The sequence below is a fragment of the Zea mays genome, chromosome 2 (genome assembly GCF_902167145.1).
Source record: "Zea mays cultivar B73 chromosome 2, Zm-B73-REFERENCE-NAM-5.0, whole genome shotgun sequence".
Lineage (NCBI taxonomy): Eukaryota > Viridiplantae > Streptophyta > Magnoliopsida > Poales > Poaceae > Zea > Zea mays.
Genome location: NC_050097.1, coordinates 204,943,159 through 204,999,466, shown reverse-complemented (window position 1 = coordinate 204,999,466; position 56,308 = coordinate 204,943,159). Strand labels below are relative to the sequence as shown.

The 56,308-nt window shown below is 53.0% G+C and overlaps 1 protein-coding gene across 1 annotated transcript; it reads right to left on the bottom strand.

The window, feature by feature from the left end:
• Positions 1–21,900: 21,900 nt before the first annotated feature.
• LOC118476259 (uncharacterized) lies at positions 21,901–49,074 on the bottom strand (the record flags this gene model as incomplete). Its single annotated transcript, XM_035965092.1, has 6 exons — positions 48,868–49,074; positions 47,386–47,706; positions 46,902–47,045; positions 46,096–46,224; positions 23,658–24,180; positions 21,901–22,790 (listed from the first exon to the last, which is right to left on the bottom strand). Coding segments are annotated over exons 1-6 (2,214 nt in total), but the record flags the coding sequence as incomplete, so codon positions are not given.
• Positions 49,075–56,308: the final 7,234 nt, after the last annotated feature.

Here is a 56,308-nt window from a genome sequence, read left to right as displayed (position 1 = left end):
GGCGAGGCGAGCACGGCACTGGTGCCGCTAGGGGTGAGCCCTATCCCGGTGTCGGATCCACCGACGTCCATCTCCGACGCGCTCCCGGTGCTAGACTCCGCCGCCGACCGCCTTCGACGCCTAGACCAAATCCTTGGCGCCCGCCTGGAGGCCAAGGGCGACAGGCTCTGCCGGGTGGTGATAGAGTACATCCTGACGTGCTTCTGGAGCCACGACCCGGCCATCTCCTTGGAGCTGGTGATCGCTGGTCCGGTGGCCGACACCGAAGACGCCGCCCGGGAGGGCGTACAAGCTATTGTGGAGGTAGTGGTCGAGCGCTTCCAGCGGGATCCCGCCGATGATGAGTAGCTAGATGTGCAGAGAGAAGGCAAGGGTCCCGCTAGGAATTGGCTTTGTAATATTTTTTTGGTTTTGTAAGATACTTTTGGGAAGTATTTATCTAACAGTGACATAACTTATCTGTATGCTATTTGTCTTTGCTGTGTGCGTCGTTACCAACTCCTCCCTGGTACTTGGCCCCCCTGGGATGTAGGCTCGATGTGTCGAGGCTAGATGCCAGTACTCCTAAGGGAAAATTAGTTGGTGACCTGGCCCCCAGGAGGTAGTCTCGACTGGGACCTGGACCTGCACACAGCCTTGGCTAGGAAGTTTTAGTAGTGCACCCATAGGACCCGCCAGCTGGTATCTTCTATCCTTTGATTAATGCCACAGGACCTGCAGGACTTAGACTGGGAAGCCAATCAGTGTGTCCGGACCCCTGGATCGCAGCTCCAAATACTAGGACACCCATCGCAGAGTGGTGGAGCATGTAGGCTTAGGGTACAGGACCAGGCAAAGCGGCTACACAGCTCCGGGCCACCCTAGGAGACAAGTGTCCATTCTTTAGAACCGGACCCCAGGTTGGCGGACCCACAAGACTGTAGTTCCAAATACTAGGATACCCGTCATAGAGTGGTGGAGCGTGCAGGCTTAGGGTACGGAACCAAGCTAAGCGGCTACACGGCTCCGGACCACCCTAGGAGACAAGTACCCGTTCTCTAGAACTGGCCCCCAGGCTGCCGGACCCCCCTGCCGAGGGGTCCCGAACTGCAAGCCTGACTACTCAATTCGGATGTCATTATACCAGCAAGGGTGGGAACTGTATGGGTGGGTTAGATAAAAAATAGTGCTCGCAAATTGAAGCAGACTAAAACATCACAAAAACAAGTCTGGGGTGAATCTTCTCTTTATAACTTGATATTCACGAGTGTAGGCCAACAAACCGGGTTTATGAGGGCGGACCTCACCGGGTTGACGTACATATATGTGCTACCTAGTTACAAAGGAAGAAAACCGGGTCCCCAGGTTTGTTCTTATGGGTAAAACTTATGGAGATGCTCTATGTTCCAGGGATTGGGAAGAGGCTCTCCTTCAGTTGTAGCGAGGCGGACACACCCGGGTCGGCATATTTCCGTCACCTTGAAGGGTCCTTCCCAGCTAGGGGAGAGTTTGTGGAGCCCTTCTCGGTTCAGTACTCACCTTAGGACTGAAAGGGAAATGTGCCCTTGGGCCATTTCTAAGTATTTTGGTGATTGAGTGCCAACACAAGTGCTTAAGTGAAAATATATGCCAAATGTTGGACAAAGTGCAAATCAAGAGTAAAGGTATGTTTCTAAGACTTAGTACATTGTTTTGAAGACTAATGCTCTGTGTCTAAGTGCTGGAAACAGGAGAAATCGAATTGGAAAAGAGATGGCCTTGTACAACCAAAGTCTGCTCAGTCTAGGTGCACCGGACTGTCCGGTGCGCCAGGCTGGCTCTGGCTAACTTGCTGCTCTCGGGACTTCGACGGCGGTGTATGGCTATAAATCACCGGACTATCCGGTGGTGCACCGGACTGTCCGGTGAGCCGTTCATAGGCGAACTCGTCGCTCTCGGGAGATGATTAACGGCGTACGGCTATAAATCACCGGACTGTCCGGTGGTGCACCGGACTGTCCGGTGATCCAACAGTCAGCCGGGCCAACAGTCGACCGAGGATTCCACGCGTGATGCGTGGCCGAGCCAACGGTCAAAAGGGGGCACCAGACTGTCCGGTGTGCATCAGACAGTGTCCGGTGCGCCAACGGCTCTGAATCTCCAACGGTCGGCTTCGTCAAAGAAGGAAAGAAATCCGCATCGGACAGTGTCCGGTGGTGCACCAGACTGTCCGGTGCGCCAGGCGACTGAAGGCAAGAATTGCCTTCCTGGAATGCTCTCAACGGCTCCTAGCTGCCTTGGGGCTATAAAAGGGACCCCTTGGCGCATGGAGGAGAACACCAAGCATTCTCAAAGCATTCCTAAGCACCAAGACTTCGATTCCGCGCATTTGATTCTTTGTGATAGCATCTAGAGCTCTATTTGAGTTGTGAACTCTTCGGGTTGTGTTGTGAGCTCTTGTTGCGACTTGTGTGCGTGTTGACATTCTGATTTTGTGTCTTGAGTGCGTTGCTCATCCCTCCCTTACTCCGTGCTTCTTTGTGGACATCAAAGTGTAAGGGCGAGAGGCTCCAAGTTGTGGAGATTCCTCGCGATCGGGATATAGCAAACCAAAGCAAAACACCATGGTATTCAAGTGGGTCTTTGGACTGCTTGAGAGGGGTTGATTGCAACCCTCGTCCGTTGGGACGCCACAACGTGGAGTAGGCAAGTTTTGTACTTGGCCGAACCACGGGATAAACCACTGTGTCTATCTGTGTTGATCTTCTTGTGGTTATCGTGTCTTGCTTAGACTCCTCTCTAGCCACTTGGCGATTATTATGCTAACGCTTAATCAAGTTTTTGTGGCTTTAAGATTAAGTTTTACAGGATCACCTATTCAAACCCCCTCTAGGTGCTCTCAAGGACCAGGTCCCCGACCCTGAGCTCCCTACTATGCACGAACCGTTGGTGGTAGTGCCTGAGCGCCTGGTTGTACCGTGCATTTCGGATCGTCGCTTGCCATCTGCACTTGTCGATGAAGTCGACGTCCTCACGTTGTAGCTGTTCCTACATAGAATCATCGAAAGCTTGGACCCGTGGGGAGCCCATAATGATTTTCGGGGGAAGGCAGGCTTTAGCCCCGTAGACCAGGAAGAACGGGGTCTCCCCGGTGGCTCGGCTGGGTGTGGTCTGGTTCCCCCACAGCACGGACGGAAGCTCGCTGACCCAATTTGCACCATGCTTTTTCAAATAGTCGTAGGTGCGTGTCTTGAGTCCCCTGAGGATCTCTACGTTTGCCTTCTCCACTTGGCCGTTGCTCCTGGGATGAGCCACAGACGCAAAGCAGAGCTGGGTGCCGATGCCCTCGCAATACTCCTAGAAAAGCCGATTTGTAAACTAGGTCCCGTTGTTCGTAATGATACGGCTTGGAACCCCAAATCTACAGACAATCGACTTGAGGAAAGCAACAGCAGCACCCTGGGTGATGTTGACCACAGGGGTGGCCTCTGGCCACTTGGTGAACTTGTCGATGGCGACGAAGAGGTACCGGTACCCGCCGACAGCCCTAGGAAATGGTCCCAGGATATCCACCCCTCATACGGCGAATGGCCAGGGGGTGGAATCATCTGCAGAGCCTGAGCTAGTGTGTGTATCTGCTTTGCATGGAATTGACACGCCTTGCAGGACTTTACCATCTCAGCTGCATCGTGGAGGGCGGTTGGCTATTAGAAACCATGCCAGAAGGCCTTACCGACCAGCGTGCGGGATGAGGAATGACTTCCGCACTCACCTCCATGGATCTCCATGAGTAACTCATGGCCCTCCTCCTGGGTAATGCACCGCATGAGAATGCCGTTGGTGCCACGGCAATAGAGATCCCTTTCCACCATCGTGTAGCGTTTAGCCAACCGCACTATGCGCTCTGCGGATACATGATCTTCAGGAAGGATGTTTTCCTTCAGGTAGTCCCGGATCTCGAAGATCCATGCATCAGGACCACTCTGAGATACTGGCTGTGGCGCTAAGGGATAGGTAGGACCCCCTATGGCACACATAGTCTTCGGTTGGTGTTGTAGATGTAACGCCACCGAGACCGCTAGCTTCGAGGTGCTAGTCTCGCCCCCTTCGCCCAGTTCGGCAGGCTGGGCGGTGGGTCTTAGCAGCCATCTTTCGAAGACGCCCTCGTGCACGGGTGCCCAAGTTGATGCCCTCACGGAGAGTTCATCTGCTGCTGAGTTGTTAGCCCGAGGAACATGTTGCAGCTCTAGGGCAGTGAAGTCCTTCTCTAGCTTCCTTACGTGGAGGAGGTAAGCTGCGAGCCTGGGCTCGTTGCAGCTACATTCCCCGCAGACTTGCTTGATGATCAGCTGGGAGTCCCCCTTCATGAGGAGCTAGCGAATCCCCAAGGACAGGGCGGCCGACAAGCCGAAGATCAGTGCTTCGTATTCTGCCATATTGTTGGTGGCCTTGAACTCAAGGTGCACCATGTATTTCACTTGATCTCCGCTTGGGTCGATGAGGACCACTCCGGCCCTGCCAACTTGCTGACGGGCAGATCCGTCGAAGAAGAGCATCCAATGGGGCTCAGTGAAGACTGGACCCCTGGGCTCCACAGGTGTGGGGTCCGAATTGGGATCCGGACCCCAGGAGTGCTCGGTGGAGGTGTCCACTCCACGATGAAGTCAGCCAGGACCTGGCTCTTGAGAGCATGGCGAGGATGGAAGTCCAGCTGGAACTCGACGATCTCCACGGCCCACTTGGCGATGTTGCCTGTGGCGTTAGAGTTGTGGAGGATGGCCCTTAACGGAAAGGAGGTCACCACCACAACCCTGTGTGCCTGGAAATAGTGGCGCAGCTTCCTGGACGCAACAAGTACAGCATAGAGGAGCTTGTGCGTCTCAAGGTACCTGGTCTTCGCCTCATGAAGGACCTCGCTGATGTAGTAGACCGGCCTCTGAACGGTCCAGGCCCCTGTAGTTGGTCTCGAGCCCTCGGGCTCTTGGCCTTCTTGCGCCGCCCTTTCCACAACCAGCACCATGCTCACTACTTCTGCGGCCGCCGCGATGTATAAATACAACGACTCCCCAGGGTCTAGAGCTACTAGTACTGGTAGGGACACCAGGTGCTGCTTCAACTCTTGAAAGGCTTGTTCCGCCTCTTCAGTCCAAGAGAATGGACCGGACTTCCGCAGGAGCTTGAAGAAGGGTAGCGCCCTCTCAGCTAGCCGTGAGATGAAGCGGCTAAGGGCAGCTAATGACCTTGTAAGCCTCTAGACGTCCTTGATACGGGCCGGAGGCCTCATCGCCTCGATTGCCCTAATCTTCTCCGGGTTTGCTTCAATCCCCCGGTGCGAAACCAGGAATCCCAGCAGCTTCCCAGCGGAGACACCAAATACGCACTTGTCCGGGTTCAGCTTTGTGTGCGTCGCCCACAGCTTGTCAAAGACCAGGGTTAAGTCTTCCACTAGGGTCGACCCCCTCCTAGTCTTGACCACAATGTCATCGACATATATCTCAACCTTATCCCTAATCAGGTCCCCGAAGGTCTTACTCATCACCCGTATAAATGTTGGCAAGGCATTCTTCAGACCGTAGGGCATTACAACATAGCAATAGAGCCCATCCACTGTTACAAAAGCAGTATGCTTCCTATCCTCTCTAGCCATTCGGATCTGATGGAAACCTGAGTAGGCATCTAAGAAGGACAAGAGGTCGCACCCGGAGGTAGAATCCATGATTTGATCTATGCGTGGAAGTGGATACGGGTCCTTGGGACATGCCTTATTCAGGCTGGTGTAGTCGATGCACATCCGAAGCTTCCCATTCGCCTTTGGAACAATGACTGGGTTGGCCAACCACATAGGGTGGTGGACCTCTTCGATGAAGCTGGCGTCAAGCAGCTTCCGAACCTCCTCACGGATGAAGTCTTGCCGCTCAACGGACTGTCTCCGAGGCTTCTGGCTCACTGGCTTGGCGTCGGGGTGGATCTTCAGATGTTGCTCAATCACCTCCCTGGGGATCCCAGGCATCTGTGACGGTTCCCAAGCAAAAACGTCGACATTTGCTCGGAGGAAGGCGACAAGCGTGAGTTCCTATTTCTCCCCTAGATTGCCCGTGATGCGGGTGGTCTGGGAGGAGTCTGTGCTGACCTGGATGGTCTTCACGGGTCCGCCGTCTGCTCTAGACAGCTGCACCTTTGGCACCTTGGCAGGCGCCTTGGTACCGGAGGTCGAGGGGTCATTCCCCCCATCGTCCAGGCGAGCAGCTTCCGCCGCCAGGGCGTGTAGCTTCTCAACCATCGTCATCACAACGGCGCGGTCACTCCGCATGGTGAGGACCCCAGCAGGGGACGACATCTTGAGGACCAAATACCCATAATGGGCAATGGCCATGAACCGGTACAGGGCTGGTCTGCCAATGATGGCATTGAATGGCAGGTTAACCTCCGCGACGTCGAACTGAACGTTCTCCGTGCGGAAGTTCTCCTCGGTCCCGAATGTAACCGGGAGTGTGATGCTCCCAAGGGGATACACCGGTTGAGCGCCCACTCTGCAGAATGGACGAAAGGGTCCCAGACGGGACCCGGGATCCGCAGCTTCTTGAACGCAGCATGGCTGATGACGTTGAGGCCTGCCCCGCTGTCGATCAGCACATGGTGCAGCCGCATGTTGGCAATGACAGGGGCGGTGATGAGCGGTAGTATACCGGCCCCTGCCATGTTGTCAGGGCAGTCGGATGCCCCAACAGAGATGGTGGTGCTTCTCCACCGTTGGTGTGGAGTAGCCTTCGGGACCCCTGGGGTCGCCGATAGGACCTCGCGGCGTAGGGATTTGACGTTCCTGCAGGAGGTGAGCTCCCAGCTTCCGACGTACATGACGTACAACTTCTTGCGGTGGTCGCTCTCGCCACCGGAGTCAAAGTCCCCGATGAAGACATCCTTCAGGACCCCCTTGGGTGACTGATACCTGAGGTGCCGCTCTCCGGTGGCCACGTCACCGTCGTCGGCCCTCTCCTTGCTAGGCCCGCGACGAGGTGGGAGCCATCCATGGAGGTCTGCTCGCGCCGCTCGCTGACGCGCTTCATGAGCTTGATAATCTCCTGGCACTCCATGACACTGTGGCGGCTGTTGGGGTGCATAGGGCATGAGCCACTATTGCCCCCCTGTGGCCGTGGGTGCTTGTTGCGCTCGCTCCGGCCCCCAGCTGCAGTCGCGACGATTGGAGCAGCAGTCTGCGGCCTCTCGTGGCCGAAGTTCTTCTTCTTCTTCTTTTTGCTGTCCTGGGCGACGGCACCCAGGCCACCCGTCTGGGCAACCCCGGTCTGCGGTGCCGAGTGCCATGCACGGCCCTCGGCAGCTCTGGCACACTTGTCGGCCAGAGCGAAGAGTGTGGTGATAGTTTCCACGTCGTGCGTGGCCAACTTCTCCAACATCTTCTCATCATGTACCTCCTGGCGGAAAGCAGTGATGATGGAAGCATCGGAGATACGAGGTATATTGCCCCATACCTTGGTGAAGCGGGAGATGAAGGCCTGGAGAGTTTCCTCGGGTTCCTGCTTCACTGCATGGAGGTGAGCCTCCACGCCATGCTGTTGATAAGCGCTGGCGAAGTTCGCTGTGAACCGCGTGCAGAGCTCTTCCCAGGAGTAGATCGATCCTAGGGCGAGGTTCATGAGCCAGGTCCGGGTCGGCCCAGACAAGGCTACATGGAAGTATGTCGCCATTACAGCAGTGTCTCCACCTGCTGCCGTAATGGCGGTGACGTATACCTCCAGGAACTCCGACAGGTTTAACGTACCGTCGTACTTTTTCGGCAGGTGTGGCTGGAACTTGGATGGCCAGGTCGCCGCGCGGAGATGATCCGCTAGAGCGGCGCAGCCTACAACGGCCAATGAGACACCCGCCTGGATTCGGGCGCCCTTTGGAGTCTGTGGTGCGACCGCATCAAAATCTTGGTCGAGGTTGCGACCCTCGATGTTCTGTCGGCGCTGACGCGCCCTCTCCAAGGAGACACGGGCATCCTCGCTCGCACGTCTACGGTTGAGTTCTGGCCGTAGGTCATCTGGCTTCTCCAGAGAGGCTGGAGCGTCCTCTCCCGCACGCCTGCGGTTGAGTTCCGCCCGCAGGTCCTCGGTCGGCGCAGCCTTCACTGAAGGCGGGCGCACCGACACCGACGCCTCATGTTGAAGCCGAAACGACCGAGGCCTAGGCCTGGCCGAGCTAGATTGCACTGTTGGGGCGAAGGCAAAGACGCTACCCTCCGCTCCAGCCTTCGTCTATCTCGCTGCACCGACAGGAAGCAGAAAGACCGGCGGGGTCCCCACCTTTGTCTATCTCGCTGCGCCAACAGGAAGCGGAAAGACCGACGAGGTCCACCCTTCGTCTATCTCGCTGCGCCGACAGGAAGCAGAACGACCGGCGAGGTCCACCCTTCGTCTTCTACGCTACAGGACGAAGGCCTACGGCGATGTCGCCCCGTCCCACGTCCTCACTCCACCTGGAGGCCCACGTGGGATTCGGCCCACTGTAATGGGCCCCGCTCGAATAAGTGTGTTACGGGCCCGATTTGCAACAACTTTTTTGTAATGACAGTCTGTAACCCTCCTTTACAGGAATATTCTGGGGATAGACCGGGTGACTAAGGGCACATGCGTCCTTACATTGAGGCGTTGGGCACTCAGGCACCTATAAATACCCCCGTACAATGCCCTTGAGAGACTGGATTAATAGAGCAATTGTCGCCTCAAGTTAAACCGTGTACACATCTCTCTCACTCCCCTGTTGGAATCAACCTGCCCGGGAATGCAAGTTCCAACATTGGCACCCATCGTTCGTGCTACGAGCAAACCACCCGCGATGGCACCCAAAAGAGCTAACTCGAAGGCAGCCCCATCCGTCGACGAAGCAGCGAAGGCAGCGCTGCTAGCTGAGAAAAAGGGCAAGGCCCTCGCACCAAGGAGCTGGCAAAGACGAAGCACATAGTAAGAGACAGCGCAACGATCAACACACTCCAGAAGGCACCCTTCGCACCTGCAGCTCCGAAGGGCAGCCACAAGTGCCACCTCCAGGCTTTGCACCACCAGAGGGCGAGGACGCAGCAGAGGACGGCGAGGTCCTTGGCGTCTCCGCAGAAGAACAGCTATAGCTACGGGCTCTGCGCCTCAAAAACCGCAACCTCCAGAAGCAGAAGGAAATCCTCGAGGCCAAGCGCCAACGTGTCTCTATGCAGGCCAAGGTGCGCCAAATGATACGAGATGAGGAGCAGAGGGCTCAGGAGCTTGAGCAGGAGATTGCGCTCTTACAGCGTGAAGGCCAACATGATCTAAAGCACGACCCGCCCCTCCATCAGCACGCGCCAGTCGGAGACCTATTCGTTCCTTACCGCGGACCCTTCATCCCGCATGCTGCAGCTCTCCAAGGCATCAATTACCTTGACGAGCGGAGCCCCCTGGCGCCGCAACTGCAAGTGTCACCATGGCCCACCAACTTCAGGGCAGGGACCTACCCCAAGTACAACGGCAGCACTGACCCAGCATAGTATATCATGAGCTATCAAGTCGCCGTTGCATCATCCGGAGGGGACGACGCCACGATGGCCAAGTCATTCATCATCGCCCTCGAAGGCCCCGCTCTCACCTGGTACACCAGATTGCCCCCGTTGTCCATTGACTCCTGGAGAAGTCTCCGGGATAAATTTCTACTCAACTTCCAAGGGTACTGCCCAGACACCGATGCCTTGGCCGAATTGTCACTCTGCAAGTAGCTAGAGAGAGACTCTGTGGGAGTACTACCGCAAGTTTCTGACCCTCAAGTCACAACTGCCTTCGGTTGATGACCAAATCGCCATTCACTACGCCATCAGTGGCCTTCGGGCTGGCGTCCTTTACAGCCACTGCATCAGGGATCCACCCAAGAACCTCCAGAAGCTGTATCAGCTGTTCGAAAAATATGCCAGATCCGAAGAGCTCCACCAACGCAAGGTCGAGTCCCAGAGGAAACCCAAGGACCCTCCGCAGTCCAGCCAAACGTGGACAAGACCTTCGCAGTCAGACTCCGGTCGGGACGGCCGCAGTCAGCAGCAGGTACATAACATCGCCAACCAGCACCCCGCTGGTGAGGTCCCTCGCCGCCAAGATTATCCCCCCCAGGGCCGTGGCAATGGAACTCATGGTCGGGGCCGAGGACAAGCGCAACAGCCGCGCCGATTTTACTGCTTGTTTCACGGCGAAGATTATGCACACCCAACAAGGGACTGCCCAGAAACGAAGGCCACCAGGGACAGGATGTCTCGGGCGCAACCAGCCTACAACCCAAGAGTTGTCGAGCACACATATCAACAACTCCCACAACCATACAACCACGGCCCCGCACAACATCCACCTAACCACGCATACCAACACCACCAGGAGGTACAAATCGTACCTCCCCCACTCCCACCTCCACCCCCGCAGCAGCCAAACATCCACCACCCAAACCACCCTCAAGCACCAAAACAAGAAGACTTCGCTGATCAGCCGTATCGCGGAGTCATTCACATGATCACTGGGGGGTCCAGCGTCGACTTTGACACGAAGCGACAGAAGAGGGACCATTACCGCAGCGTCAACCACGTCGTCGTCACAGGTCCAGTCGTGCAGACAAAGTGGTCCCATGTGCCGTTGACTTTCGACGCCAGAGATGTCGACCTGCGCTGCGCACCCCACATCGACGCCATGGTCATCAACTACAGCGTGGCAGGCTGGGACCTACACAAAGTCTTAGTTGACAACAGCAGCCAGGCGGACATCATTTTCCTCCACGCCTTCGACCGCATGGGCATCAGCCACAACCTACTGAAACCTTCGGACAACCCCTTATATGGCTTTGGCGGCAAGGGCACCTTCCCTGTGGGCAAAATAGAGCTACCCCTGTCCTTCGGTGTAGCACCCAATGCACGAAGTGAGCAGGTCACTTTCGACATCGTCGACATGGTGTACCCGTACAACGCCATAATAGGTCGGGGCTCCATCAACAAGTTTGAGGCAGCCATTCATGGACTTTACCTGTGCATGAAAATCCCGGGCCCGCAAGGCGTGATCATAGTCCATGGCAACCAGCAGGCCGCGCACAACATAGAAAGAGACTTCGTTCCAGGGCAAAGGAACGTGCATTGCCTCACGGCGCAGCGCGAGGTCCCCGAGGATACCCGCCCAACCGCCAATGGGCATGAAAAGGCACAGCTGCAAAGCAACGATGGGACAAAGACAGTTCCCCTTGACCAGGCAACACCCAAGCAAACAGTCATCATAAGCGAGAACCTTACTTCGCATGACGAGGAGAGACTCATCTCCTGTCTTTCCAAAAATAAGGACATCTTCGCCTGGTCCGCCCTCGACCTAGTCGGAGTCAGTCGCACCATTATCGAGCACAACTTGGGCATCGACCCTTCGGTGAGGCCGAAGAAGCAGAGGCTACGCAAAATGTTAGATGAGAAGACAGAAGCCGCCAAGGCCGAGGTACACCGCCTGCTTGAGGCCAATTTCATCGAACCAGTCGCCTACCCTACGTGGCTCGCCAACGTAGTCATGGTGCAAAAGAAGAGCGGCAAGTGGCAGATGTGCATTGATTTCACCAGCCTCAACAAGGCCTGCCCCAAGGATAATTTCCCCCTGCCTCGAATCGACAAGATCATCGATAGCACGGCCGGGTGCGAAGTCATGTCACTCCTTGACTGCTTCTCCGGCTATCACCAGATATATATGAAGGAGGAAGACAAGGCCAGCACCAGTTTCATAACACCCTTCGGCACGTACTGCTTCATCAGAATGCCAGAGGGACTAAAGAACGCTGGGTCCATGTTCTCTCACCTCACCAAGACAGTGCTCGAGAGCCAAGTTGGTAGAAACATATTTACGTATGTAGACGACATCATCGTCGCCAGCAAAAGCAAAGAGGACCACCTGGCTGACCTCGTGGAAACATTCGCGAACATGCGGGATGCACGACTTCGCCTAAACCCCAAAAAGTGTGTCTTCGGCGTTCGCCAGGGGAAAATACTGGGCTTCCTGGTGTCGCACCGCGGGATCGAAGCCAACCCGAGCAAGATCCAGGCTATCATCAACATGACGCCCCCGCAGTCAGCTAGAGACGTCCAACGACTGACAGGCAGATTGGCCGCCCTCAACAGATTCATTTCCAAGTCCGCCGAGCGAAGCCTACCTTTCCTCAAAACGCTACGCGGCGCAAAAACTTTGCATGGGGACCAGAGCAAGCGGCGGCCTTCGCATCACTAAAGCAGCACCTGTCAGAGCTGGCAATTCTTACAAGCCCCAACCCCTCGCTACCCCTGTTGCTCTACGTCGTAGCTTTGCCGCACGCGGTCAGTGCAGCGCTGGTTCAAGAGCAGGACAGAGAGGGCACGACCAGGCAGTGTCCAGTTTATTACGTCTTCGAAGTACTCATGACATCCAAATGCAACATGACGGAACTGGAAAAAATTGCCTACGCAGTCGTTATGGCTTCGCGCAAGTTGCGCCACTATTTTGAAGTGTTCAAGGTGCGGGTCACCTCGGACAGGGGACTCAGCAAATTATTTAGAAATCTAGAGGCGTCTATCCGGATCGCCAAGTGAGTGGCCAAGCTTTCTGGCTACCATATCACCTTCGAGCCCAGGACAACCATCAAGTCACAAGTCCTGGCAGACTTCATCATCGACTGGACCGGACCAATAACGCAGCCGGACATGTCTGCAGAGAAGGTGTGGACCATCCACTGCGATGGCGCATGGTGCCATGCGGGGGCAGGCGCAGCGGCAGTCATTACTTCACCCACAGGGGTCAAGCACAGATATGCCGCACGTCTCAGCTTTGCTTTGGAGTCCGACAGATGCACCAACAACGTAGCAGAGTATGAAGCTGTCATCCTCGGCCTTCGCAAGCTACGGGCACTTGGTGTCACCATCTGCATAATCAGAACAGACTCCAAAGTAGTTGCCGGCCAAGTCGAGAAAGATTACGCAGCAAAGGACCTCGCACTTGCGCAGTACCTCGCGGCTGTCCGCAGTCTCGAGAGACAGTTCAAAGGTTTCACCTTGCAGCACGTGGACCGAGCCAAGAACGAGGAGGCCGACGCATTGGCCAAGCCAGCCGCTAGAGGCGAGGCCCTACCCTCCGACGTATTCTACCATGTCATCGGCACGCCAGCCGTTCGCAGCCCAGAGGGCCTCCAAATAACCAACGACACCGAGGGCCACCGCATAGTCAACCTCATCATGACCGAAGACTGGCGGGCACCAATAACCATGTTCCTACAGGGATATTACCACCCAAGCGATATCAACGAGGCCAAGCACCTCAAACACTGAAGCCGGGACTTCGCTCTCATTGAGGGACAGCTTTACAAGAAGGGGGTCAGTCAACCCATGCTTAAATGCGTCACCAAGACCAAAGGCGTCCAGATCCTGTGCGAAGTCCACAACGGAACTTGCGGCTCTCACGCGGGGCCTAGGGCCCTAGCTACCAAGGTGATCCGTCAAGGCTTCTACTGGCCTGCTATGATCTGCGCCGTGAATCGGGTCACAAGGTCATGCGAAGCCTACCAAAAGTTTTCTCCACGCTCGGGAAGCCCTTCGCAGTTCACAAAGCTAATCGCCCACACGTGGCCCCTTCAGCGCTGGGGCCTGGACATTGTCGGGCCATTACCCACGGCCCAAGGGAACCTAAAGTTCACCTTCGTCGCCGTCGAGTATTTCACCAAGTGGATCGAGGCAAGAGCAGTATCAACGATCACATTGAAGACTGCCCAGAAATTCTTCTGGCAAAACATTGTTTGCCGATTCGGAGTCCCGTCCGAGCTCACAGTTGACAATTGTCGGCGTTTCGGACCCGGGGGTCCCTGGACCGACGAGTGAAAACGCTGCGTGCCCCTGCCTAGATGGGTTGGCGCGGGATGGAACACAAGAGGTGGGACAAGCCTTGTATTATCCTGCACCAGGGGTGCCGCTCGTAGTAGGGGTTACAAGCGCGTTGCGTGAGGGGGAGAGAGAGAGACAGAGAGCGGGAGCCCGTTCGTCCGCCCCTTCCCCCGTGCGAACCCCCCTCAGGATGGCCCTGGACCTCCCTTTTATAGACGCAAGGAGAGGGTCCAGACGTACAACGGGGGGCGTAGCTATGCGCTAACGTGTCCGGCAGAGGAGTGCCTAAGCCCTATGTACATGCCAACGTGGCTGTCGGGGGAGAACTTGGGCCCTGTACGCGTGATGGCATGGCCGTTGGAGGAGCGCCTAAGTCCTGTAGGAGCACAGCTGGCAGTGCGGCAAGGATCCTGCTGAAGTCTCCTTGCTGCCGTAAGGGGCTAAGAGCCACCGGCGTCATGGTGCACGCGGGGCACCATCATTACCCGTCGCAGGGGTAAGCCAGATGGGACGCCGGTCTTGTTCCTTGTAGCCTGAGCAGGCTAGGAATAGGGTAATGATGTATCTCCTGTTGGCACGGTCGGTCCAAGCCCAAGGTCGGGCGAGGCGGAGACTTCTCTTGAGGCCAAGGCCGAGGTCGGGCGAGGACGCGATTCCTCCCGAGACCATGGTCGAGGCCGAGTCCAGGGGTCGGGCGAGGCGGAGACCTCCTTCCGAGGCTAGAGCTTGAGGTCGAGGCCAAGTCCGGGGGTCAGGCGAGGCGGAGACCTCCTCTCGAGGCTGGAGCCTGAGGTCGGGCGAGGCGGAGCTTCCTGTTGCGCCTGGGGCCGAACTCGGTGGTTGATCGTGACTTGTTGTCAGTCTTCGCCTGGGTGGTTGACACGGCAGTCGGAGCAGGGCGAGCGACATTGTTTTCCTGTCACATCAGATAGTAAAGAAGAGGGGCGAAGTGACTGCGGTCACTTCGGCCTGGCCGACTGAGGCGCGTGTGTCAGAATACGGCGTCAGGTGTCCCCTGCATTGAATGCGCCTGCGAAGTGGTCGGTTGGTGAGGCGGTCTGGCCAAGGTTGCTTCACAACAAAGCCTGCCCGAGCCGGGCTTTGGGAGAGCCGAGGGGGCGCCCGCTGCCTGAGGAGGCCCTCGGGCGAGGCGTGAACTCGTCTGGGACTACTGCTCTAGCCCGAGGCTGGGCTCGGGTGAGATCGCGTCCCTTGGGTAGACGAAGCCTTGACTTGAATCGCACCCGTCAGTTGGTCTGAGGGTGTTTACCAGCCATGATTAGGAGCGTTGGGGGTACCCCTAATTATGGTACCCGACAGTAGCCCCCGAGCCTCGAAGGGAGTGTTGGTACTCTCTTGGAGGCTTTTGCCGCATTTTCGGTGAGGGGACCGGCCTTTCTCGGTTTTTGCTTTGTTCTGGTGGGTGTGCGCGAGCGCACCCGCCGGGTGTAGCCCCTGAGGCCTCGGAGGAGTGGTTTGACTCCTCTGAGGTCTGAATGCTTTTCGTGGTGCTTCGGCCGGTCTGATCGTTCCCTCATGCGGCCTGGCCGTAGCACGGGTGCGTGGTCAGGTTCCAAGTTATCAAGCTGGTTTGTTGACGCTGTCAACAGTTTTGGCCGTAGCCGAGTGCGAGAGTAGCCCCCGAGCCTCTGCATAGAGCGAGAGGACGATCAAGGACTTTCCCGACTTTTTATCATATGCCCCTGCGTCACCTTTCTGCAAGGAGGAGGGGGGAAAGCGCCATGTTGCCCTCGGAGGGCGCCGAACATGGTGTTTCCAGTGAGCTGCTAACGGGTGATCCGAGTGGACGCCCATGCCCCATTCGTCAGGGGTCGGCTGGTGGCCTAGAGGCGCGCTCCAAAAGTACCTGCGGGTGATTCGCTGGACCCAGACCCCTTCGACAGGGTCCGAGGGCTCGATGCCTCCCTCCGGTGGGATTGCGTTACAAATCGTTCCTGCCGGTCTCGGAAATGTCCTAGGGTACCTCGGGAGCGTAGCCCGAGCCTCGGCCATGTATCGGACATACCCAGAGTCATCCCTCACTCTGTGTGCTCTGGGGCGACTGTCGAACCCTTCCGAGGGGCCAGCCTACGAACCCCTGATCAGTAATGGGCACGGAGCCCGAGCGCTCTGGGGCGGCTGTCGAACCCTTCCGAGGGGCCAGCCTTCAAACCCCTGATCAGTAATGGGCTTGAAATTTGAGTGCTCTGGGGCAGCTGTCGAAACCCTTCCGAGGGGCCAGCCTTCGAACCCCTGATCAGTAGGAGGGCTCGGGGCCCGCTTCCTTCGCCGAGAAGGATCCTTTCCACAACATCCCCTTTCCCGGTCCCTGTACCAAGAGAGAGAGAGAGGAGGAGGGGAAGGATATGAATTTAAATAAGGTGTCACACCTTTTTTTTGACGCGGTCATTATGGCGAAGGCGAAGCGACGCCCGCCTCGCCTGCCAGAGGTGTCGCCTGCTCCGCCGGGGAGTTAATGCGATGGGACGGGCGATTCGCGTGGCACCTGTTACGCGTGCGAGCCGTTCGAGGAACGGGGCATGGGCGCGTCGTCTTCACGCCGTGGGAGAGGTCTCTCCCGTCGCTTCAGGAGGGGACGCGAGCCTGCAGGCTACTTGACCGCTACTTCCGCTCGTCTACCGCTGCAGTTAATGTCGGCCCACTTTTGGCCATGCCCACCATCGTGCCCACCCCACGGCTGACTGACCCATGGCCGTCGCCTTTAGTTGGCACTGTTGGGTCATGCGCAGGGCTACCTTGAGTCGCGGTACTGGTTCCACAGTCGAGGAGGCACAGCATTGGCGCGAGTGGCGGTGTAGCTTCTTGCACGTCGTAAACGGTGCACCGGTTAGATGACATGCAGGCCCGCTTCCTTTGCGCTGGTCCACCGGATGTGGTCGAAGCCGAAAGGGCGCACAGTTGCGGTGCAGTTGGATGCCTGTCGCGTGGCGGTCCACCCTTTCGACCACCGGTTTCTGCGAAGATGGGAGAGCGCTTGTAACCGCGGGACGGTTACATGCCTCGCGTGCGGCGGTTCGCCTTCTTCGCGCTTCGGATCAGCTCGTATGACGTGTGGGTCCCAGCCCCTGTGTCGTAGGGGGAGAACCCTGGAGTATGTCAGTGGAGACTTCGCCCGTGACGCTAAGGGGTGCAAGTGAGGAGGTCTACCTATAAAAGGGGGATCGATCCCCCGGGTAGTGGCCATGCCTTCGTTCTCCCCTCATGCATTGCGCCCTTTCTCCTTTCGAGCCCCCGGATGGGGTGCACCAGCGTTGCCTTGCTCTTGCTGTCGTTGGAGGAGCGCGACCTCGTGGAGATCGGCACCTTTCGACCATCGCTCGGCTTCAAGGATTTTCGTCGAGCAGCCCGGCTGCATTCCCTCACCAATGGGCAGTTTGGTGGGGAAAAGCAAGCCGGGCTGCGGCCTCCGCCTCGCCCTCAGCTTCAAGGATCTTCGTCATTCGGGCTGGGGCGGAGGAGCGCACCGAGTGGGGGGTTGCCTCCGCATGGGCCGGTGACCCTTTTCTTCCCCCAGCGTTTGGGGGAGAAAGGCATCCTCCAGCCATGCGGAGGCGTCCTCCAGCCATGCGGGGGAAGGTGAACTGCTGCTTCCTGGATAGGGTGTAGCTTTCTGTCCTTCGTCCTGGTGGTGGTCATGCCGCGCGCGGGCCGGCCACGTCCAGGTCCTCCTCACACCGTCAGCCGCGCCGGGGGGTCGCCCAGCATGTCGTACGCCGCGAGGGTGGTGCTCGTGTTCTGGGGTGACCTCGGCGAGGACGGGAGTGAGGACCTGCCGGTGCGCTTTGGGGCGGCCGCTGTTCACCGGCGCGGCGTCGGTGGGTTCGATCCCACAGTCGGCGCCCTCCGACTCTTTGGCCTTAACGGCTTGTCCTCGCCCCTCGTGTGGGGACGTGGGCGAGGGCCTCTTCACAGCAGTGTTTGTCCTGATGTCATCGTTGCTGCTGTTTAGGCGCTCAAGGTGGAGGTCGTTGTCTCTGCTGCTGCAGAGATCGCCGGCAAGCCGCTTGGAGTTCGTCATCCCGTGGACCTCCTGGTGTGGAGGTTGTTCATACCCGCGGGGGTGGAACCGGAGTCCCGTTTGTAAGGAGATATACAGGGTTTTTTCCGGAGCAAAATGTAACCGCTTCAAGCACTTAGATATTTGTCGTAGGTCGGGAGAACCGCCGAGGGCTCTGCCGACGTCTAAGTCTGTGTAGCATAGTTATCCTGAGTATATGTGCTGTTCTTTGTGGCTGTCGGGGCCTGAACATTTGGGTATTTCGAGTATAAAGCTGTGTTTCTTCCTCATTCCGAGCACTGGGACTTGCCTGTTGGCTAGCCGAACCACTTAACCGAGCGTGAGTTGCCTTTCGCAGAAGGTGATGAGTGAGGTATCCGTATCTTGGAGGCGTAGGAGTCCCTCGGCTCGGTCGGCCTTGCCGCTCTAGGCCTATCTTGCTCAGTTTTTAGAACCCTCGGCTGCTCTGTGATGAGCCGGAGCCGGAGGCAGCGGTGTTAGCGCGGACAGAGGCGGAGTCGGCTCGGAAAGAGGCTTCATCGGCCCAGGAGCTGGCGGCTTCCCAGGCCGAGGAAGATGTGGCAGCAGCCGCTGGAGCTTGGGCAAGACATCCGCTGGCGCGGTGCTGGCATCCTCCCTTAGGTGGAGGACCTTTCGCCCGGGTTGCCATCTGAGGCCAGGCCAGGTCCCACCGAGGGTGGAAACAACACCGAGGGTGCTGCTGCTCCCCCTACCGATGCCCGAACCTGCAGGAACAGTTTGTCTGTAGCATGCACATGTTTTTTCGCGGCCGCCGAGGCCTAAACACTTTATCGTCGTGTTGCAAACCTACATCTTCTTTCCTCTTGTTTCGAGTATCACGACTTGTCTGTCAGTAGCAGAATCGTTTATCCAAGCGAGAGTTACTTCTCGCGGAAGGTGATGAGTGAGGTATCCGTATCCTAGAGGCGTAGGAGTTCCTCGGCTCGGTCGGCCTTGCCGCTTACGTGCACTCTCACTTGGTCGTCGGATCCCGTTATTGATACAGTCGAGAAGGCACGAAAGTCGTTTTCTACCCGAGTGTTTGGACTTGTCCGGTAGCAGGATCGCTTATCCGAGCGTGAGTTACTTCTCGCGGAAGGTGATGAGTGAGGTATCCGTATCCCAGAGGCGTAGGAGTCCCTCGGCTCGGTCGGCCTTGCCGCTTACGTGTACTCTCATCGTTCTCAGAATCCCGCTATCGATACAGAAGTCGAAAGCACAAAGGTCATTTTGGTAGAAAATTTTTTCGAGGAAAATTTTGACGCAGAGGGGGTTCCCCCCTTCTAGCCCCCGAGGGAGGGTCGGGCTTTGCTGAGGCAAGGCTGACCCTTCCTTGACGGTTAGACTTTGTGTATGTGAAGAAAACGATGTAGGATTACGGGGAGGCTACACTAGCGCAAAACAAAATTTTCAACCCCATAATACCAAGAACTACTGCGGTTATAGGTCATGGAATTACCACTAGACGCGCAGAGCAGCGGAAGATGTCTCGATGTAGACGAACGCGTCGAGCAGTGCCATGCAGTCGCCGGCGTCCTTCACGTCCTCGCACGGTTCGTCCAAGTGCTCCAGATGCAGCACCTCCGAGGTATCCACACGTACAGGGAGGAAGCGCCGCGTACCGAACTGCTAGGTTCGCGACGGCGGCTTGGCGAGGGCGAGAGGTGGGCGGCGGCTGTTAGTTCGCAGGTGGCGAATTAGGTTATCCTTAACCGCGCCCCCGCCCCTCATTATATAGGCGTTATGGTGGGCTTCTGACGCCGAGGCCCATCATTAACCCTAAAGCCCAGTCTAATTTCGGATCTAATCCGAATTAGGCTTCCTTCCCCTTAAGTGTGTGACCCTATAGGTTCACGTACAAATAGACATAGCCGGAGTACTCTTACTTGGCCCAATAATTGACAGCGGCCTCTAGCAAGACATGTCAACTCCTATGTGTACGTAAAGATCATATCAGACGAACCATTGCGACATTACGTACATGCTGTTCCCTTTGTCTCACGATATTTGGTCTGGCTCTAAGCTGACCTCTCTTTCTCGATACTGTGAATTGGAATCCTTTCAATGGTTAACTCTTAACCCTAGCACGGCCATGCATTTCTTGATCCAATCACTCGAGGGGCCCAGAGATATCTCTCTCACAAAGAGAGGGACAAATTCCATCTTGACTGACCATGCCTCATAGCATGCTTCCTGACAAACCCAAAACTACCTTTATAACTACCCAGTTACGGGATAGCGTTTGATAGTCCCTAAGTAAGTCAATTCACATCTTGAGAACATGCGACAATCTCAGGTCTAAGGATACAATATTCATGTTGCAAGAAGAGAACTATATTACAATATCTCACGTTGGGTCGGTCCAGCCTCATGTCATACATGCGCCCACATTATTAGTTTAACATCTCCATGTTCATGACTTGTGAAATGTAGTCATCAACTAATACATGTGCTAGTCATCGACTCTGACTAGGGACATCATTTAGAATAACCATATGAGTAAAGAATCTCACAAACAATTCACATAATTGCTAATCAATACAAGGTGCCTTCCATGGATATTCAATTAAGCAATATATATATCATGGATACAAAGAAATATACTCATCTCTATGATTATCTCTAGGGCATATTTCTAACAGTCTCCCACTTGCACTAGAGTTAATCTAGAAGATATCTAATACCCATAGATCTCACGTGTGCCTCATGCTTAGGTTGTGGAAGAGGTTTTGTCAAAGGATCAGCAACATTCAAATCCGTATGTATTTTGCATATCTTTATCTCACCCCGCCTAATGAATTCCCGTATGAGGTGAAACTTCCGCAGTACATGTTTGTTTTTCTGGTGGTTCCTTGGCTCCTTAGCTTGCGCAACAGCCCCATTGTTGTCACAGTAGAGGTTCAATGGGCTAGATGCATTAGGAAACACACCAAGCTCGATGAGGAACTTTCTTATCCAAACACCTTCCTTCGCAGATTCAGAAGCTGCAATGTACTCGGCTTCTGTTGTAGAATCAGTCACAGTCTCCTGTTTGGAACTCTTCCAACTAACAGCACCACCATTTATTGTGAACACAAAACCTGATTGCGATTTTAACTCGTCTGGGTCAGTTTGGAAGCTAGCATCGGTGTAACCAGTTACAACGAGCTCCTCCTTACCCCATATACCAGGAACATATCTTTAGTCCTTCTTAAGTACTTAAGAATGCCTTTTACCGCTGTCCAGTGATCCTCACCTGGATCAGCCTGGTACCTACTCGTAGCACTTATAGCGTATGAAACATCTGGCGTGTACTTATCATGGCATACATGATTGATCCAATCGCTGAGGCGTATGGTACCTTACTCATGCGCTCCCGCTCATTAGCCGTCGCAGGACATTGCATCTGGCTAAGGTGTTTACCATGTGACATAGGTATGAAACCTTTCTTGGACTGTTCCATGTTGAACCGTTTCAAAACCTTGTCAATGTACGTATCTTGACTTAATCCTATAAGCCTCTTTGACCTATCTCTATAGATCCTTATGCCCAAAATATATGCTGCTTCCCCTAAGTCCTTCATAGAAAAACTCTTTTTCAGTGAAGCCTTGACGGACTCCAGCATAGGAATGTCATTCCCAATCAATAATATGTCATCCACATACAAGATCAGAAATACAACAGCGCTCCCACTTTCCTTCTTGTAAACACAAGCTTCTTCTTCATTCTGATGAAAACCAAGCCCTTTGATCACTTCATCAAAACGAATGTTCCAACTCCGAGATGCTTGCTTCAACCCATAAATGGATTTCTGAAGTTTGCATATCTTTCCAGCATTGATCGGATCGACAAAACCCTCGGGCTGTATCATATACACGTCCTCATCTAGGTTTCCATTAAGGAAAGCTGTTTTGACATCCATCTACCAAATCTCATAATCGAAATATGCGGCAATAGCTAGAATGATCCGAATAGATTTAAGCATCGCTACTGGCGAGAATGTCTCATCATAGTCAACTCCTTGAACTTGTCGAAAACCCTTTGCAACAAGTCGAGCCTTATAGATGTGAACATTTCCATCCATGTCTTTCTTCTTCTTATAGATCCATTTGCATTCTATAGGTCTAACACCATCAGGCGGGTCAACCAAGTTCCAAACTTGATTTTCTCCCATGGAATCTATCTCGGATCTCATGGCGACATGCCATTTCTCGGAATCTGGGTCCATCATCGCTTCTGAATATGTTGCAGGTTCGTCGTTGTCTAACAACAACACTTCCCCATTGCCCAACAATAGCACTTCTCCTCGTGCCTCGCGAAGCCTTGCTGACCTTCGTGGTTGTGGTGGTGATTCTCTTGCCATAGACGTCTCAACTTGTTCTGCTACATTAGCATCACTTGTTGAATCTTGTCCCACTGACTCATCCTGAACTTCTTCAAGATACACCTTTTGTTTACTTTTCTCTCTTTTGAGAAACTCTTTCTCTAAGAACACACCGTTCCGGGCGACAAACACTTTTCCCTCTGACCGGTGGTAAAAGTAATATCCTAAAGTTTCCTTTGGATATCCCACGAACATGCACTTGTCCGATTTTGGAGTGAGTTTATCCGACTGTAGTCGCTTGACGTAAACCTCACAACCCCAAATCTTCAGAAAAGACAAACTGGGAGTCTTCCCAGTCCACATCTCATATGGTGTCTTAACTACGGACTTAGATGGTACCCTATTTAGTGTGAAAGCTGCTGTTTCTAGAGCGTATCCCCAAAACGACAAAGGTAGGTCCGACTGGCTCATCATTGATCGAACCATATCCAATAAAGTCCGATTACGTCGCTCAGACACGCCATTCCTCTGAGGCGTTCCAGGCGGCGTAAGCTGTGGAACAATTCCACAACTCTTTAGATGATTGCTAAACTCATGACTCAAATATTCACCACCACGATCTGATCGCAGTGCTTTAATTTTCTTGCCACGCTGATTTTCTACTTCATTCTGAAACTCTTTGAACTTTTCTAAGGATTCAGACTTGTGTTTCATTAAGTAGACATACCCATATCTACTAAAATCATCAGTGAAGGTTATGAAGTATTGGAATCCTCCCCTAGCTGTCGTACTCATTGGTCCGCACACATCAGTATGTATGAGTTCCAATAAATCTAATGTCCTCTCCGGTAAACCCGTGAAAGGCGCCTTGGTCATCTTACCAAGTAAGCAAGCTTCACATGTCTCGTATGATTCAAAATCAAACGAAGTTAAAAGCCCATCAGAATGAAGCTTCTTCATGCGATTCTCACTTATATGACCCAAACGACAGTGCCACATGTAGGTAGGACTTAAATCATTAGGCCGAGGCCTTTTAGCACTAATATTACAGATAGGTGTATCATCAAGATTTAAAATGAATAACCCATTCATAATGGATGCAAAAGCCACAAACATGCCATTCTTAGAGATCACACAACCATTGTTTTCACTCGCAAATGAATAACCATCCTTCATCAAACATGAAGGAGACATAATGTTTCGACTCATACTAGGAACTAGATAACAATTATTTAACTCCAAAATAAATCCTGATGGGAGGTGGAGTTGCATCGTCCCGACGGTCAACGCAGCAACTCTTGCATTATTGCCTACCCAGAAATCAACTTCTCCTCTTTTCACGCTTCTACTTCTTATCATTCCCTGCATCGAATTGCAAATATGGGCAACCGATCTGGTATCAAATACCCAAGAATTAATATAAGAATCAGCAAGAAAAATTTCTGTAATGTGAATAGCAAGTGTACCTGCTGCGGCTGTACCCTTACCGCCGTGATCCTTAATAGAGGCCAAGTACTGCTTGCAATTCCTTTTCCAGTGACCAAGTTCTTTGCAATAAAAGCACTCTGCATCTGCAGCTGGTCCAGCCTTAGGCTTTTGATTTGGCTTGGATACTGTATCCTTTGCCTTGCCCTTCTTCTTTTGAGTTTTACCCTTCTTCTTAAAGTTGGGTTTGTTTTGGACCGCCATCACATGGCCGCTGCTGCCAGCGCTTTTCTTTATGTCCCCCTCTGCAGTTTTCAGCATGCCACATAGTTCATTGAGGCCCCTCTCCGCCCCATGCATATGGTAGTTCGTGATGAAGTTTCCATAGCTGGGCGGAAGAGATGCCAAAATGAAGTCAGTGGCCAACTCTTGGCTTATTGGGAAGCCTAGCTTCTCCAACCTCTGACTGTAACCAACCATTTTGATTACGTGTGGCCCAACTGTTGCGCCTTCTGCTAGCTTGCATTCCAGAAAGGCTTTGGACACATTGAACCTTTCAGTCCTAGCCTGAGTCTGGAACATATCCTTGAGCGCCACGATCATATCGTGTACCTCATGGTTTGTCTCAAACTGCATCTGCAGCTCAGGCCCCATGCAAGCAAGCATTAGGCAACTCACTTCAAGATTAGTATCCATTGCTTTCTTGTAAGCGGTTTTAGCTGCAGCAGTTGCATTTTCACCAGGATCCTCTGGTAGTGGGGTGTCTAGAACGTCTTCCTTTTTTTCAGCCCTGAGAACAATTCTCAGGTTATGGATCCAATCCGTATAGTTTGTTCCATTTAACTTATCCTTTTCAAGAATTGATCGCAAAGTAAATGTTGGTGTGCTAGGTGCCATTTATCTTCAACAAAATAATGCAAAATACTAAGACAAAAATATCCATGACAGAGTAAATCATATTAAACATTTAATAGTCTACTCCCACTAAAATCAATATCCCTCGATTGATACTTAGTGATTCAGAACCCACAACTAACAAGTCTACTAGTGAGCTTTAGCATCACCGCTAGAAGACAAGGTAGATCGGTAAGCAACTCCTTGCTAATCATATCATATATATGACTCCTGTTGTTGGGTGACATCTCTATGTCTCGGCTCCCAACCTTATGCCTCAAAGTCCTTAACCATTAAGCTGACTTTGTTTAAGTTAACCAACCCTTTCTGCAGTTCGTATCCGATACAAACCTATCTAGTCAAGGAAAACTGGTGGCACCCTAATTTCATAGACCCACCACCAATTGTACAAGACTTATGATAGTGCAAGGTTTGGAGAGGCATTAAAGCTTAAACATTTATGAGGGATCGTCCTACTTATAACATCGCACGCAAGGACATATATGCAATATAAACAAGTAGAACAATAAGAATGGCATTCACACAACAGTTGTGATTCGGTATGGCTTGCTGTCACATGGTGATCCCCATCTCCAAAAATCTGTCCATCACGATGATCTCCATCTCCATGATATAGGTATGCCATCCTCCAGGTGATGAGTCCTTCAAGACCTATCTAACGTATGCTGGTAAACAAATTACATATACGCTTTGGATCATCACATGTTGACACGCAGGTCATTACATTAAATTTGGACAATACATGTGGCTCCAGCCGTATTGCCCTGGTCACGACACGCAGGTCATGAATAATTTATTAACATGCATCATATACACAATAGCCATACCGATCACAAGATGTCCTGCAAAAACAGGTTAGACAAACACGTTTCTATACGTTCGCCACTTCAGCAGATAGCCACGGCGGTCCCCGCGGGCGGGGGGTCGAGGGGGGAGCCGCCCCCCGCGGGTCTCAGGGCAGCGCCCTGAAAACCTCACAGGATTCCATGCATCGTATGTATGGAAATTCCACTGGAAATCTCATGCGGTTGATCAAATCAACCCAAATCCGAGACTTTCGACCCGAAGAAGATTACACTCATGACGTTGATCTGTTACGTCAATCTGCTGGTTGTGTACGCAGTTAGCCCTGATGGTGATGCCAGCCGGTAGGGGCAAGTCGTGCATACAACAGAGAAGGACGAACTGATCTCTCCAGTCATATCCGATGTAATCTACTTCAACCCTTTATTACCAGTTGATCTAATCAAACCGTGCATCAAGTAGATCCATCTCATGAACCTAGATCCAGACCTAAAACTACGCAGAACCTGGTTCTGATACCACTGTAGGATTACGGGGAGGCTACACTAGCGCAAAACAAAATTTTCAACCCCATAATACCAAGAACTACTGCGGTTATAGGTCATGGAATTACCACTAGACGCGCAGAGCAGCGGAAGACGTCTCGATGTAGACGAACGCGTCGAGCAGTGCCGTGCAGTCACCGGCGTCCTTCACGTCCTCGCACGGTTCGTCCAAGTGCTCCAGATGCAACACCTCCGAGGTATCCACACGTACAGGGAGGAAGCGCCGCGTACCGAACTGCTAGGTTCGCGACGGCGGCTTGGCGAGGGCGAGAGGTGGGCGGCGGCTGTTAGTTCGCAGGTGGCGAATTAGGTTATCCTTAACCGTGCCCCCGTCCCTCATTATATAGGCGTTATGGTGGGCTTCTGACGCCGAGGCCCATCATTAACCCTAAAGCCCAGTCTAATTTCGGATCTAATCCGAATTAGGCTTCCTTCCCGTTAAGTGTGTGACCCTATAGGTTCACGTACAAATAGACATAGCCCGAGTACTCTTACTTGGCCCAATAATTGACAGCGGCCTCTAGCAAGACATGTCAACTCCTATGTGTACGTAAAGATCATATCAGACGAACCATTGCGACATTACATACATGCTGTTCCCTTTGTCTCACGATATTTGGTCTGGCTCTAAGCTGACCTCTCTTTCTCGATACTGTGAATTGGAATCCTTTCAATGGTTAACTCTTAACCCTAGCACGGCCATGCATTTCTTGATCCAATCACTCGAGGGGCCCAGAGATATCTCTCTCACAAAGAGAGGGACAAATTCCATCTTGACTGACCATGCCTCATAGCATGCTTCCTGACAAACCCAAAACTACCTTTATAACTACCCAGTTACGGGATATCGTTTGATAGTCCCTAAGTAAGTCAATTCACATCTTGAGAACATGCGACAATCTCAGGTCTAAGGATACAATATTCATGTTGCAAGAAGAGAACTATATTACAATATCTCACGTTGGGTCGGTCCAGCCTCATGTCATACATGCACCCACATTATTAGTTTAACATCTCCATGTTCATGACTTGTGAAATGTAGTCATCAACTAATACATGTGCTAGTCATCGACTCTGACTAGGGACATCATTTAGAATAACCATATAAGTAAAGAATCTCACAAACAATTCACATAATTGCTAATCAATACAAGGTGCCTTCCATGGATATTCAATTAAGTAATATATATATCATGGATACAAAGAAATATGCTCATCTCTATGATTATCTCTAGGGCATATTTCTAACAAACGAGGTATATGAACGACTTGAAACATCTTAAGGGTAGAAGCGACGTAGCTGTTGGATGTTCCAAGCGTTGTCGTAGACCTCGCCTTGGTCGTTGGCTAGCTTGTATGTTCTGGGCTTCAAGATCTTGGCGATGATGAAGGGCCCTTCCTAGGGAGGAGTGAGCTTGTGGCGCCCTCGGGCGTCCTGTCGCAGACGAAGCACCAAGTCTCCCACTTGGAAGCCTCGGGGCCAAACGCTTCGGGCGTGGTAGCGCCGCAGCGACTGCTGGTACCGTGCCGAATGTAGTAAGGCGACGTCTCGTGCCTCCTCGAGCTGGTCCAGCGAGTCCTTGCAGCTGGTCTGGTTGCTTCGGTCGTCGTACGCCATGGTCCTCGGGGAGCCGTATTCTAAGTCCGTGGGGAGGACGGCCTCGGCCCCATAGACTAGAAAAAACGGCGAGAAACCCGTGGCTCAGCTCGGCGTCGTCCTCAGACTCCAGACTACCGAGGGTAGCTCTTTCATCCATCGCTTGCCGAACTTGTTGAGGTCGTTGTAGATCCTCGGTTTGAGTCCCAGCAAAATCATATCATTGGCACGCTCCACCTGCCCATTCGTCATGGGGTGAGCTATGGCGGCCCAGTTCACACGGATGTGGTGGTCGTCGCCGAAGTCCAGGAACTTTTTTCCAGTGAACTACGTGCCATTGTCGGTGATGATGGAGTTTGGGACCCCGAATCGATGGATGATGTTGGTGAAGAACACCACCGCCTGCTCGGACCTGATGCTAGTCAAGGGTCGGACCTCGATCCGCTTGGAGAATTTGTCGATGGCGACCAACAGTTGCGAGCAACCCCCGGGTGCCTTCTTCAAGGGACCGATGAGGTCTAGACCCCACACAACAAACGACCAGGTGATGGGTATCGTCTGTAGGGCCTGAGCGGGCAGGCGTGTTTGCTTTGCGTAGAATTGACACCCCCGGCAGGAGCGTACAATCCTAATGGCGCCGGCCACCGCGGTTGGCCAGTAGAAACCTTGTCGGAAGGCATTCCCCACGAGGGCTCGAGGCGCTGCGTGGTGGCCGCAAGCCCCCGAGTGTATTTCTTGCAACAGCTCTCGTCCTTGAGTGGTGGATATGCATCGTTGGAGGATGCCTGAGGGGCCGCGGTGATATAGTTCCTTTTCATCACCCAGTAAGACGAATGACTTGGCGCGCCGAGCCAGCCGCCGAGCTTTGGTCTTGTCGAGGGGAAGCTCTCCTCGGAGGAGATATTCCAGGTACAGGGTCTGCCAGTTCGGATCTGGCGTGACCCCATTCTGTTCCTCCTCGATGGGCAAGGCCTCTTCCTTGATGGCCGAGGGTACCTCGAGCTCGGCCGAGGGTACCTCGGGCTGGGCCGAGGCTTCCTCGGGCTCAGGCGCGTCGTTGGTCTTGATGGATGGTTGATGTAGGTCTCTGGAGAAGTCGTCCGGGGGAACCGTCGTCCGCCCTGAGGCTATCTTCGCCAGCTCGTCCGCAGTCTCATTGTACCGTCGGGCGATGTGGTTGAGCTCCAGCCCGTAGAACTTGTCTTCCAGGTGCCGGACTTCGTCGCATGCTTCCATCCTCTGGTCACGACAGTGGGAGTTCTTCATGACTTGGTCGATGACAAGCTGCGAGTCGCCACGAGCGTCGAGGCGCCGGACCCCAAGCTCGATGGTGATGCGCAGCCCGTTGACCAGAGCCTCGAAAGCGGTCACGTTGTTTGATGCCGGAAAATGGAGACGAATGACGTAGCGGAGATGCTTTCCGAGGGGTGAAACGAAGAGCAAGCCAGCGCTTGCCCCTGTTTTCATGAGTGACCCATCGAAGTACATGGTCCAGAGCTCGGGTTGGATTGGAGTTGTCGGTAACTGGGTGTCAGTCCACTCAGCCAGGAAGTCTGCTAAGACCTGGGATTTTATGGCCTTTTGAGGAGCGAATGATAGCGTTTCGCCCATGAGCTCCTCTGCCCACTTTGCTATCCTACCCGAGGCCTCACGGCACTGGATGATCTCCCCCAGGGGGGAGGATGACACCACAGTCACCGGATGAGACTCGAAGTAGTGTCACAACTTTCGCCGTGTCAGAATCACTACGTAGAGCAGCTTCTGGATCTGTGGTTAGCGGACTTTGGTCTCGGAAAGCACTTTGCTGATGAAGTAGACTGGCCTCTAGACGGGCAGTGCATGCCCTTCTTCTCGTCTCTCGACTATGATCGCGGCACTGACCACCTGAGTGGTCGCGGCTACGTAGATCAAGAGGGCTTCTCCTGCAGCGGGGGGCACCAGGATGGGTGTATTTGTAATGAGCGCCTTAAGGTTTCCGAGGACTTCCTCGGCCTCGGGGGTCCAAGTGAAACACTCGGCCTTCCTTAAGAGGCGGTACAGAGGCAAGCCTTCCTCACCAAGGCGTGAGATGAAGTGGCTCAGAGCCGCAAGGCATCCCATGACCCTCTGTACTCCTTTCAAATCTTTGATCGGTCCCATGTTGGTGATGGCCGCGATTTTCTCCGGATTGGCCTCGATGCCCCGCTCGGAGACGATGAATCCTAAGAGCATGCCTCGGGGGACTCTGAAGACACACTTCTCGGGATTGAGTTTCACGCCTTTCACTCTCAGACACTTGAATGTCGTTTCAAGGTCGGAGAGGAGGTAGGAGGCTTTCTTCGTCTTGACAACGATGTCATCGACGTAAGCCTCGACCGTTCTGCCGATGTGCTCTCCGAACACGTGGTTCATGCACCTCTGGTAGGTGGCATCTGCATTCCTCAGACCAAATGGCATTGTAGTGTAACAGTACATGCCAAAAGGTGTGATAAAAGAAGTCACGAGCTGGTCGGACTCTTTCATCTTGATTTGGTGATAGCCTAAGTAGGCATCGAGGAATGACAGGGTTTCGCACCCAGCAGTGGAGTCTACGATTTGATTGATGCGAGGTAGAGGGTAGGGATATTTCGGACATGCTTTGTTTAGACCAGTGTAGTCTACACACATCCTCCATTTCCCACCCTTCTTCCTTACAAGAACAGGGTTAGCTAACCATTCGGGATGGAATACCTCTTTGATGAACCCTGCCGCGAGTAGCTTGTGGATCTCCTCGCCTATGGCCCTGCGCTTTTCTTCGTCAAAACGGCGCAAGGTTTGCTTCACGGGTCGGGCTCCAACTCTGATGTCCAGTGAGTGCTTGGCGACATCCCTCGGTATGCCGGGCATGTTCGAGGGACTCCACGCAAAGACTTCAGCGTTCACGTGGAGAAAGTCGACAAGCACTGCTTCCTATTTGGGGCCGAGCTCGGTGTCGATCCAGACTTTCTTGTTGGTGTCGTTGCTGGGGTCGAGAGAGACGAACTTGACCGCCTCAACTGGTTCGAAGTTGCCGGCGTGCCGCTTCGCGTCGGGTGCCTCCTTGGAGAGGCGTTCCAGGTCGGCGATGAGGGCCTTGGACTCGGCGAGGGCCTCAGCGTACTCCACACACTCCATGTCGCATTCGTACGTGTGGAGGTACGTGGATCTGATGGTGATGATCTCGTTCGGGCCCGACATCTTGAGCGTGAGGTAGGTGTAGTTGGGGACGGCCATGAACTTGGCGTAGCATGGTCTTCCCAACACCTCATGGTAGGTTCCTCAGAACCCAACGACCTCGAAGGTGAGAGTTTCCTTTCGGAAGTTAGAGGGAGTCCCGAAGCAGACGGGTAAGTCGATCCGTCCGAGGGGCAGGATTCGCTTCCCAAGCGCGATCCTGTGGAAGGGTGTCGCACCAGCCCGGACCTCGGACCTGTCGACCCCCAAGAGTTCCAGGGTCTCGGCGTAGATGATGTTAAGGCTGCTGCCTCCGTCCATGAGGACTTTGGAGAGCCTAACATTGCCGATGATCGGATCGACGACGAGCGGGTACCTTTCTGGGCTTGGCACGAAGTCGGGGTGGTCGCCTCGGTCGAAGGTGATAGGCTTGTCGGACCAGTCTAGGTAGACTAGCACTGCCACCTTCGCCAAGCAGACCTCCCGGCGCTCCTGCTTGCGGTGCCGAGCCGAGGCATTCGCCGCCTGCCCACCATAAATCATGAAGCAGTTGTGGACCTTCGGGAACTCCTCTTCCTTGTCGCGCTCCTTCTTGTCGTTGTCATGGCCCTTGCCATCTTCCGCCGGGGGCCCGGTCTTATGGAAGTAGCGCCGGAGCATGACACATTCTTCGAGGGTGTGCTTGACGGGACCCTAGTGATTGGGCACGGCTCCTTGAGCATCTTGTCGAACGCGTCGGCCCCTCCAGGAGGTTTTCGAGGGTTTTTGTGCTCGGCCGCAGCGACGAGATTCACGTCAGTGGCGTCGCGCTTCGCTTGCGACTTGTTCTTGGCCTTCTTCTTCGTGCCCCGCTGGGCGGACGCCTCGGGAGCCTCTGTCTTCGACTCTCCCTGAGGCTGCTTGTCCTTTCGGAAGATGGCTTCGACCGCCTTCTGACCCGAGGCGAACTTGGTGGCGACGTCCATCAGTTCGCTCGCACGGGTGAGAGTCTTGCACTCCAGTTTGCTCACCAGGTCTCGGCATGTGGTGCCGGCAAGTAAAGCCCCGATGACATCCGAGTCGGTAACGTTGGGCAGCTCGGTGCGCTGCTTCGAAAACCGCCGAATGTACTCTCGGAGGGACTCCCCTGGCTGCTGGCGGCAGCTTCAGAGATCCCACGAGTTCCCAGGGCGCACGTACGTGCCTTGGAAGTTTCCCACGAAAGCCTTGACCAGATTGCCCCAGTCGGAGATCTACGCAGGAGGCAGATGCTCCAGCCAGGCTCGGGCGGCGTCGGAGAGGAAAAGGGGTAGATTACGGATGATGAGGTTGTCATCATCTGCCCCTCCCAACTGGCATGCCAGTCGGTAGTCCGCGAGCCACAGCTCCGACCTCGTCTCCCCCGAGTACTTGGTGATGGTAGTCGGGGCTCGGAAATAGGCAGGGAACGATGCTCGTTGTATGGCCCGGCTGAAGACCCGCGGACCGGGTGGTTCGGGCGAAGGACTGCGATCCTCCTCGCTGTTGCAGCGTCCCCCACGCCTGGGATGGTAGCCTTGGCGCACCTTCTCGTCAAGGCGGGCTCGATGGTCAAGATGGCGTTGCTCGTTGCCGAGGTGATCCCGGGCGGCAGGCGCCTCGTCCCGCGTGTGCTCGGGATGGATCGAGGCTTCCAGAATGCGTCGGGAGGACACCGTGTGATGCTCCAAGGGGTCAGCTCGCCTCCAGGAGGCGGAGCTCTCGGCTCGTCGAACTGCGATGCCTTCCAGGAGATCCTTGAGTTCGCCCTAGATGCGCCGTCCCTCGGTGGTGGATGGTTCTGGCATGGCTCGAAGTAGCATCGCCGCTGCAGCTAGGTCCTGGCCGGACCCACTGACGGCCGGGGGCAGCGCTGCCCTGGCATTGTCGACGATGCGGCGCTGGATGTCTTGGGCCCGATGACAGGCTTCTCCGGCGAGTGTTCGGCCTGCCCACTCCTGTTCGATGTTCTGTCGGAGCTGCACAAGTCGGCCTGCTTTCCCATCGATCCAGGCCTGCATCTCACGGATTTGCTTGAGCTGTATGTCCTAAACCCCCGCAGGGACTGGGACCACAGCTAGCTCCCGCAGGATGTCAACGCGAGATGCGGGCCCAGGGGGATCGTCAACCTCTGGCATACCGAGGTGGTTGCCTTCGTTGTGATCTCCCTGATCGACGTGGAAACATTCGTGACTTGGGCCGTAACCTTCGTCGTCAAGGTCATGGCCATCGTCAGAACAACTGGAGAGGCAATGGTCACATGCGATCATGAAGTCCCGCATGGCACCGGGGTCATTGAGGCTAGAGAAATCCCAACCGGAGTTGGGGTCGTCCTCTTCCTCGGAACCCGCCGATCCGAAGATTGAGATGGCTGTCAGTCGGTCCCAGGTCGACCACATGTGGTACCCCGGAAGGTTTGGATACGCCTTTACGAAGGCGCTCACTGTAGCGGGGTCGCTAGGTGGATCGAAGCTGAATCGAAAAGGTACGGGATGGAAAACGGACGGTACCTCTTGGTCGATGGACGGTGGTGAAGTCACGTCGGGGGCAGAGCACACCGTCATCTTAGGTACGAGGGTAACGCCCAGCAGATCCTTTGCGAGGGTGTTGGCGTCGTCAGTCTGCTTGGGGCTGACACGTCGCGGGGAAGTGACACCCGCCGTCGTCTCAGGTGTGAGGGAAATGCCCGACATGTCCCCTGGGGGAGTGCCGGCGTCGTCGACTCGCTCTGGTGCAACAGCCGTCAAGGTGCCGCCTCCTGCGTGGCCATGGTTGCCTCGTCTCCGCCTCCTCCGGCGAGGAGGGTGGCGAGGACGACCGGATCGCTCCTCTTCCGTCGCAGGGAGATGCTGTCACCGAGCTCGCCGCCGCCGGGCGAGTCGGAGACCGTCATTATCGTCGCACCGCGGGGGGAGAAGTACCATGTTGTAGCTGCCATCGAGGGACATGAACTCGAGACTCCCAAAGCGGAGCACCGTCCCAGGCTGAAGAGATTGCTGAAGACTCCCCATCTGGAACTCAACGGGAAGGTGTTCGTTAACACGCAGCAGGCCCCTACCTGGCGCGCCAACTGTCGACGTTTCGGACCCGGGGGGTCCCTGGATCAATGAGTGAAAACGCTGCGTGCCCCTGCCCAGATGGGTCGGCGCGGGATGGAACACAAGAGGTGGGACAAGCCTTGTATTATCCTGCACCAGGGGTGCCGCTCGTAGTAGGGGTTACAAGCGCGTCGCGTGAGGGAGAGAGAGAGAGACAGAGAGCGGGAGCTCGTTCGTCCGCCCCTTCCCCCGCGCGAACCCCCCTCAGGATGGCCCTGGACCTCCCTTTTATAGACGCAAGGAGAGGGTCCAGACGTACAACAGGGGGCGTAGCTATGCGCTAACGTGTCCAGCAGAGGAGTGCCTAAGCCCTATGTACATGCCAACGTGGCTGTCGGGGGAAAGCTTGGGCCCTGTACGCGTGATGGCGTGGCCGTCGGAGGAGCGCCTGAGTCCTGTAGGAGCACAGCTGGCAGTGCGGCAAGGATCCTGCTGACGTCTCCTTGCTGCCGTAAGGGGTTGAGAGCCACCGGCGTTATGGTGGATGCGGGGCACCATCATTACCCGTCGCCGGGGTAAGCCAGATGGGATGCTGGTCTTGTTCCTTGTAGCCTGAGCAGGCTAGGAATAGGGTAATGATGTATCCCCTGTTGGCGCGGTCGGTCCGAGCCCAAGGTCGGGCGAGGCGGAGACTTCTCTTGAGGCCAAGGCCGGGGTCGGGCGAGGACGCGATTCCTCCCAAGACCGAGGTCGAGGCCGAGTCCAGGGGTCGGGCGAGGCGGAGACCTCCTCCCGAGGCTGGAGCCTGAGGTCGAGGCCGAGTCCGGGGGTCGGGCGAGGCGGAGACCACCTCCCGAGGCCGGAGCCTGAGGTCGGCCGAGGCGGAGCTTCCTGTTGCGCCCAGGGCCGAACTCGGTGGTTGATCGTGACTTATTGTCAGTCTTCGCCTGGGTGGTTGACACGGTAGTCGGAGCAGGGCGAGCGGCGTTGTTTTCCTGTCACATCAGACAGTAAAGAAGAGGGGCGAAGTGACTGCGGTCACTTCGGCCTGGCCGACTGTGGTGCGTGTGTCAGAATACGGCGTCAGGCGTCCCCTACATTGAATGCGCCTGCGAAGTGGTCGGTTGGTGAGGCGGTCTGGCCAAGGTTGCTTCACAACGAAGCCTGCCCGAGCCGGGCTTCGGGAGAGCCAAGGGGGCGCCCTGAGAACACCTAGAGGGGGGGGGTGAATAGGTGATCCTGTAACACTTAAAACTTAGGCCACAAAAACTTGGTTAAGTGTTAGCACAATAACCGCCAAGTGGCTAGAGAGGAATCTTCAACAAAACACAATAACCAACAAGATCAATCACAGAGATGGCACGGTGGTTATCCCGTGGTTCGGCCAAGACCAACGCTTGCCTACTCCACGTTGTGGCGTCCCAACGGACGAGGGTTGCAATCAACCCCTCTCAAGCGGTCCAAAGACCCACTTGAATACCACGGTGTTTTGCTTGCTTTTTCTCAATCCCGTTTGCGAGGAATCTCCACAACTTGGAGCCTCTCGCCCTTACACTTGAAATTCACAAAGAACACGGAGCAAGGGAGGGATTAGCAACGCACTCAAGACAAGAAATCACAGCAACACCACGCAAACAAGTCGCAACGAGAGCTCACAACACAACTCAATGAGTTCACCACTCAACTAGAGCTCTAATTGCTATCGCAAAGAATCAAAGGCGTGGAATCGATGTCTTGGTGCTTAGGAATGCTTAGAAGATACTTGGTGTTCTCCTCCATGCGCCTAGGGGTCCCTTTTATAGCCCCAAGGTAGCTAGGAGCCGTTGAGAGCAATCTAGGAAGGCTGATCTTGCCTTCTGTCGACTGGCGCACCGGACAGTCCGGTGCACACCGGACACTGTCCGGTGCCCGATTTCCTTCCAAAAAATGGCGCAGTCGACCGTTGGCAGCCTGAGAGCCGTTGGCACACCGGACATGTCCGGTGCCCCCTTCTAGCCGTTGGCTCGGCCACGTGTCCCGCGCAGATTGCGCGGCCGACCGTTGGCCCGGCCGACCGTTGGCTCACCGGACAGTCCGGTGCACACCGGACAGTCCGGTGAATTATAGCCGTACGTCGTCGGTGAATTCCCGAGAGCGGCCACTTCGCTCGAGCCAGCCTGGCGCACCGGACAGTGTCCGGTGCACCACCGGACAGTCCGGTGCTCCCAGACTCAGCAAAGTCTTGGCTGCTCGAGCCAAGGCATTTTCAATTGGATTTTTCCTGTTTCCAGCACTTAGACACAATACATTAGTCCATAAAACAATGTACTAAGTCTGAGAAACATACCTTTATCCTTGATTTGTACTTTGTCCACCTTTTTACACTTAGACACTTGTGTTGGACACTAAATCACCAAAATACTTAGAAATGGCCCAAGGGCACATTTCCCTTTCAATCTCCCCCTTTTTGGTGATTTATGCCAACACAACATAAAGCAAGTAGAACAAGTACGAAATCAATTCCAATAAGAACTCAAAATTGTTTTGATTCAATTTTGACATATATGGATCATTCTTTGCCACCACTTGGTTTGTTTTTGCAAATCAAACTCAAATTCCTATCTCTAAGTCAAATCCACTTGTAGAGACAAAAAGAGAGGTATTCCAACGAAATTTGATCAAGGTTTTCAAAAACTCCCCCTTTTTTCCATAATCAACACTTCTCCCCACAAGAGGCCAACTTTGGACATAAGAGACAAATAAAATAGTTTTGACAAACCAAAAGCTCTAATCTACTAATTTTCAAAAATTCTCAAGTGGTAGCTGATCCATCTATTGCTTTGGCCTTTATTTTCTCCCCCTTTGGCATCAAGCACCAAAACGGGATCAATCTTGGCCCTTAAACCCCATTGCCTCACCAAAATCTTCAAATAAGAACGCAAAGGCAATAAGAGTACATGAGATGAACTTGGAATAAGTTACCCTCTCATCGGAGTGCAGTGGAAGTCTTTCATGGTCCAAGTCCACCTTTTCCCTTTCAAACCTCCTTTGAGACTAAAACAAACAAACTCAAGCATATGGTTAGTCTCAAAGGATCAAGTTGTAACACAACTCCCCCTAAATATGTGCATCACTTGCACATGGACTTGTGAGGTCCGGGAAGTGTTTGTACAACTTGAGCACCATAGTAAACAACAAAATGCATAAGGAACATGATCAAAGGCATAAACACATGTATGCTATAAATCAATCTAAGTTCCGCGAATCTAGGACATTTAGCTCACTACGCAGCCTGCAAAAGGTCTTTTCATCTAACGGCTTAGTGAAGATATCGGCTAGCTGGTTCTCGGTGCTAACATGAAATACTTCGATATCTCCCTTTTGCTGGTGGTCTCTCAAAAAGTGATGCCGGATGTCAATGTGCTTTGTGCGGCTGTGCTCAACAGGATTTTCCGCTATTCGGATAGCACTCTCATTGTCACATAGGAGTGGGACTTTGCTCAGATTGTAGCCAAAGTCCCGGAGGGTTTGCCTCATCCAAAGTAGTTGCGCGCAGCACTGTCCTGCGGCAACGTACTCGGTCTCAGCTGTGGATAGGGCAACAGAGGTTTGTTTCTTCGAATTCCATGACACCAGGGACCTTCCTAAGAATTGGCACGTCCCCGATGTACTCTTCCTATCGACCTTACATCCAGCATAGTCGGAATCCAAATACCCAATCAAGTCAAAGTTAGACCCCTTTGGATACCAGATCCCGAAGCAAGGCGTAGCGACTAAATATCTAAGAATTCGCGTCACGGCCACTAAGTGACACTCCTTAGGATCGGATTGAAATCTAGCACACATGCATATGCTAAGCATAATATCCGGTCTACTAGCACATAAATAAAGCAAAGAACCTATCATGGACCGGTATGCTTTTTGATCAACGGACTTACCACCTTTGTTGAGGTCGGTGTGTCCGTCGGTTCCCATCGGCGTCTTGGCGGGCTTGGCGTCCTTCATCCCAAACCGCTTTAGCAAATCTTGCGTGTACTTCGTTTGGGAGATGAAGGTGCCGTCCTTGAGTTGCTTCACTTGGAACCCAAGGAAGTAGTTCAACTCGCCCATCATCGACATCTCGAATTTCTGTGTCATAACCCTGCTAAACTCTTCACAAGACTTTTGATTAGTAGAACCAAATATTATGTCATCGACATAAATTTGGCACACAAAAAGATCACCATCGCACGTCTTAGTAAAAAGAGTTGGATCGGCTTTCCCGACCTTGAAAGCATTAGCAATTAAAAAGTCTCTAAGGCATTCATACCATACTCTTGGGGCTTGCTTAAGTCCATAGAGCACCTTAGAGAGCTTACACATGTGGTCGGGGTACCGTTCATCCTCGAAGCCAGGGGGTTGCTCCACGTACACCTCCTCTTTGATCGGCCCGTTGAGGAAAGCGCTCTTCACATCCATTTGGTACAACCTGAAAGAATGGTGAGCGGCATATGCTAGCAAGATACGAATTGATTCTAGCCTAGCCATAGGAGCGAATGTCTCCTCAAAGTCCAAACCTGCGACTTGGGCATAACCTTTTGCCACAAGCCAAGCCTTGTTCCTTGTCACCACCCCGTGCTCGTCCCGTTTGTTGCGGAACACCCACTTGGTTCCCACAACATTTTGCTTGGGGCGAGGCACCAGTGTCCAAACTTCATTGCGCTTGAAATTGTTGAGTTCCTCCTGCATGGCCAACACCCAGTCCGGATCTAGCAAGGCCTCTTCTACCCTGAAAGGCTCAATAGAAGAGACAAAAGAGTAATGCTCACAAAAATTAACTAATCTTGAACGAGTAGTTACTCCCTTGCTAATATCACCCAATATCTGGTCGACGGGATGATCCCTTTGAATCGTCGCTCGAACTTGGGTTGGAGGTGCCTGAGGTGCTTCTTCCTCTTCAACTTGAACATCCTGTGCTCCCCCTTGATCATGCGCCTCCTGTTGATGAACCTGTTCATCGTCTTGAGTTGGGGGATGCACCATAGTTGAGGAATAAGGTTGATCTCGCTCAGTTTGTTCCTGTGGTCTCACCTCTCCAATCGCCATGGTGCGTATCGCGGCCGTTGGAACGTCTTCTTCATCTACATCATCAAGATCAACAACTTGCTCTCTTGGAGAGCCATTAGTCTCATCAAATACAACGTCGCTAGAGACTTCAACCAAACCCGATGATTTGTTGAAGACCCTATACGCCTTTGTATTTGAATCATAACCTAATAAAAACCCTTCTACGGCTTTGGGAGCAAATTTGGAATTCCTACCCTTCTTCACTAGAATGTAGCATTTACTCCCAAATACACGAAAGTACGATACATTGGGTTTGTTACCAGTTAGCAGCTCATATGAAGTCTTCTTGAGGAGGCGGTGAAGGTAGACCCGGTTGATGGCGTAGCAAGCCGTGTTCACGGCTTCCGACCAAAAGCACTCGGGGGTCTTGAACTCTCCAAGCATAGTCCTTGCCATATCTATGAGCGTCCTGTTCTTTCTCTCTACCACACCATTTTGCTGAGGTGTGTAGGGAGCGGAGAACTCGTGCTTGATCCCCTCCTCCTCAAGGAACTCCTCCACTTGAAGATTCTTGAATTCGGACCCGTTGTCGCTCCTTATCTTCTTCACTTTGAGCTCAAACTCATTTTGAGCTCTCCTTAGGAAGCGCTTGAGGGTCACTTGGGTTTCAGACTTATCCTGCAAAAAGAACACCCAAGTGAAGCGGGAAAAGTCATCAACAATAACTAGACCATACTTACTTCCTCCTATGCTCAGATAGGCGACAGGTCCGAAGAGGTCCATATGTAGCAGCTCCAGAGGTCTTGACGTGGTCATCACATTCTTGCTGTGATGTGCTCCTCCCACTTGTTTACCTGCTTGACAAGCTGCACAAGGTCTATCTTTTTCGAAATGAACATTGGTTAGACCTATCACATGTTCTCCCTTTAGAAGCTTGTGGAGGTTCTTCATCCCCACATGTGCTAAGCGGCGATGCCACAACCAGCCCATGCAAGTCTTAGCCATTAAGCATGCATCTAGACCGGCCTCTTCTTTTGCAAAATCAGCTAAGTAAAGTTTGCCGTCTAGTACACCCTTAAAAGCTAGTGAACCATCACATCTTCTAAAGACAGACACATCTACATTTGTAAATAGACAATTATATCCCATATTACATAATTGACTGACAGATAGTAAATTATATCCAAGAGACTCAACTAAAAACACATTAGAGATAGAGTGCTCATTGGATATTGCAATCTTGCCTAAACCTTTCACCTTGCCTTGGTTCCCATCACCGAATATGATTGAATCTTGGGAATCCTTATTCTTGATGTAGGAGGTGAACATCTTCTTCTCCCCCGTCATATGGTTTGTGCATCCGCTGTCGATAATCCAGCTTGAGCCCCCGGATGCATAAACCTGCAAGGCAAATTTAGGCTTGGGACTTAGGTACCCAACTCTTGTTGGGTCCTACAAGGTTAGTCAAAATTGTCTTAGGAACCCAAATGCAAGTTTTATCACCCTTGCATTTTGCCCCTAACTTCTTAGCAACTATCTTCCTATCCTTTCTACAAATAGCAATGGAAACATTTAAAGCATGATAAATTGTAGAGGGTCCATTCATAACTTTCCTAGGAGCATGAACAAAATTCTTTCTAGGCACATGATGAATATTTTTCTTAGGCATATCTCTACAATGCATATAGGAAGAACTGGAAGCATACATAGCATAAGAATCATAGGCATGTGAGTCAAAAGTATTACAACTCCTATGAGACTGTCTTCTATCATTGTACATAAAAGCATGGTTCTTTTTAGTACTACTTGCCATAGGGGCCTTCCCTTTCTCCTTGGTGGAGATGGGAGCCTTATGGCTTGTTAAGTCCTTGGCTTCCCTCTTGAAGCCAAGTCCATCCTTAATTGAGGGGTGTCTACCAATCGTGTAGGCATCCCTTGCAAATTTTAGCTTATCAAAATCACTTTTGCTAGTCTTAAGTTGGACATTAAGACTAGCTACTTCATCATTCAATCTCGAAATTGAAACTAGGTGTCCACTACAGGCATCAATATCAAAATCCTTACACCTAGTGCAAATCATAACGTGTTCTACACAAGAATTAGATTTATTTGCTACTTCTAATTTAGCATTTAAATCATTGTTAACACCTTGTAAAGTAGAAATGGTTTCATGACAAGTAGATAGTTCATAAGAAAGCATTTCATTTCTTTTAACTTCTAAAGCATAGGATTTTTGTGCCTCTACAAATTTATCATGTTCATCATACAACAAATCCTCTTGCTTTTCTAAAAGCCTATCCTTTTCATTCAAGGCATCAATCAATTCATTGATTTTATCAATTTTATTTCTATCCAATCCCTTGAACAAGCTAGAGTAATCTATTTCCTCATCGCTAGAATCATCATCACTTGAAGAAGAGTAAGTGGTATCTCGAGTACATACCTTCTTCTCCTTCGCCATGAGGCATGTGTGATGCTCGTTGGGAAAGAGAAATGACTTGTTGAAGGCAGTGGCGGCGAGTCCTTCATTGTCGGAGTCGGAGGAGGAGCAATCCGAATCCCACTCCTTTCCTAGATGTGCCTCGCCCTTTGCCTTCTTATAGTTCTTCTTTTTCTCCCTCTTGTTCCCTTGATCCTGATCACTATCATTGTCGGGACAGTTAGCAATAAAATGACCAAGCTTACCGCATTTGAAGCATGAGCGCTTCCCCTTGGCTTTGGTCTTGCTTGGCTGTCCCTTGCGACCCTTTAGCGCCGTCTTGAATCTCTTGATGATGAGGGCCATCTCTTCATCGTTAAGTCCGGCCGCCTCAATTTGTGCCACCTTGCTAGGTAGCGCCTCCTTGCTTCTTGTTGCCTTGAGAGCAAGGGGTTGCGGCTCGTTGATCGGACCATTCAAAGCATCGTCCACGTACCTCGCCTCCTTGATCATCATTCGCACGCTTACGAATTTTCCAAGGACTTCTTCGGGCGACATTTTGGTGTACCTGGGATTCTCACGAATATTATTCACCAAATGAGGATCAAGAACGGTAAAGGACCTTAGCATCAGTCGGACGACGTCGTGGTCCGTCCATCGTGTGCTTCCGTAGCTCCTTATTTTGTTGATAAGGGTCTTGAGCCGGTTGTATGTTTGTGTTGGCTCCTCACCCCTTATCATCACGAACCGTCCAAGCTCGCCCTCCACCAACTCCATTTTGGTGAGCAAGGTGACGTCGTTCCCCTCGTGAGAAATCTTGAGGGTGTCCCATATTTGCTTGGCGTTATCCAAGCCGCTCACTTTGTGGTATTCATCCCTGCACAAAGAAGCTAGAAGAACAGTAGTAGCTTGTGCATTCTTATGTATTTGCTCATTAATGAACACAGGACTATCCGTACTATCAAAGTGCATTCCACTCTCTACAATCTCCCATATACTAGGATGGAGAGAGAATAGGTGACTACGCATTTTGTGGCTCCAAAATCCGTAGTCCTCTCCATCAAAGTGTGGAGGCTTGCCGAGTGGAATGGAGAGTAAATGTGAATTTGAACTTTGCGGAATACGAGAGTAGTCAAAAGAAAAGTTTGAATTAACCGGTTTCCTTCTCTCGTTGTCGTTGTGGTCGTCGTCCTTTGGCTCGTTGACGAAGGATTCCTTCTCTTTGTCGTTGATCACGATACCCTTCCCCTTAGGATCCATCTCTTTGGGCGGTTAGTCCCTTTGTGAAGAGAATGGCTCTGATACCAATTGAGAACACCTAGAGGGGGGGTGAATAGGTGATCCTGTAACACTTAAAACTTAGGCCACAAAAACTTGGTTAAGTGTTAGCACAATAACCGCCAAGTGGCTAGAGAGGAATCTTCAACAAAACACAATAACCAACAAGATCAATCACAGAGATGGCACAGTGGTTATCCCGTGGTTCGGCCAAGACCAACGCTTGCCTACTCCACGTTGTGGCGTCCCAACGGACGAGGGTTGCAATCAACCCCTCTCAAGCGGTCCAAAGACCCACTTGAATACCATGGTGTTTTGCTTGCTTTTTCTCAATCCCGTTTGCGAGGAATCTCCACAACTTGGAGCCTCTCGCCCTTACACTTGAAATTCACAAAGAACACGGAGCAAGGGAGGGATTAGCAACGCACTCAAGACAAGAAATCACAGCAACACCACGCAAACAAGTCGCAACGAGAGCTCACAACACAACTCAATGAGTTCACCACTCAACTAGAGCTCTAATTGCTATCGCAAAGAATCAAAGGCGCGGAATCGATGTCTTGGTGCTTAGGAATGCTTAGGAGATACTTGGTGTTCTCCTCCATGCGCCTAGGGGTCCCTTTTATAGCCCCAAGGCAGCTAGGAGCCGTTGAGAGCAATCTAGGAAGGCTGATCTTGCCTTCTGTCGACTGGCGCACCGGATAGTCCGGTGCACACCGGACACTGTCCGGTGCCCGATTTCCTTCCAAAAATGGCGCAGTCGACCGTTGGCAGCCTGAGAGCCGTTGGCGCACCGGACAGTCCGGTGCCCCCTTCTAGCCGTTGGCTCGGCCACGTGTCCCGCGCAGATTGCGCGGCCGACCGTTGGCCCGGCCGACCGTTGGCTCACCGGATAGTCCGGTGCACACCGGACAGTCCGGTGAATTATAGCCGTACGTCGTCGGTGAATTCCCGAGAGCGGCCACTTCGCTCGAGCCAGCCTGGCGCACCGGACAGTGTCTGGTGCACCACCGGACAGTCCGGTGCTCCCAGACTCAGCAAAGTCTTGGCTGCTCGAGCCAAGGCATTTTCAATTGGATTTTTCCTGTTTCCAGCACTTAGACACAATACATTAGTCCATAAAACAATGTACTAAGTCTGAGAAACATACCTTTATCCTTGATTTGTACTTTGTCCACCTTTTTACACTTAGGCACTTGTGTTGGACACTAAATCACCAAAATACTTAGAAATGGCCCAAGGGCACATTTCCCTTTCACGCCCGCTGCCTGAGGAGGCCCTCGGGCGAGGCGTGAACTCGTCTGGGACTACTGCTCCAGCCCGAGGCTGGGCTCGGGTGAGATCGCGTCCCTTGGGTAGACGAAGCCTTGACTTGAACCGCACCCGTCAGTTGGTCTGAGGGTGTTTACCAGCCATGATTAGGAGCGTTGGGGGTACCCCTAATTATGGTACCCGACAACAATGTCAAACAATTTGATAGCCAAGACTTCAGGGACTTCTGCTTCTCCATTGGCACCAAGCTTACCTTCGCCTCAGTATATCACCCACAATCCAACGACGTCGTGGAGCGTGCCAACGGCAAGATTTTCACCGCGATCAAGAAAATGCTTCTCGACGACAAGAAGGGTAAATGGGCCAACCTGCTATCTGAAGCAGTCTGGGCGCTGAACACAACCGAGTGTCGGGCGACCAGATTCACTCCCTTTCGCCTGCTATACGGCTCGGAGGCCATGACAACGCAGGAACTCAAGCATGGGTCCCCAAGGACAAGCGCTTCAGCCTCACCCGACGTAGATGAGCTAACCTCCAAAGATCTCATCGATGGAGACCGCGTCTTCGCCCTGCAGGCTCTCAATAAATATCAAGCCCAAATAAAGACCTGGCGCGACCACGCAGTCGTCCCGAGAGAATTCAACGAAGGGGACCTCGTACTCGTCCGAACAACCCAGAAAGAGTCACGAGGTAAGCTGGAGCCGAAGTGGGAAGGACCATTCATCGTCAAGACGAAGTCGTCTCCCAGCGCGTACAGGCTAACAACACAATCTGGCGAAGACCTGGAGCATTCCTGGAACATAGATAATCTCCGCAAATTTTTTGTTTGACTCCTCAGGGCCATCACGCCCTTGTAATTAACCAAACATTATCAGTCGGGCCCATACTCTTTTCCTCCCAGGGGGTGAGGTTTTTAATGAGGCGGAGCCATGCAATATACCCACAAAAATCCCCCGCAAAAATTAAGACACGTCGAAAAAGACCGCATCGACGGTCTTCGGCATTCGACCACACCAAAGTCACCGCGAGGGGCAGCGCTTACTACCCTGGCATGCGACAATCCGCGCAAAAGTCGCCTTCGGGTGCAGCCGGAATAGCACAATAAGTGCGAAAAATCGAAGTCTTGTCCAAAAGACTATCCGTGCAAAAGTTGCCTACGGGTGCAGCCAGAATAGCACAATAAGTGCGAAAAATCGAAGTCTTTTCCAAAAGACTATCCATGCAAAAGTCGCCTACGGGTGCAGCCAGAATAGCACAATAAGTGCGAAAAATCGAAGTCTTTCCCAAAAGACTCCGCGCAAAAGTCGTATACGGGTGCAGCCGGAATAGCACAATAAGTGCGAAAAATCGAAGTCTTTTCCAAAAGACTATCCGTGCAAAAGTCGCCTACGGGTGCAGCCGGAATAGCACTAAGTGCGAAAAATCAAAAGACTACCCGCGCAAAAGTCGCCTATGGGTGCAGCCAGAACAGCACAATAAGTGCGCGAAATCGAAGTCTTCTACAAAAGATTATCCGTGCAAACGTCGCCTACGGGTGCAGCCGAAATAGCACAAGTGCGCAGAATCGAGGTCTTCTCCAAAAGACTCCGTGCAAAATACGCCTATGGGTCCAGCCGGACTAACTTAACAAATGCGCAAAGTCGAAGACTCCCCCAAAAGCACCCGAACACAAGCCGCCTATGGGCGCGGCCAGATCAACGAAGGCACATAGCCTCATCATACAAATCATAGTTACACACACAGCGAGGGCATCACACATTACAATGGCTCAACCTTCGGGATGATACCCATCTCCCTGTAGTTGAACAACATTATCCTCAATTCCTCACCCTCAAAGAGATTTCGCAGCTCACCCTCACCTACACTCACCCCAGCCGGCGAAGACAACAATTCCCGTTTGGCAGTCCCGTCCACACGAAGACGACCACCCTCCACCTCACCATGATGACGCCTATCACTTCACGACAACTCACTCACTCTCCGCTTCGCCACCGCCCTTCACCGCCTACACCTAGCACTCGCACCCGGAATGTCCTCACCCGTCACACGCAGAGAAGTCTCCACTGCAGCCACATCCAATGTTGCAAAATAGTCTAAGTCCTCATCCGAAGACCCCTCTGTCCACACAATCGAACTCCCCGAATCATCAGACTCAAAACACTTAGACACAGAATCGTCAGAATCGTCTTCAGCAACCAAGGTCGAAGCCACCAAATTAGCATTGTCAGTAGCGGTTGCGTGCGCAGGCCCAAAACCCTGAACCTACGCAGCAACCGAAGTTCAGTAACACTCAGACAAGATTTACAAACTCCCCACCACCTATTTAGCCACCTGCGAAGGCACGGCCGCGGCCGTGGGGTCTTCGACTACCGTCTCAGCCACCACCTTCAAGGCATCTTAGACCGTCAGCGTAGGGGCCGACACAGGGTCCTCGCCAACCACAGTAGGCATGGGCACAGCCGAGAGGCCTTCACCAACACCCGAGGGCAGCACCAGATTGACGTCCGTAGCCTCGGGCGGCGCGCCGTCCAGAGCTCCAAAGTCCTCGACGTCCTCAGCACGCTCCATCTGCAGCAACATCACAGTCACTCAGCAAAAACCACGCATACCCACACACACAACCACACAAAAATGACCTTCACCTGCTCTCTCGCCCGGTCGGATCGCTCCCTGACCGCCTCCCGACCATGCGGACCCCACATCCTACCGAAAAGTGCCCCCGCTGACTGCTTCACCACAGGGTCATCGGCCTTGAAGATCTCGCGTTCAAAGTTCTCGTCTGATTGGTCGAAGACCTCGTAGTGCCTGCAGCCCTCACGGGATAACGCATTCACGACCCCCTCGCAGGTGACGAGGGAGGCGAAGGACATGAAACCCTCTACAATGGTCGGGAGCACCACCAGCTCCTCCTGCAACCATTCGAGGAAGCGAAGGCCTGCTTCCCGGTCGGGTACTTCGAAGTCAGCAGTCCGCGCATCCAGCTCGCGGTACGAGCCCACGAACTGTGCGTGCGTCCGCTCAACTTCCGAGCGCGTAGAGGCCTCGGCCTTGTCCATGCGGTCGCGCAAGGCGTTGAACCTCGCCTCCAGCTCTTCGGCGCGTTGACTGGTGAGACTGCCCTCCGCCCGCGCCACTTTGGCCTCCGCTTGCGCAGCCTGCGCCTCAGCGATGGCCTGGTTCGCCTCCCTCCTCTCCTCCACCAGCTGGCGCCGGAGGTCCGTCTTCTCGGCCTCCAAGGCGGCCACTTTCTCCGCCAGCCTGCGGTTCTTGCTTTCCGTCGTCGACCTCTCCCGAACGGCATCCGCGTGCTGCGCCCGAAGTCTCTCGACTTCGACAGCCACATCTGCAGTCAGGACACCCGACGCCACGCGGTCGGCAAAGTCGGCTGCCTAACAAAAGCACATGAGACCCAAAACCTCATGCAAACAATAAACGTCGAAGTCCAGCACAACTTACCTGCTTCAACTGCTGCGACAGCTGCTGCGACGCCTCCCTCAGCCGCTGGGACATGGAGCCCGCCACGTCCTTGGCGGCAGCGGCTGACGGAATCTCGCCGCTCACGCAAAAAGCGGCCCACAGGTCTCGCGCGGCACCCTTCGCCGCAGCCACCGCCGTTGGCAACGCGGTTGCCACCGAAGGCGGGACAACAACCAGTTGCCCTTCACCCGACTCTGCGACATATCACCGGTCAAACAACTTGCTCAAAAAAAACTTACAAACAAAATAGACCTCGACACTGATGTCCGTGCTGAAGTCGCCAACACGTCTCCCCGGCGAAGGCAGCTCCCGTCCTTTCGCGGATCCACCCGGGGGAGGCTTGGTTCCGCCAGAGGCGACAGTCTTCGCGCTCGCCGACGCCTTGCTGGATCCAGGCGCTACCGGTTTCGCAGCCGGCATCGGCTGGCTACTGCCGGAGGCGGCAACCTTCGCGCTCCCCCACGCCCTCTTCGCCTCACGCCTAGGATCTGCGATCCTGACGACCGCTCGGCGCTTCTGCGCATCGTCTTGACGGTCCTTGTTCATCACTGCCGACACAACAACAGCAATATTCTGTCCGTAAGGAAACACCTTCAAGTCACGGGCCATGCGAGACGTAAAGAAGTCTTCGCCAGCCGCGCGGGGGATCAGAACATTCTTGGGCCATCAACCCCCGGTAACCTCCAGCATTCGTGCCGAAGACTTGCGGAGTTCGGGCGAAGACATCCTTCCCCCGGGGGCTGCACACGTCCCCATTAACTCCATAGCAAAACTATCGGAAACCCCCAGTTCCCCCACTACAGTACCTAATTTCCTCTTCTTAGCGGCTGGGGCGGCCTCCTGCGAGGGGTCTTCTTCAGTCACGACCACTGGCCTTTTCCCGCGGCGGTCGACGGCGTCTTCCCCAGGATAACCACCGTATGGCAAGCCGTTCAATTCGAAGACCTGATTCAATCTATCGTTGGCCCCACGAATATCCTAGCTCCGCACACCCTCTGTCCTCGGCACATAGCGCCCCACGATCCTCGCCGCACCGTATTCCGCTTCGCGTACGAATGCGGTGGGATCCCGACCATGCAAATCCAACGCGAAGGCTGGACTTCGCACCCGCTGCCCGCCCCGGGAAGGCATCTTGCGAAGGCATACTTCGCCCAGCGCCCAGCCATGCACCAAGGGCCATACCCCATACCCAATAAATTCCTCCACTAAATCACGCCCGCTACTCGTGCGGGCAGCGCACTGAAAGGCCCCCTCGTCTTCATCATCCTCCGCCACCTCAAACTGCGGGTACGCCACATAATAATGGGAACACATGACGGCCACGGGCAGTCCTGGGTGCTCTTCAACTGCGCCTTCGGAAACGTAAAACCAGAAATCCCACCAGTTGCCCCACTTATTGCGGGCGCAGGGAACCAACTCCATGACTTCCATCGAAGTCTTGCCGGTCCTAGGCGTAAACGTGCACGATCCAAACTATGCAATCTCATGTCCAATTTTCCTCTTTTGCCAATGCAGACAGTAATGCTTCACGAAGACCTCCGTAGAGGGCTGACCACCATATGAAGTCACCGCCCAAACATACTTCGCCAAGGCCACCACAGCATTAGGCGTCAACTGGTGGACCTAGACCTCGAATCTCCGCAGCACCTCCGCCACGAATCGATGTGCAGGCAGACGAAGGCCAGCGGTGAAAAACGCTTCAAACACGACCAACTCGCCTTCCGGCTCGAGGACCTCCTCCGCCCCCAGAACATGCCCCACTCCACCACCAAAATATCCAAGTTGCTGCATATCCTCGACGCGGACCGAGGAAATCCGCGACACGCCAAACTCAACTGTATCACCAGGACGGAGCTCCTCCGCCGCCATGTCGCTCAGAGTGTCCTCAGACAATGTGCCGGCCGGCGGTGTATTTGCAGCAGATGAGGAAGAGGACGGCATGGCTACGTACCATCGGCGGCGGTGGGCGGTCTGCTTGACGCGGGCCAGATCTCCGACGAGCAAGAGCAAGGAGGGCAGTCTAGCGAACGAGCGGTTTCAAAAGGAGGCTAGGGTTTTGCGGCGCGCAGAAAGAGAGCCTGACCCGCGCCGCCCCGCCCCCCCTTTTTATACACAGGACGCGGCGCTTCGGGAAACCCACAGTCCAACAGTGCCGCGTCCATCAACGGTCACATCAAAAACCCTCGAGGAACCATTTCGAGCGAGGGCAGCGTCTCCACCATCTAGCGACGTCTTCGGCACCAGATGACTTAGTCGAACTGGTCCCTCGGAGGGCAAATGTTGGGGCGAAGGCGAAGACGCTACCCTCCGCTCCAGCCTTCGTCTATCTCGCTGCGCGACAGGAAGCAGAAAGACCGGCGAGGTCCCCCCTTCGTCTATCTCGCTGCGCCGACAGGAAGCGGAAAGACCGGCGAGGTCTACCCTTCGTCTATCTCACTGCGCCGACAGGAAGCAGAACGACCGGTGAGGTCCACCCTTCGTCTTCTACGCTACAGGACGAAGGCCTACGGCGATGTCGCCCTGTCCCACGTCCTCACTCCACCTGGAGGCCGACGTGGGATTCGGCCCACTGTAACGGGCCCCGCTCGGATAAGTGTGTTACGGGCCCGATTTGCAACAGCTTTTCTGTAATGACAGTTTGTAACCCTCTTTTACAGGAATATTCCGGGGATAGACCGGGTGCCTAAGGGCACATGCGTCCTTACATTGAGGCGTTGGGCACTCAGGCACCTATAAATACCCCCGTACAGTGCCCTTGAGAGGCTGGATTAACAGAGCAATTACCGCCTCAAGTTAAACCGTGTACACATCTCTCTCACTCCCCTGTTGAATCAACCTGCCTAGGAACACAAGTTCCAACATGCACCATGCCTAGGAGACGATCAATGTCGTCGCGCCACTGCCTCATGGCCCCCGGTGAGGTCGTGGAGCTTGGAGGGTGGCGCAACAACTCCCTGGCTACAGACAGTGCACCGGGTGCAGCCCTTGACAGCGCCCGGGATGACTGAGCGGGAGTGTGCTGCTGCGCAGCGTGCACAGCAGCAGCACCAGGCACAGGGCGGCTGGAGGCCCGTGGCATGGACGACGCAGCCTCCTCCTCCATCAGGAAGTCCTCGGAGGCCCCGCCGTGGTGCTCGACGATATAGACCATGGTATTCGAGCAGGAAAACAAGCAAAAACCTAAAGCCAAATCCCCTACCTGGCGCGCCAAATGTCGGAGAGGAAATCTCCAACCGAGTTGCGGAACGCACCCGCCCTAAATCCTAAGATGAGGAGGGGGCCTAATCGTTTTGCCCGTCTGCTAGATGGTTGATGAAAGCACGAGAGCACACAAGAGTTTTAGAGTGGTTCAGGCCACCAGAGCGTGAAACCCTACTCCACTGTGTGTAGTATTGAGTATCAGAGTCTAAGTTGGTCTGCCTTGTAACGTTGTGTGCCTTCCCTTTTATAGCCCAAGGGAGACACATACAAGGTTGCTGAGCCCCGACATGTGGGCCTAGGGACATAATGGAAGAAATACATGGAGCAACTAATGCAGATGACACCTGAGAGATCTTCTGGCGCCCAGATGTCCGCAGCCCGCGCAGTGTTGATACACAACGGTAGCTTCCTTGGTATGTACGAGTGATGATGAGTATAGTGCATGTGGCAGCATGGGCGTGCCGCCTGCCAATGGAATGGACAGACATGCCGCCTGCCAGCGGAATGGACAGGTCTCATTAAATGCTGAGGCGGCACACTACTTGCTAGTGGAATGGACAGGTCGCCGCCTGACAGCAGAACGAACAGGCCTCATTAAATGCCGAGGGGGCACATCGCCTGTCAGCGCAATGGTCAGGCGGCACGCCTTATCCGCAATAAATGCAGGGGCCACATAACCCGGAGGCCTTACGTCACGAGCAGTAGGCCACGTGGCAACATCGGGTCTCCGCCTGGGCGGGGAGCAGAAGCGTGTGCGGAGAGGTCCGCACCAGACTAGGTCTGGACACGTGTCTGTACCAGACCCCTGCCTGGGTCCTGTTCAAGGTCCGGGTATGCTCTGTCCTGGGATCTTGGGACCCCTTTGTGGGCGGCCCGGACCCCATACGGGGGGGGGGGGGGGGGGTCCGGCTTGCACACGCGGAGGTCCGAAACCAACCTTGGGGGCCCAGACTGTATATTCGGGGGTCTGGGACCAACCTTGGGGGTCTAGACTGTATATCTGGGGGGTCCGGCGCTCTCCCGTGGGGGTCCGGACCACTGTTGACGCCTTGGAGTATACCACCTTCTCTAGACACATGGCGGCTTCGGACCCGCCCACGTGGTGGAGTCGGGCGCTGCTGTGGACCCAGAATAGCCGCCTGTGATTGGGGCGAGCCGTGTCTTGGTCCCACACACAGTTCTTCTACCACGTGACTAAGGGATAGCCGCGTGGGTTCTTCGTCTTTGTACAGTAGCAGGGGGTACCCTAGTTTTAGGGTACTGATAGTATGCAAAACGATTATATGAGACTAGTACATGCATTTGATAAATCTAGTATTGCAAATTTTCCTTCGCACGAGGTTGAATCAGGGGGTAACACGTGTAATACATCGGCTGTAGGTTGTCACGACCAGTCACAACCCCTTTATGGGATGCCGATGGACACATACCCTAGCAACCGCAAATCGGCAGTAAATCACCCGATCTGCACATGCCCAGACCGTCCGCACGTGAGCGCGGACCGTCCAGGCCAGCAACGATCGTGTCCATTTTTAATGAATTACCAACACATGTGCCCGAGCCACATCGTATTGCGCAAAATTTAAACTACCCAGTCGGACCGTCCGCATACAGCGATGGACGGTCTGCATATAATCACGGACGGTCCGGGTACATATCCGGACAGTCCACGCATGAGCTTTTTGAGGAGGATTGTTACCTGAACCCTCACCCGTCCTAGCAACATTTCCCATCGCACTATGCGATGCATCAGCCCATTAATACAAAATCCTGAGCCCATGAAAGCTTTTTGGCCCCGCCTAGAAGGTCGGAAAGGAACGATCAATCCTATGAGCCATATAGGGCAAATGGCAATGCACCACATAGCTCAAACCAATGGGGCGGGAAGACAATATGCTAATATCCAGCCAACCCTACAAATATTTGACCAGAGGGCCGGTGGTCTTGCACCGGCTGTCATTGATATAGTAAGGGAAGAAATAGCTGGGGCGTTCCGAGATAAGCTTGGAGTAAACATGGTTCCTGGGGGGCAATCATATTGGAAACCTTATGACAGCCGATTTGATCACCACCCATACCCACAGAGAACCAGGATACCCGAATTCTCAAAATTTTCAGGTGACCAAGGAAAAAACACGTGCGAACACATAGGCCAGTTCCTAGCACAATTAGGAGAATTGGCCGACTCAGAAGCATTCCGCGTGCGTTTATTTTCATTATCTTTAACAGGAACCGCGTTCACATGGTACGCCACTTTACCTCCTAATTCTATTTTGTCATGGGGGGATTTAGAACAAAAATTCCATGACCATTTTTTCTCTGGTGACTATGAGTTAGATTTGGTAGACCTAGTGGCCCTGCGACAGGGGAAGGACGAATCGATTAATGAATACATCCGGAGGTTCCGGGATACAAGAAACCGATGCTTCCAAATACACTTAGCAGAAAAACAGCTAGCCGGATTAGCATTTAATGGACTGCGATATTATTTAAAAGAAAGGTTAGAAGGCATCCTATTTTTCACACTAGCGCAATTACACCAGAGAGCTTTGGCCAGTGAAAGCCGAAGCAAAGAAACTGCCAAAACCATTCGTCACAATGTCCATATAGTAGAATGCGACCAAAGTAGCTCGGACGACGAATCAACAGAAGTATACGCTGCTGAAATGGTTTGGCCAAAGCAGGCCAAATCTTCAACTTGTTCCTCCTTGCAGTCGGTTCAAAAGAAACAGCAAGAGGAGGTTAAATTTACATTTAATGTTGGTAAATGTGATAAAATATTTGATAAATTACTCAAAAATGGCAACATTAAAGTAAATCACACTGTTCCATCCACCAACGAGCTGAAACGTCGTGCATACTGCAAGTGGCATAACTCATTTTCTCATGCCACTAATGATTGTAATGTATTCCATCGACAGATTCAATTGGCCATTAACGAAGGACGATTGAAATTTCAGGAAATGCAGGTGGACACGGAGCCCTTTCTGATGAACATGATCGATTTTGAGGGCAAGAGGATCCTGGTTCGGCCAAACACAGCCGATAAGGGCAAAGACAAAGAGATAATCATCGACAACACAAGAGAGGCCGATGGCAATCATAAAATTTCTTGCAGGAAAGTGGTGGCCGAGAAGACTCCCGATGGAGGGGAGACTCTTAAGGTGACCATCATGACCTCCAGCGCTGGGGGGCAAGCGTAGACCAAGGAGCAGGAGCTCATGCTGCACATCTCGGATGGTCCGACGCATAGGCACAGACGGTCTGGGACCACACCGGACGGTCCGGAGAATTCCAGCAGACGGTCCGATCATACTCAAGACCCGCAACGACTGAGTACATTCAAACCACGACGACCAGAGATAGGTACGTGGAAAACAAATACATTTAAAGCAGCTGGTCGGCTGGTCAAATCCGGCCCGACTTTCGATCAATTATTGTCCAAATATGTGAAAAAGAAGGTTGGCCCCAATGTCCGGCCAGCAAAGCGACCCCGTTCGCCCATTCGTGAGCAATATCAGGTAAGACCGATTAGACCACCTCACCAATCGGAAAAAATGGAAGGTCATACTGTCCAATTAAGACATAACATACCTACATGGACACCTCCACCCCCATATCCACCTATGCCATATCCATACGCATACATACCTCCACCATATGTCCCAAATCAAATGTGGGGCATGCCCCCATACCCGTTTGGGATGCCACAGTACCCCGCTTGGGGGGCACCCCAAACATCTGTATTCGATAGGATGGCACCACCAGTACAAGACCGATTGAGCACCGCTCATTCCGGTCACCAGACGTAGGCCCAACAAGATTGCCAGACTATTCGGCCTCAAAGACCGACTAATCCGGCAGGGGGCATATGCCTGCAGCAACTGAAAGAATGACAAAAAAGGACATAATCAAAATAGGTACATCAGACGTCGTCATACATAAAGAAAGTGAAGGGCCAATGATTTTTGGTGAATCGGCCAACACAAACAAAACAGAAGATACGGCTGCCATCAAAATAGCCGATCCAAAATACTCCATGCCTCGATGGTGCCCAGCGGGATTGACACGGTCCCAAAAGCGAAAATTACAATGCCTAAGAACAAAAGAGAATCAGGAAAAGGAGACGGAAAAGATATTCAATGACACACATCCACAGTACCCGCCACCGCAAAAGAAATAGAGACCAAAGGCCATTGAGGAAAAGCAAACGACCACAAAAATAGAAGATGAAACAACACTTGTGCAGCACCCTGCAGGTATGGCAGACATCCTGGCTAACAAGGCTGGACAATCTGCACTAGGCGCAGACCGTCCGACCCTAGTGTCCGGACCGTCCGCACCACACCAGGACGCCTCCGACGACATACCGACATCAATGGAGGAGGACGACCTACTGGGAGAAGACCTGGTCGACTACGAAGCTTCTCCAGAGCGCTCAGGTATGGATGTAAATGTTATTACATTTTCCGTCGATTGTACTATTATCGGCGACGATGAACCTGTTGTTGCCCAGTTTAATTTTGGTCCTAAAGAAGCCGCCTTTACTAAACCAAAGGAATCGGTAAATAATTTAAAGCCGCTCTTCGTGCGCGGTCACATTGATGGGATACCGATTGCTAAAATGTTGGTAGATGGAGGGGCGGCTGTAAATCTAATGCCTTATTCATTGTACAGAAAATTAGGTAAACAAGATGACGAACTTGTCAAGACCAACATGACCCTCAGCGGTGTTGGAACTGATAGTTCGATCAAAGCCAGGGGAGTCACGTCCGTTAAATTAACCATCGGGACTAAGACCCTTGTTGCTGCATTCTTCGTCGCTGATGTAGAAGGAAATTACAGTCTAATCCTAGGCAGAGATTGGATTCATGCCAACCAATGTATACCTTCTACATTACATAAAATGTTAATACAATGGGTAGACGATGATGTAGAACAAGTACATGCTGATGTATCAGCCTGTATCGCTGTGGCCGATGCACCTGTACTCTGGACTTATGAGACTGCTACATGTCTCATAGGAGTAGATTTTTCTGATTACCAGTTCATAAGTGTAGATAAGAAGGGTTTCATCCCTGTAATGCTAGAGCCGATGGAGAATCGGCTAAATCCTAAATGAAGTTTAAATGATGAGTACACACAAAATTCATGAGTCCTTGGTCACGGACAGTTTGGTTTCTAAAGCCGGATCGTCTGGTCTTTCACAAAACAGTTCGGTCTTTAAGACCGAACATCTACCACAACATAAAAACAGTATCACGGATGATCCGGCCCTAGAGACTGGAGAGTCCGCCATCACACAAAGATCGTCTGATTCCTCTGTGGGGGACATGATAGAGGAATTCAGAGATCTCGATAAACTAGGACAGGGGTTTACATCGATCGATCCTTTGGAGGAGATCGACATAGGAGATGGTAGAACTCCAAGGCCGACTTTTGTAAACAAGATCCTAGAGACTGATCCTAGAAATAAAATGATCGATCTATTGAAGGAATATTCAGATTGCTTTGCTTAGAGTTACACTAAGATGCCGGGATTAAGCCGAGAGATCGTAGAGCATCGGCTGCCCATTAAGTCTGGTTTCAGACCTTTCAAGCAGAGAGCTAGAACATTTCGTCCCGATCTTCTCCCACGAATCAAGGATGAAATCCACCGGCTGCTAGAAGCTAATTTTATTAGACCTTGCAGATTCACAGAGTGGGTCTCCAATATTGTGGCGGTGGAGAAGGAGTCAGGTAAGCTTAGAGTATGCATTGATTTTCGCAATTTAAATAGAGCGACTCCTAAAGATGAGTATCCCATGCCCATAGCCGACACATTAATCAATAATGCATCAGGAAATAGGATTATTAGCTTTCTTGATGGTAATGCCGGATATAATCAGATTTTTATGTCGAAGAGGTTGCGTCTAAAATAGCCTTTATATGTCCAGGCTTCATTGGTTTATTTGAGTGGGTTGTCTTGACATTT